This window comes from Protomyctophum bolini (genome assembly GCF_963924005.1).
Source record: "Protomyctophum bolini genome assembly, chromosome: 15".
Classification (NCBI taxonomy): Eukaryota; Metazoa; Chordata; class Actinopteri; order Myctophiformes; family Myctophidae; genus Protomyctophum; species Protomyctophum bolini.
The window spans coordinates 32,683,706-32,755,794 of NC_137876.1; the positions used below are offsets into that span (position 1 = coordinate 32,683,706).

Sequence of the window (72,089 nt, forward strand, 5' to 3'; positions counted from 1 at the left end):
TTGCTGTGTACCACCGGTCTGATTAAAACAACCCTCACCCTGTCAGACAGTATATTTACAGGGAGGCGAGGGCAATCAGTGACGGATGTTATCAGCTTGTGTCCAGGTGTTCCGCTCTCTTCATGAGTGACATGCAATGATGAGTAAACTAAGCACGTAATGTGTCTTGCTCAAGGGCACATCCACTGCATTGACATGTCCAAAACCTGTGCAGATGATCTAGTAATCTGTAGAAGTGTCAAAATACCTGACGAAGTGGCACACTTAAAAAATGTACGATCATGTCAAAGTCAGTATCATCATGTTTTAAAAATTGTATATTATGTCATTTTTAAATGATGTAGGTGGGTGGATCTCAATGTGATCCTCCAAACTGTTGGCTTGTTCTGGGTTTCCTAAGGTCTCACTATGCTCTAAGTCTAAGACATCACTGTTCCATTGTAAGCAAACACAAAAAGATAATTTTAGTGCTAAGAGACTTCAGGGCGACCAGGTTCAAGTTTGCTTCACCTCCGACGAACCACGGGAGCTCTGCAGAGCAGCTGAAAGCCCTGTTCTGTTCTGCTTTCATCTCACAAGAGTTCTTCTAAGTATGGAACATTGAATTTGAAAATCTCCTAAGGCCAGACAGTTACATTTTCTCTTGATTACATCCATACACACGTGCCTTCTGATCCACTCCCTGTGCTGACCGCTGCGCGTGAGGAATATTTGGAACATTTTGTTCTTTTGAAGTAACTTTTGCAATCCATCTTTTAGAATTAATCTCTCCAGTGTAACCAAAGTCGACCGCAAAGTAGATTTTCCAATACACAGTCGGAGTCTTGTTAATGTTCAGCTTTCATTCAGACTTCTGGTGCTGTTGGTGTACAATATAAGCATTGCTTGGCAGTTAACGCCACAATGCTCTGCCATTGTTATATAAACCTCCATAATTTAATTTCCCAAGAATTTCCTAATTCAAAAATCATAAAGGAACTGTAACCCCAGCTCAATCACTTCAAATCTTTGGCTAAAACAAACAGGGCTCCAGAGTAGCAACCCTGGATCCATGTTTAACTTTGCTTGTGTTGCTCAAGAGCACTTCAGTGGTAGATATGGTAGATGTAATACAAGTGTTTTAAAAAAATCACACCCGTGTGAACTGAGTGGTGCAACTCCCCTCTCCCCCCCCCCCCTCCTCTCTCTCTCTCTCTCTCTTTAGTGCCCCTAATGGTACTAAAAGTCATACTCGTGCTAATTAACACATACATAGGCGGACACGGACATTGCTGTTCCTTGGAGTGGTTGCACCACTCAAAAATCTTCTAAATCCTCCAAAAAAAGCAGACCTACAAGCTCGTAGTGCGCCACTCAGTGGCACGCTACGAGCTTGTAGATCTGCTATTTTTCAATAGCTAAATTATAACATAATGTTTAAAACATCAAAAGGGGTTCCCACCCAAAATGGGTTAATTTCCATACCTTTCCATACCTCAAATTACAATTACAATTCAGACATTAACCAGAAGCTCTTATGCAGAGAGACTTACAAGTGCAAGATCCGAGTGCTGCATGCACATTATGAACGGAACAGATCACCTCACTGGAGGACGCTTGGAGCGGACCTAACCAAGGCCAAATGTTTGCAGTTCTACATTGCCCTGATTTGACTCTCAAGGGAGTGACAGCTTAACGCAGATAAAACGTCTCCAGCGCACTCTTCTTGCTCTTGTAAAACCGTGGCTGTTTTCACTGTACTACCCGCGCCGATATCTCATACCTTGCATGTTTTTTATGTGAGTTCGCATCAGGCTACGCCGCCTCCCTGTCCGTCTGGCTGGTTTAACAGCTGTCCTGTGTCACACCACACTGATAATCCAATAGTCAGGCGGTCATATACATACTGTTAGTGAAGAATTTGCTCTACATTAAAGGGGTTAGTGAGTGCGTCTGGCACTACTTGGGTTTGGGAGTGCTTGCGCTGTATGGTCCTGTGTGAGATAGCCTGAGAATGTCTGAGAATGATAACAGAACACAGTAGACTGTAGTCTACTGTGTTCTGTGTTCAGTGGTTGAAGAGGAAATCCAATGTTTTACTTTACTTTAGTAAAAGTACAAAAGTATTGGCATCATTAAAGTACCAGAAGTAAACTATTTCCTTATGCAGAATAGCCCTTTCACTATTTCTTTCCCCAAATCTTTTGAAAAGATCTACATGCTCACAATTCAAGTATGAAGTTGGGCTTAAGTGGTTAATGTATGTATGTTTTTGTAATAATCCTATATTAAAATGGCCTAATGGGTGACTGGGCAGATAGACAACAAACCGTTGACGGCTCGGTCACATGACTAAAGGTGCGTTCAGACTTGCATGGTTAGAGCGGCACCATTACATACAAAGTCGTTGCAAAGACGCCAACGGGCGTGGCACGATCTGGCGCAGCACACACGGGACGAACCGAGGCGAATATATATATATATATATTCAGGTCCGAACACAGCTTAAGACATAACCATATATGGAGTTCCTACTGAAGCTACACCTAGACATAACCATATAGAGCTCCACCCAAAGAATGAAAAACACACAGCGCCCACTCATGTATTAGAAAGGAAATATCAGTCACAAGAACCAGGGACATGTTTTAAATTATTCTAACATGGTTAAAATGTAGTGTGAAGTTACAATGGGTTTACATACTACTTTCCACCACTGTATATGTTATCTATGTAACACACAAGTAATTGGTTAGAAGTTGGGATAAACTCCAGTTTAAAAGGCATCTTAGTGAATAAAAACCTGTTGCAGCCACGCTAGTATGCCTAACTGTGGAGGTTCAATACTAGACAGTACAGTCACATACTGGCATTAAGTAACACGTACGCACACACACAAACGTACTCAAGGGGGGGGTTCTGTCTTTCATTGATGGTAGACACACACACACACACATCACACACACACACACACACACACACACACACACACACACACACACACACACACACCATCAGTCATGACAAAGTGCCTCATCTCTCCTTCAGCAGCCCGCAGACAACTCCCCCTCCTGTTTGACCTCTGACCTCGATGACAACATACTGTCATCGCCGCCACTCCTGCCCAAAGTAAATACACACAGTCCCAGAGTGTGTGCGTGTGGGTACGCGTGCACGTGTGTTCGTTTAGCCTTTTTCACCTGTACTGTATGTTCTTGTGTGTTTGTCTATTTCGGTCCCTTTAACCTAGTTAAACTGTGTGTGTGTGTGTGTGTGTGTGTGTGTGTGTGCGTGCCCTTTAAGCCCTTAATTTCATTGAATGATCATGTATGCCTGTTCCATCTGCCTGTGTCTTTAAATAACTACTTTCTAAATGCATACATACTTCACTGTCCTCATGACCAATGCTCCAACTAGAGCCAATGCTCTTTTGATTTGCTGAATGTTCAGGAAAGGTTGGGCTCAGGGCACAGAGGAAAGGTTGGGCTCAGGGCACAGAGGAAAGGTTGGGCTCAGGGCACAGAGCTGTTGGGCTCAGGGCACAGAAAGGTTGGGCTCAGGGTACAGAGCCGTTGGGCTCAGGGCACAGAAAGGTTGGGCTCAGGGTACAGAGCTGTTGGGCTCAGGGCACAGAGGAAAGGTTGGGCTCAGGGCACAGAGCCGTTGGGTTCAGGGCACAGAGCCGTTGGGCTCAGGGCACAGAGCCGTTGGGCTCAGGGCACAGAAAGGTTGGGCTCAGGGTACAGAGCCGTTGGGCTCAGGGCACAGAGCCGTTGGGCTCAGGGCACAGAAAGGTTGGGCTCAGGGTACAGAGCCGTTGGGCTCAGGGCACAGAGCCGTTGGGTTCAGGGCACAGAGCCGTTGGGTTCAGGGCACAGAGCCGTTGGGCTCAGGGCACAGAGCCGTTGGGTTCAGGGCACAGAAAGGTTGGGCTCAGGGTACAGAGCCGTTGCCAAAAAGAGAAATATTTACCCAGGATGACGCAAGCAGTGCCCTGCTATTGAACCAATCTCTGCTATATTTAGCTGTTCCTCGCTACCGGACCAAAGTGCTTCATTCATCAAGATCAACATGAAATACATAGAAAATAACACACACACACACACACACACACACACACACACACACACACACACACACACACACACACACACACACACACACACACACACACACACACACACACACACACACACACGCACACACACGCACACACACGCACCACCAAGAGTTAACGCTCTCAGCAAATTCCAAATCACAGCCAACCCAACCACAGTGCAGTATACCGCTAACCACTCTAATAGCACATGTTGGAGTGCTCCGTCCTCATTAACTCACCCCTAACTTTTAACCACATGAACCCTAGAGTCCATATTCTGGGGACATTCAGCGAAAACCATAGAGCTACAAGCTCACAATGCTCTGCACATGTTAGCATCCGATAACCAGCAGTATGGTTACTGTATCACTCCACTTCAGTCGATACTGCATGTAAACTGACTGCCATTAGGAAACACGGAAGTGAAATTACTGCTGCCGAAGCAAAAACATTGTGAAACTGACTCACATGGCCAGTTAAGGCTGAGATTAGGGTTAGGGTTAGGTTTAGGGTTAGGGTTAAGGTTAGTTATAGTCGGACAACGCGACCAACGGACGTCTCCGTGTTTTTCTGCGTTTCCTAATCGCAGCCAGTCAGCTCCAGGCGAGGCTGCTGGCTTGATTGCATTGGAGTGATAAGTAACCTACTGGTGATTATAGGTTGATTTCCATACGAATCCGTTGGACCGTTGCTCTGCAATAATGTGCATTTTCGCAAAGAGATTTGGTGTAGAGGGAAAAAAGGAGCGTGCACCCCTCTGGGGGTCATCTAAGTACATAGGCCCTATATACTGGGTTTAAGTGGTTTAAATGGCACGATCGTTAGCAAACCAAAAGCCAGCCTTTCCAAATCGCGTGTTTGGATCGTGCATTACAAACATAGCCCACAAACAAGCATGAATGCAAACATGCACACATTAAGAAAGGCACACGCGCACGCACGCACGCACGCACGCACGCACACACACACACACACACACACACACACACACACACACACACACACACACACACACACACACACACACACACACACACACACACACACACACACACACACACACACACACACACACACACACACACACACACACACACACACACACACACACACACACACACACACACACACACACACACACACACACAATAAACAACCTCATCCCCCATCTTGCATCCCTCCAGCCATCCTTTCAGCCGCTTTCCACAAATCATACACAAATGTTTATGGGTTTTTCCACAAATTAAACAAATAAAGACCGGAGTGTGGAGGAGGAGGAGGCAAGGCAGAGGTGGGGGGGTCAGCCGCCCCAGAACTCCCCCCACGCCCCCCCCTCTCAGCTCTCCGATCCCCTGTTCCTCCACACCACAGCCAGCTGGAAACCATTGACAGGGAGTTTGGGATTTTAGTGAGTTAGAGACAAGAGGGGTGGTGTGTGTGTGTGTGTGTGTGTGTGCGTGCGTGTGTGTGTGTGTGGGGCTGTGTGCGTATGCGTGTGTGTTTGTGTGTGTGTGTGTGTGTGTGTGTGTGGGGGGGGGGGGGGGGGGGGGCGGGGGCAATCATGAGGCCCTGCCTGTCTTGACGAATTCACTCACTGCAGCAAAGTGAGGCACTGAGATATGGGGAGCAATGTCGTATTATCTCCGTGCTGTGAGTGTGTGTGTGTGTGTGTGTGTGTGTGTGTGTGTGCGGGGCGTGCGTGTGTGTGCAGGCGAGGTGTGCGTGCGTGCGTGCGTGCGTGCGTGTGTGAGCAAGAGAGAACACTGTTTATAAGTCATGAATCATCGGCTTTCAGTTCCACAGGTCTGAAGGAGAAAAACATCAGCATTTGGTGAAAAATGGGAGTTTGTGGTAAAACTGGGAGGTGCTGGTCATTCATGAAAACCAGTGTTTAGATACTGTAGATAGACTACTACTCTGTATCTATGAGATTCAATCATAAATCTACATTGTTTAAACCAGTGGTTCACAATGTAATGTCTGGGACCCCCAGGGGTCTTTGAGGGGATTCCAGGGGGTCTCCAGTTAAAGGATTGTAATGTAGTTATAGGAACCAAATGGACCGCTACGGGGTCTGCAACTCAGAGAGTGTACAAATGGAAACACATGTCATGGACATGGACCCTTACGCACAGAGTAAAATTACAGTAACACAGATACAATTAACATGAAATGTATCTGCAGATATATGTTGTTCAAAGCTTTCCTCAACAAACTACAACTTCTGCAGTAGAGCAGAGCAGGGTGTTCTGCAGAAGAGCAGAGCAGGGTGTTCTGCAGTAGAGCAGAGCAGGGTGTTGAGGAAACAACAATCTGCTTAAGCATGCAGACACATCACTTTGACGACAGGAACAACAAGTCAAGTTCCTGGTAAATCACTGATGGAGAGAGGGAACTGGTTTTTAAACTCTTTCTCAACTGTTTGCTAGTCTGTCACAATCAGAGGGTTGGGAGAAGATAGGATGAGCTGATGTGGCTGCAAGAAGGATGTGGGTGTTCCAAGCTGTCTGGAGTTTATCTTGACTTTGACTTTTATTTAGAACAACTGGAATCAGATGAGATGTCATAAATCAAGCATTTCGTCTTGGAAAATCAAGGTGGGGGGGGGGGGAGAGAGAGAGAGAGAGATAGAGAAGAGATAAAGAGATAGATGAGGGTGAGAAGAGAAGAGAAGAGAAGAGAAGAGAAGAGCATCATGCATGGCAAAATGACAAGACACGCAGACTGCTGGCCCACATCATGGCGTTTAAAAGGCCCCACTATGCACACGCAAACGTTTTAACGTTTTAAACAAAACATGACACAAACATCCTCCGTCCGCACCACTTCAAACCCACGCCACAACACAACCCGATGTAACGCAACACAATGGAGTGTAGCATGTGCGCCCTCGCGTCCCGTCAACTCTGAGATTACAACATAAACAGAACAACCATTGCATAACATCTGCTAGCATGGCACTGGACACGTGCATGCCAATCATGCACAGCTGCCCACGGGGAGAAAACACATTGGTCTGTGGAAAACATGTACATGACCAAGCTCTGCTGAAAGAATCAGCAGTTTTCTTGATGGCAATACAGTAGCGATCTAAAAAAAGAAGCAGGCTTAAAGAAGTTGAGGTTTCTGCCTGACATAAATATAGCTCTTGGTTAAGCAAAATAAAAATAAAAATGGATGATGTAAACTCATTTCATTTTAAGGGACAGGGGTCAGCCTTTTATACTAAAATTCTTTGGGAAGACAAGCTGAGGAAATCAACCCTGTTGAAACCTCATCTAAATGGAATCCTTAATGAAATCAGGCACATCGTCTTTTCCTCCCAGTCTTTTGCCTTTAGTCAGTTCAAGTAGAAAGAAGGCCCACCCTAAAAGGTATTTAAAATATCTGAGCTGTTTCAACATCATCAAAAGTTCAAGTATATGCCTGGATACTTGGGTGCTATGAACTATGAAGAGATCCATCTCTTTGAGTCTTTAGCATCAGCCTTTGTACTGTAGGTTAAGCTAAAAGGGGTCAGTGATCCAGTCTGATTGCTTGCTGGCTCAGTTTCAAATCTTGCATCACTTGTATGAACCGACTGCGTATACCATATGCTCCAAATACTTTCTTCAAAGAAATCAGGGAACGTGGGTGTTAGATAATAATAATAAGCTAATAATTTGTTTTAATTCTGTTAAGTTTTGCTGATGAAAACAGTGACAAAACTAAACTCGACACAAACGTGACAAGTAAAAACAGTGACAGCAAGATGACAAGCAATGACACCACTATTTATAGTCCCTTCCTATACAATATAGCTATAGGGTTTTATCTGTTTACTTATTCAGATTACTGTTCTACCAAGATAGCAGCTATTGTGTTTGTGTGTTTGGAACCTACTATATAACTTACAAAAAGGACAAGGGCGGAGCTGGTCATGGTTTATAGATAATGATCACAGTGTCATACCTTTGGGATGCTGGCCGGTCAGGACATGGTCAACATGGCTCCGCTCATGTTTCATGTCAGATATGATCAAATACACCCTTGTTACCACAGGGTTACAAATTAGATATATCGAAAACATGAGGAAAGAAACATATCTTAGTTCAACTCAGTGTGTGTGTGTGTCTGTGTGTGTGTGTGTGTGTGTGTGTGTGTGTGTGTGTGTGTGTGAGAGACAGAGAGAGAAAGAGAGAGAGAGAGAAACCAGGAGAGCGTGTGCCTACAGTATATGTACTATTGGGTGCATTATACTGTACACATGCAGGCTACAATTGAATATATCATGTCTAAAAGAAAATACCCAAACACACTGCTATCAAAGGGGGAAGTGTGTGAAGCTGTTCTGTATATGAATCACCCCACATCAGAGCACAGTGAACTGAAGTAACATCAGCTGACGGCTTCTGTCTTTTTTAGTCCACTTTAGACAGGAGGGTAGAGAGACAGCGAGGTCAGAGGTCAGAGTGGGGTACCGTCATGCAAGCGCACACACACACGCACGCACGCACACACACACACACACACACACACACACACACACACACACACACACGCACACACACACACACACACACACACACACACACACACACACACACACACACACACACACACACACACACACACACACACACACACACACACAGCTCTCTAGCCAGAATCCCGTCAGGGACTAATTACACGGTCGATAGTGATCTATACTGGTGTGTCCCACATCTGTGAATTAATCATCACTGACGCAATTCATGAACTCAGCTGCCCTACAGTCATCAGTTGTCATGATCCGATGGCTATCACACAGCAAGACCTCAAACCAACTGTGATTTCGCAACCCCTGAATTCCATGTCAAAGTGCAAAGTGGCTACCATGTGAATATAGTCAATACAAACAATAAGCTTTTTTGGAAAGATAGTGTGTGTGTGTGTGTAACGGTTTGTTGTGTGTTACAAATCAAACTGAATGATGTCCTTTGGAAAAGCCATTACTGTAGTATTATAATTCTCCCATGAATAAAGAAAACACTTGTGGACGTGGAACTCTGGATGAGGTACGTCTGGAAGAGGTAACACTCTCCCAGCAGCAGATGTTAAAGTATCGCCACCACCTTTCACTTACTCTTCCTTTTGCCCCTAACTTGGTAGTGGAGACGTGATCTCTGCTATCAGCATTATGGGCCGTAGGAGTGCTCCATGAGAGCGGAGAAAACAAACACGCCTGGACTGAGACGAGAGCGGAACATCTGGGCCAGGGTGTCAGTGAACATCTGGGCCAGGGTGTCAGTGCCGTCAGGGGTCTCGTGTCGGTCCTGGCCTCCTTCCCACAATCCCCCACAGTTTCCTCATGGTTATTGGATCAGTCAAAAGAGAGACAGACAGAGAAAGAGAGGGAGGGTCAGCGCAAGCATGAGAGAGAGAGAGAGAGAGAGAGAGAGATAGATAGAGAGAGAGAGAGAGAATAGCAAGGTTAAAGACAAAAAAACTGTCAGAGAGTTAGTGAGAGAGAAGAGACAGAATACAAAAACAAACAAGGGGATAATAAAGAATAGAGGAGAAAGGATATGTGCAACAGAGACACACAGAGAGAGAGAGAGAGAGAGAGAGAGAGAGAGAGAGAGAGAGAGAGAGAGAAGCAGAGAGAAACCATGAGACAGCGAGACGTATGGTTTTCTGGCCTCAGCCGTGCCTCATGTCAGTAAGCAGCAGTTTAACCTTTGACCTACAGCTTATGACGTCAGCTCTTATAAAAGGCAGATGTTGCTTTAATGCTACAACTATGCCCTGTAATAGTGTGTATTTCTGTTTGTTTGTGCTTCATAACTAAAACATTTGCCAAGCGAGGGAGCCAAGCTGCAAATGCATCCTCAACCCATTCCAGAAATGACTCATCCATTACGTCGTTATGTTGAGTGCGTGAGAAAAGCACGTTAGCACACAAATTGTACATATCTAAACATTTACGCAATGTATTTTAAAAAGCACAAATGAAGTGAGACAGTTCAATTGCCCACCTGAAGTGTTCTATTATCGACAATTGTGTTGAGGTGCGGAACCCATACAGGAATCTCTTTTTTTATGACCACAACCGGCACAAGATGGACAGCTCATCACGTGAGTGCAGGTTGGGCAATGACTGAACCCTCCTACGCATCATAAAGATTTTGCATAATTCAAGAGGGGAAATACTAATTTTTATGACACTAACACAAATTACTTAACATCCTGTCAAGTCCCCGAACGCAGCCTATTGTCTGTAATCCACCTCTGGAAATCAAAACTCTGGCGAGTGACTAACTTGCCCGCAGGCGTGTAGCCGGCCACTAGAACCTGAAGTGCAGCACGTATGTAGGAAACCGCTCCAGCCGGAGAAATCGGATCCATCTATGGGGAATATCCGAAAATAAACCCCTCTGTTCTCCCGTATCGGGGCCTTGTATAAATAAGATAGCACTGCAGGCACACTGCACCATGGGAAATGGCCAATCCAGTCCTGTAAACATCAGCCAATGACTTTCTGGCAGAGCTGCACAGCTCTCTGGAGGGGAGGTTTCTGTGCTGGAATTCATAAATAAATCACTTTTTGGGGAGGATTATGTGTCTGCAATCCCCCCCAACTCTCCCACCTCCTCGCCTCCCCCCATGAAAATAAACAGGGCCAAAGCAGAAATAGCCAAGTTTAAGCACCGCTACAGGAAATTATCTGGGCCTGTTGGTATAATTTGGGGACAGTATTTTCATAGCATTTGCATTTTAACACCAAACCCACACGGTAACATCCTGAGTGTCAATTTAACCCTGACGGTATAAAATTGGAGTGATAAGGGTCCAGAGTTAAATTAAACACAGGGGTTGGTGTGTACTCCACCTGTGTTACACAATCCTCCATCACCACTTCCTCCAACTCTACACCTCAAAAACAATGTTTGGTTCTATATTGCATTATAAATAAATACGCAGAGCAAACAAACGTAAACAAAATCACATTGGATCTCATTCCGATAACGGCACAGAAACCCTCCGTTGTTGGAGTACACCTCAACAAGTGACACAACAAAGCAGATCAAGGAAACTTTCAAAATTGTTGTTCCTGTCCAAGCGCTTGTTTTGGGGGGGACTGTTTATGCCATTAACAGGTTCCCAGAGGAAGTAATGGAGGACTATTTAAACCCACTTAGCCTGGCCCTGCCCTGGGCTTCCCGTAATCACCTCCCTAGACAAACATTGGGGGCCAAAGAGAGAGAAACTAGGGGTGGGTGGTGAATCTGGGTTTTGGGGTAGGCTCACTGGGTAGATCTGGAGGTGGGTATCGTGTGGTCCTACTGTACTACTATAGTGTATACTAGTATACATATAGTATACTCCCATCAGTATATACTAATATATACAGTAGATAAATAGAAATGAGTGTTTGGGGGTTGAATATATGGTATACTGGGAAGGCCTTGAAAAATATAGGGGTTCTGTAGGCTATACCTGAAACCATGACTGGACCTCTTGGGAAGCATGGCATTGGATAAGCTGGTCCAGATGGATTTGGTTCCTGGCTTTTTGTGGAGCCGTTTGTGGTTAGTGGACCATTGTATTGTGTCATGAGAGGTGACCACAAGGCAACACAGGGACTCACACAGCCGCTGTTGCCAAGAGATGTTGCAGAACAACAAACTCTCTGACCTAAATAACCCTGGTCTTGGTCTTCTCTCGGGGGATGGAAAAGCCATCATGGAAATTATCTTTAAGTGCATCAGGGTTTCTTAAACAAAACAACGTCTTTTTGTGCGTTTCTTTTCTTTTGTTGTTTTATTTTTTAGATGGGGGGGGGGGGGGTTGTCCCCAGTGGAGGAGGCTGCTATTGTTGCTCTTTGATGCCACTAACTTGTACTTGTGAAGGCACGAATGGGTTAAACGCTTTAGTTGCTATAGGAGCTGTGCTTGCATATGTGTGCTTTCAGACAAATGGAGAGCTTCAGCCTCCTCTGCATGTTCCATGCAGTTTGTGCAACAATAACTTTGTTAAAATATAGCAGGCAGTGCAGAAACGTTGGTGAGATGCCTGTACCCTGTAGTAGGCATCTGCAGGAGAGAGAAACATAGACCAACATGTCGGTTGAAGACACAGAGGTGCCAAAACTACAATGTTTCCACAGCTAGCGTTTGACATACGGGACAGGCACAGGCCTAGAATTAAGAAGCTAACCTTTTTCTTTTACTTAATGGCATCAAAAAACATTTGCAGCTGTGTGTAGTTTTAGGTTATATATTCTACCGTATAGCTCTGAGACAACGTTACCTCATTTCTCTTGCGGTCCTGTCAAAAATTGATCTGGGGAAAGTTAAGGGGCTTCCTCTTTCCACACTGATGCGATAAAGCAGGAAGTGACCTAACTTCCTGTGGTATAGGCCTCGAGACAATCGCAGGAGGGGGATAGTGAGTGGTGTGCACATAATCTTCACCTGAATGGAGTCGACCATGAGGGGGATAGTGAGTGGTGTGCACATGATCTGCACCTGAATGGAGTCGACCATGAGGGGGATAGTGAGTGGTGTGCACATGATCTGCACCTGAATGGAGTCGACCATGAGGGGGATAGTGAGTGGTGTGCACATGATCTTCACCTGAATGGAGGCGACCATGAGGGGGATAGTGAGTGGTGTGCACATGATCTTCACCTGAATGGAGGCGACCATGAGGGGATAGTGAGTGGTGTGCACATGATCTACACCTGAATGGAGTCGACCATGGGCAATTTGCTTCTGTGATGTTTCCGTCTGCATTTTCTTTTTAATCAACCCTCTCAATGTCAATAGCCATTCAAGTGTTCTTCTTCCTTGGAACTTGGGTTTGTTTATTGGGACAGACAGACGCCTATCAATAGCATGTGGAGTGTAGGGAATTCTTCTCAGACCCATGCACCGTCTGTTCCAGTCAGCTGATCCCAGACAAGCAGATGTTCTGCATTAACCTCTGCTAACCAGAAACAGATATATTAAAACACAACACAAAAGTAGCACCTAGTCAGAGCACACCCCCACGAGCATTCGTACTTTTACATATCAGAAGCACAGGCGAACAGCTAAGACTTGTAGGAGCTGTCACTGGACACCCCAGTATTTATTATTTATAACAATGCTTATATGATGTTTTGATGTTTGTTGAAGTTTATTACGCTCAGGGAAGCATAGAAATCACCACACAAGGAAAAGAGAATGTAACATTACGTAAATACATAATTGGACCTAAATGGCTGCACACTGCGTATGCCTTGATCCCACCTCTAGCTGCCGCTGATTGGCCAGGCCGTTTGGTGGCCGGAGCATCAAGTCTGCCTGACCGGGTTTCCACACCTGAGCGGAAAACCGTTTTGCGCTGCAGACAGAAGAAGCTGTGACGGCGTGTGCGCAGCTGTTTTTAGACAGCAGGTGGATGGGAATTAAGCTCCACCTCCGCGGACGACTTGCGCTCTCCTCAGTGCAAGTCGTCCGCGGTCGTCCGCAAGCCGTCGCGCAAGTCGTCTGCGGAACTGGAGCTTTCTTTCCATCCACCAGCTGTCTAAAAACCCGGTTTTTCGGCTGTCCGCAGCCGAGGACGTCCGAAGCTCTTTTGACAGTGTGGCAGTACCCTGAGAGTTCCCAGATGGAAGCATGAGGGGGGGAACCCAGTGTACTCTCTGGTGCCCCATCTGGCGGAGTCAGGTTTCGCAGCAGGAGCCCCAGGTTTGATTCCAGGCCTGGCCAGTGTTGAATATGGCTGGTTGAAGTGCCCTTGAGCCCCTCTATGAGCAGCGATCAGCTGCATGGGTTTAGCTTAAACCCAATTTCCCCTGCATTATTACATACTCAACTGTATTCGACAGTAATACTACTGTACATACACTGTATGTAACCTCATGGGTACAATTGGTTTCATTTGGTGTTACGTGAAAAATACATTAAGTAAATATAGTGCACACACAGAGTACAGTAAATGCCTTAAATGAGAAAAAGTAAACAGGAGGAAGAGTATTATTGAAGGCCCCTCTTAACCCAGGGCACGTGGGATCTTGGGATCTTCTTACTCATATTATGTGTCATAGTTGTTCCCGATCCATGTGCACCTGCTGAGCTATGTGCAGTTGTTCCATTGGATCACATCTATGTTTAATTCACGATAACAGACATAAATTATCTCCACAAGCCATGGACGACTGCCATCGAGGAGAGACAAATGCCATCGGGGACGGAGAGGATGCACATTGTGAAACATTGTTTGTAAACTGAACCATGAACTGGCGGGTGGCGGGTTCACTGCATGAGTCACACAGCCTGTGGTGTCGCCAGGATTTAGCGGCTCAGTAAACGAAGCAACAGTCTGCCAAACAAGAGAAAGTGGCCTGGAAAGTACCTAAGAGGGGGAAATCATCTTGCCTCAAATCATTGATAAGCAGAGACTAACACGGTGCCTAGCTTCATCTCCCAAGAAGAAAGAAAATAATGTTTGAGGGCAGAAGCGAGAACCATTATATTGTGTGTGTGTGTGTGTGTGTGTGTGTGTGTGTGTGTGTGTGTGTGTGTGTGTCACGTGTGCACAAGTGCAAGCTCTTTCGCACATGTGACTGTGTGTGTGTGTGTGTGTGATGATTAGAAAGGAAGAGATGGAGAGATAAAAGGATATAGCAGTAAAAACTAACATTTCCACAACAGCCGTCACACATACACCACCACTCCACTACTAACTACACATTAACTTTTGGCATACAGGCATACGCATTCTATACCAGACACGGTCTGGACTTTTATACTGTCTGTGATCAGGCCAATGACTCATATAGCGGGAACCACGGGTTCCAAAAAGCAGGCGTGGGGAGGAAGGTCATCACGCCCCTTTTCTCTGATAAAGGCAGGCCGTTTGACTCGGTTTGTGGACACAGTAGGCATACTGTCCTCCTTCCACCCTGGACTGGACTACAGCAAAAGCGAGGGGAAAGGGCCATCAGCTCGCCTTCTGATAAACAAGCTATGGGTACAGAATTAGACACACAGGGTGGGAGGGAGAACACAAATGGACGCACAGACACACACACACACACACACACACACACACACACACACACACACAGTACAGTACAGTATATGCACATAAACACACACAAACATACAGTGCAGGGGGACTGCACAGCCTCGCATCAGATAAAGAGCTGAACACAGGAAGCTGTAGAGAGGGGAGTTCTGTTAGAGAACTAAAATAGACAAGCATTTAGGTGTTTGCTTCCAGAGTTGATGATCTTTCCCTTCTTTTTTACAGTCCTTCAATGAAGGACCCCCGGAAATCAAAATCTGTGGCAGTAGTACAATTTTTTTTTAATCTAGTCAAGCTAAATTGGCTGGGTCTATGGGGAGTTGGCTGGGTCTATGGGGACTTGGCTAGGTCTATGGGGAGTTGGCTAAGTCTATGGGGAGTTGGCTATAGTCTATGGGGAGTTGGCTATAGTCTATGGGGAGTTGGCTAGGTCCATGGAGAGTTGGCTATGTCTATGGGGAGTTGGCTAGGTCTATGGGGAGTTGGCTAGGTATATAGGCCAAAACGGGAATTGGCCTACCATGAGGCCTATTTGAAAGCAGAGGTTCTTCCTTGGCCTATTGGAAGTGTTTGTGCACACTGCACACTGATCGGTTCGGTGCCCAAAATTTGCTGTACAGTCAGTCACAGAGAGCTGGATGGACGGACAGACAGACAGACTCCCCAAATGTGCCTGGGGAGTTGAACCATGATCCAAACGGAGATTAGGCCAAAACGTCAAGCGGCCCGTTATATTATAGAACTACCACTTGAACATTTTGGGGTTCTTTGTTGGCCTACTAGCAGTGTTCGTGCAAGTATTGTAGATCAGCCATGGTAGCAGCTCACGGACGGACGGACGGACGGACGGACGGACGGACGGACGGACGGACTGAGTGAGTGAGTGAGTGACTGGCTGGCTGGCTGGCTGGCCTCACTTCACACCTGTGTGAAGTGAGGGGCACTCTTATCATCGTACAATCGTACATCATCATGCATCATCTCATACTGGCCAATCAGAATGCCTGTTGCCACAAATTTGCGTCATATTTGTCGGACATTTGACCTAATTAGTAGGGTTTCCCAAAGGGCTACCAGTATAGTTATTGTCACACTTTATTATTATTCTTCTGGAGTAACCTATACCTAACTTCTGCAGTGATTGGCCGAGCTTTGCATAACGTTTGTAATTGTCTGTTTTTTACGTAACCAATCTATGTTTTACAATCGTTTATAAAGACATGCATTCCCTTGCAGGGTAGAAGACCAAACTATTCAAGCGTTACACTGACATTGTAATTGGCTGACAATATCAGTGGGAGGGGCCTATGGTTGACTGCTGCAACAACACTTTTGCACTTTTTCAAAATTGCGACTTTTCTAGTTTCTCCTGTCAGTGTCAACGGCACATATTGAGACGTGTGGGGTCAAAAGCTGTATAGGGGCGCTCTTCGTACATCATCATACATCACATTCCGTGCTCAGCCAATCAAATCATCACAAATTCCGTCCCATCACTTTTGGTGTCTTCACTTTTCTGCCCTCAGCCAATCAAATCATCGCTAGAATTTACACAATCAGACAAAGCTGGGCACAGGAGGCGCCCCTCAAAAACTAAATAATATAAAGAATCCATACTTTGCATGTCTTTAGACAGAGCCAAAAAACTGCTCTTTTTTATATTTTGAGTGACAGTTATACTTGGCGCTTATGTAACACATAAAGTGGGTTACTTTAACCCACTTAGGAGGGGGGGGGGGAAGGCAAAAAGAGATGTGTGTGTTTGTGTGTGTGTGTGTGTGTGTGTGTGGGGGGGGGGGGGGGGGGGGAGGCATGTGTGTGTGTGTGTGTGTGTAGTGTGTGTGTGTGTGTAGGGCTGCTAAGTTCATTAGCAATTTCCCCTGGAATTCTCCAGGGTGCTCTTGGGAGTGTGGGTGGATTTTCGGGAACACAGTCGTGTGTGTGTGTGTGTGTGTGTGTGTGCGTGTACGTTTCAGCTCCCTCTCTCCTCGCCCATGTGACTTCCATGAATCATCCACGAATCAACAAATGGAGCGTCTCCCAGCGGAGGCTCTCTACATGAGTCTACGGTGGTGTCCCCATGAGCCAGGTATTACAATCCTATCATAACACACCTGCAGTGATGGAAAATTACCTATACTGCAATGTAGAATTACTCCGTTACAAGTTTAGGCTATGGCCTCACTCACACCTTTCGATATAGCATACAACATTGATGCATGCTAGATATAAGCAAGAAGATGTAAGTGTCATGGCCGCCCCAATGCATTTCCAATGGAAGTCACATGGTTTGATACAACATTTTGGACTACAAGCTGTTGTATGGCTTTCGGCTGTGTTTCGACTGCGCCCCTCCCCCTCATACAACACAAATGTTGTGTCAAACCATGTGACTCCCATTGGAAATGCATTGGGGCAAGATGTATCACACCCTTTGTATACAACAAGCATACATCAGTCTGTTGCGAAGGTGTGAGTGAGGCCTAAAAGTCCAGAATTCAAAATATACTAAGAATTGGCATCGAAATGTACTTAAAGTACCAAAAGTAGAAAGTACTCACTATGCAGAATGTGCCATTGCAAGTTTTCAAATGTATACAAATATATTAAAAATAGCAGATCTACAAGCTCACAATACGCATTGTGAGGTTGTAGATCGGCTATATTCAAACGGTCAAAATGTATAGAGCTGAAGTGGTTAGGGTATATGGCAGAGGCAAGGAAGCAACCAAGGTGCTCAGGAGGTGCAGGTATACCATATATAAAAATAGTAAAAAGGTGCTCTGGGATCAATCGGGATAACACATCTATAACGATAACCCGCTTTTTTCTATGGCTACGGTATATGTTTTGTAATAATGTAGTGAGTATTAAAGATTGGAAATACTATCTGTAAAGTACAGATACCTCAAGATTTCACTTAAGTACAGTACTTAAGTAAATGTACTACTTTCCACCAGTGCAATCCACAGTGGTGTGCCCATAAACCAGGTATTCTAATCCTATCATAACATACCTGACCGTGTGACAGAACAGCTACAAGGCTGTGGAAATGTCCACAGAAATATGGACTTTAAACGTGGATCAGTCCATAAAAACAATTCTGGTCGTGAAATGCTTCTACTACTTACAGTAGACGATGAACTGGTATGTTTTCTGACTGATTTAGAACAGATTTTTTTAACTCGAGTCGTGATCCATAAAAACTGGTCTGTGCAACACAAATGGGTCTCGACTCACTTTTTTGGGAAACAGAATTATCATAAAACTCATATCATCATCATCATCATTATTATTATTATATAAACCCATCATATCATCATTATTATTATCCGCCACCACGAGGACTTGGTTTCCTTCCTTCCAACTCTTTTTGTACGTTTTCTGCTCTATCCATAAAACCTTCTAACAATCACTTCATCTCAACTCGCCTTTTTTTATGAGGGATTCCTTCCTCACTAAACTAGTTCCTGAGAGACGTACGGAGGACGAGGATTCCAGCGACAGGAGGACAGGATCAGCGTTGTCAAGTCTTAATCTGGACCAGCAGGTCACAGTAGCAGAAAGGCAGGAAGGAAGGATGCTCCACCCAGGGCCACTGCCATCTTCCTCTTTACCTGCAGGCTGTTAAGTCAAGGCCGCATTCAAATAGCTTCTCTTTCCTATCTATTAGTCTATATGCATGCGTACAGCGGATGCACGCTAGGGCTGTTAATGCCGCGTGTGCCTGCACATCACGCATATATCTTTCATGCACATCTCCTGGCACTCATAGTTTACTATATAAAGTTTCACACAGACACACACACACACACACACACACACACACACACACACACACACACACACACACACACACACACACACACACACACACACACGCTCCTGTCAGGAGAAGAAAAAATAAATTCACTTTGTGAAAGCTTTCTTCCCTCTGTCCCCTATCTCCTGCTCTCTCCTGCCCCCCCCCCCCCCCCTGCTCTCTCTCTCTCTCTCTCCTCCCCCATCCTCTGGGCCCTCTTGATGACAGCTGGCTCTGATTATGGCTGTGAAAAATGGGGCAGTCACGCCAGCACCCCCCTCTCCTTCCCTCCTCCCAGCATTCCTACAGCATGACTACGCACTTTCTCCCTTCTCTCTCTCTCTCTCTCTCTGCTTTAGTCTCTAATTCATCTTCCTAAAGTGTTTTCCTTTTTCTTCTACTTTTTGCTTCCATCATGCTTTCTCTTTCTTTCTTTCTTTCTTTCTTTCTTTCTGCTCTCTCTCTCTCTCCCTCCATATTATGCTTCTTCCATAATCTTGTGTGTTTACAAAAAGAATGTGGGGTGCATTTCTGTCTGTCTGTCTGTCTGTCTGTCTGTCTGTCTGTCTGTCTGTCTGTCTGTCTGTCTGTCTGCCTGCCTGCCTGCCTGCCTGCCTGCCTGCCTGCCTGCCTGCCTGCCTGCCTGCGTGCGTGGTGGAACCTGGGAGGGAGAGAGAGAGGAGAGGTTTGTGTGAGCAAATGATTGTGTTAGCAATGAAGGGGATTTGCGTTCCCGAGTGATGGATGTCTTGGGTGGAGGCATTATTTCTTAAAGACAGAGATGGATGGAACGGGCATATTTAGACGACTTTGGAGATGGAACGGGCATATTTAGACGACTTTGGAGATGGAACGGGCATATTTAGACGACTTTGGAGATGGAACGGGCATATTTAGACGACTTTGGATGGGGTCCATTTGTACACTCTCAAGAGTTCAATTAACACTCAGGATTTAAAAACAAAGCAGACCCACAAAGGAACTAAATACACTCAATCACGGCCCCCGTGCTATGATGTTTATGATACATTACATGGCTTTGTAATGACTACAACATGCTGGGAGTATCATTATGGTGGCCAGGTTTTCTCTATGTACTTGTTTGTTTGTTCAGTGTCAAAAGAGAAAACCGCTACATTTGCCATAATGCATAAACAGTGGATGTTTTGCCGGGCACTGTGTGCTCAATCTGGCTCTGGATGCAACTGAGATCTTAAAAGCTGCGCTTTTTGGCAGTCTTCTCACTGCACACCTTTACTTTGCCAAAGTTTCTGTATACCTCGATTATTCCCCACTTCTCTCTCCTGTTAAGTAACTTTGATACACTGGAAAATAAGCAGCTTGCTGAGAATTCATCGTGAAACCTCATTACCGTAAAACCTCCAATAGCTTGGATTTTATTTGTTTTAGCAAACATATGCCCAGGTGTTAATTAGTGACTTTATGGTAAAGAATGACTTTCACAACATCTGCACATTAAACCAAACAGCCACAGCTGAGTAATGTACACTGCAAAGACTAACATCATAAAATATTGTGCTCATATCTGTAGAAAATCTCCAGGTTCAACATTAAGACCCGGCAATACTTTTCCCAGGAGGAAACAGTGATGATATAGCAACATGATGGATGTTTGAATGGTTGCATGAGCTGCTTTATCACTAGAGAAGATGCACAGATATTTGTGAGTAGTAATTTATTAGAAGTGCTGGTAAAGAAAAACTAAGAATAAACGCAAGCGTAGATGCGCGCAGACGCACACATGCGCGCACACACACACACACACACACACATGCGCGCACACACACACACACACACACACACACACACACACACACACACACACACACACACACACACACACACACACACACACACACACACACACACACACACACACACACACACACACACACACACACACACACACACACACACACACACACACACACACACGCTCCAGTACAGAATTAATTACATACAGTATGTTGATCTGACCCAGTGTTCGCCCAGCAGTCTGCCGTTACCCAGGCGGATGCGTGCACGCGACCTCGCCCTTTAGGGCACTGAGAGTTGCGATTGCATCATTGTATAGCATATGCTGCCTCCCAGTTATACCTTACAGTATAATTTCAAGAAGTGAAATTGTTTAATCAAGCTGCTTTTGTGTATTTTTCTACTTGATGTGCTGTATGCTGTTCATGCTTTGAAGTCCGATAATACACACTGTCACTGACACACCAAAAAATATATATATATATTATTATTATTATTATTATTAATTATAATAATACATGGCCTACTATAGTTTAAAAAAATGTTAATTTAACTTTGAGTGTATAAAAATGAACTCTGTATTTTGCTATATATCCAGTTAAGGACATCATACTCAAAAGCAGAGGCCCTTGTTTTCAGGGCACTGACCTTGATATCACAGCGTGGATTAATTATGACCAAATCCTCCACCACACAAACGAGCTTCCTCTTCCGTTTATCTCCGTTTCTGCTTTTCATTCTCCTGCTAACAAAGGTTGCAACAGTATGATTTCACCATACTTAAGCGTGGAATACAGCACGCACACAGTTCCTTCATTCGTGCCAGAGCATTTGACATGTAACCTCTCATACTGAAATTCACAGCTCTGTAAGCGTCGGATGCCCTTCTTGCATGTATTTGGCCTACGTACACTACAGACTGATAAGGTTGTTGACTGATTCAGTATCTTGTCTTGAAGTCTCTCTAATCTAATACACTCTGGCTCAGTTAATTAAATCATTCAGCATCAGTCATAATTCTAATAGGCTGAGCTTTTGGCCTGCACCCACAGGAATGACATTAATGGTCTTAAGTAAGACCATTAATCTTTGTTTTTAAATGTTTTACTTAGTTTGCTAAAGCACAACCACACTAATCGTGCGTCATCAGTAATTTAATCTTTGAATTTGAGATGTTGTAGGGTTTCCTGTGAACACAGACAATAACATGGTATTTTAGATGTGGTATTGCTCCTATGGTGAGTCAAGACGTGAAAGTATGCTACCCACAGTGGAAGCTCCTCTGCAGTACAGTATACCTGCATGTTCCAAACCAAACATGGGCCTATAGTATAGTCGCCTACACACCAGACCTTAATTGGCCACCACAGCGGCACACATCACCTGCTACTGTTCCATTCTCAATGTCTGCCTTCACAATGCTGAGCAGCCCTATGAAGGAAAACACCAGTGACAACAAACCTTTTTGGGCATCTTAAAATGTCATATCTAGGTCTTCGAACAAATATTGTAATTCTATACAAAACAACATCGGCCTACAGTCTCGCCTCTGTAAACATACTTTTTGCAGGACCAGATATGTACTTTGAAATCTATATCTTTCTATTCTGCAAATAAAGCAGTCTAATATAATGATGTAGCAGAATAGCAGAACCTTATACACCAAGCATCTGATACAGAATAGCAGAACCTTATACACCAAGCATCTGATACAGAATAGCAGAACCTTATACACCAAGCATCTGATACTTGTAGGTCGACTATTTTTGGCACACGATGCAGTCGTGCGACAAAGTATGATTGGGGCTTTGGAGCCTCTGTGGCTCTGAGGCTCTAGCTCTGGCTCTGTAGGCCAGTAGGCTACACTCCTCTGAGGCTCTAGCTCTGGCTCTGTAGGCCAGTAGGCTACACTCCTCTGTGGCTCTGAGGCTCTAGCTCTGGCTCTGTAGGCCAGTAGGCTACACTCCTCTGAGGCTCTAGCTCTGGCTCTGTAGGCCAGTAGGCTACACTCCTCTGTGGCTCTAGCTCTGGCTCTGTAGGCCAGTAGGCTACACTCCTCTGTGGCTCTGAGGTTCTAGCTCTGGCTCTGTAGGCCAGTAGGCTACACTCCTCTGCTCTTTGGAGCCTCTGTGGCTCTGAGGCTCTAGCTCTGGCTCTGTAGGCCAGTAGGCTACACTCCTCTGTGGCTCTGAGGCTCTAGCTCTGGCTCTGTAGGCCAGTAGGCTACACTCCTCTGCTCTTTTACAATCCTCACCAGACAGAAATGCACATGTGTGTGGTTGGAGCTATAGGTTGTGCCTTGATCTTTTCTGTTTTCACCCGAGGGGAACGATGGAGCCAGGTCATGATGAACTCCTGAGGGAGCCGTCCCACGCCACCCCCCCTGGAAACACCAGCCGAGGCCAAGCCTGTGCATGCCTGAGCCCTAGGTTTTATTAAAGTAAGGTGAATGATTGAGGTCACCATATTAAACATATTAATAGCGCTTTTCCCCCTGTGGGGATGGTGTTCATCTGGAACCCATTTCATCGTCCTTTTCATAATATCAGTTCGGGTATGATTTTATTGGACCACACGGCCTGCACTGGTGTGGTCAAATGTTGCGGATGAGATGTCAGACTGAGAAATGGACCGCATTTTCTGGCGCACTATATACTCAAGTGTTAACTTACAGAGAAGAAAACAAGCCAGTAAAGAAATAGTCGCGTATAGCCAGATGATCTGAGATCTCCACCTATCTGTTGACATCTATATTCAATGTGTGTCAGGACAGGAGTGGAAGAAGTCCACCCTGGTAAACTCACTCTCACTCCCATAGATACTTGTATCATCAATACAGTACATTTAATGTCACAGGTAACAGTAGGCTTCCAGAGCAAGTACAGCTGATTTTTCATTCATAGGTCAATATTACACCAATTACTGTCAATATGTACAACTAGCAACTTCCTCCACTCATCATGCCATGATCCTTTTTACACGGACAGCTTCTTTTTTGAGGGACGCTAGCCCCTCCTATGTCCAGCTTGTGCGTTTGTCCTAACACAAACATTAGATGCCATTGATAATGAACGGCCAGTTCTGAGTGTTTGTGTAAACACAAACACTAAAAAAAAGCTGGACATAGGATGTGCTTGGCCAGAATGAGATGATGTATGATGATAAGAGCACCCCTCACTTCACACGGGTGTGATATTTTTTAAGTCAAAGTTAAGATTTTAAGTCATTTTCCATGTATAAAATCTGAAGTTGTCCCTTATCTGTTGCCCTACCTCTAAGCCCAATTTAAACAAAAAAAAGTAAATAAATAGCTTATCTACAGAATTTCGTAAGAATTTTGCGTAGTGAAAGTGCATGGTTATGGTTGTTTTTCCCATGAGAGTGTCTGAGTCTGAGGACTTCTGCAGTACAAACAGTGTAGAGAGAAACCGCATTTATACTGATTTACACATAGATTGGCTATTTTTGGCACGTGAACACCATAGTACGACGGAGTATAAATTAAGCATTGGAGAGTTTCTAAGAGGAGAAAGGGGGATTGTGTGGGGGCACTTTAGCATAGCGCTTGGCATAGTGGTAGTGGTGGTGGTGGTATGTAGGTGGGGTGGGGGTGGGAGGCATGGATTTTGGTAAATGTGCCCTTATTTACGAGTGGGGTGGGATTAGGGGGACAATAAAGTTTCATTTCTGGGAAAGCCATTCTTATTTTACTAGACTTTGCAGGGCCTATAAGCACATAAGGCAAAAAAGAAGAAAAAAACGCAAACCAGAAACTATTTAACGAGCGCAAAAAAAAGCGTTTCCATATTCGGCTGTCACACAACAGGGCAATAATGTGAGGACACAACTGAGTTGACAGAATCATGTGGCCTGCCATTTGGCCTGATGGTAATGCTAATGGAGCTTACTGGAAATACACACACTGGGTGTGTTGTGTATTCTTGACGAGCTGCATCTCCGCCTGGTATGGGAACTGTGCCGCCCTCAACCATAAATCGCTACAGACTGGGTGATGTGGACGGCCCAGCGCATCGCCAGAGGTGAGCTTTCCTCCCTAAAGGATATATAGGATAGGCACCTCGACAGGTGCCAATTGGTGGCGTAGCCAAGGCTGAGAGGAGCATCGACGACACTCACCGCAGGAGCCACAATCTGTTTAGGCAGGCTAGACAAGCTATTCCTGTGAATCAAAAACCCACCAATTGGCACCTGTCGAGGTGCATACGTTGGTTAGACAGTCCGCCAGGCATTAGTCTGACAATACCCAAACCCTAAAACTGAATAATACAATCCATTTCTGCTGCACCTCTCGTGTACACTTCCATGTTTGATATCGGCTGTCTTATTGCACAAGCTCTTTTTGTGCATGCATCTAAAATGCTAATGTGCCGTTATCTGACCTTGACTTCTGTTTCTTTCATTGTTCTCGACTGTATTTTGTAACTGCAAATCACAGGAGCTTGTACAGAATAATTTCAACCACTCTTTTACACCTGTAAACCTGTGATGAGACAATAAACCTGAAGTTGAAGAAGTTGATGTTCATACGGACGTGGCCGAAACATTTACAACAAACAGTGAAGTCGTAATTCAATCCAGTTCCGACACCTCCATATCACGTACAATATGCATGCTTACACACACACACATGATGTGGGTCAGATTTGGGGTCCTGTTTTGGGCCCTCCATTGAGTCTGGAACCCAGGAAGTGCTTTGGCCTGGCCGTTAGGCCCTGGCAGCAACAAATTATGTCTTTGGCAAGGCAACGCCGACCAAATGGGCTGATTATTCTTATATGTAGCCCAAAGGACTCCACACAGCTGCACTTTCTTTCACTGCCAGGGAAGGAGAGAGGCTGAAGAGAGAGAGAGAGAGAGAGAGAGAGAGAGAGAGAGAGAGAGAGAGAGAGAGAGAGAGAGAGAGAGAGAGAGAGAGAGAGAGAGAGAGAGAGAGAGAGAGAGAGAGGGGCAGCGTAGGGGGAACAGTTGAGGAGCAGTGGGTGCACTGGACCATGCTCAAAGACTCGATCATGTTGTTGAGTGTTGGTTCTTTTATATTAAAAGAAAATAAGTGTCTCGGACATCAGATTCTTGTTTTTGACAGTGATTGGGCTGTCCCATGTTCTGCCTAAAAAAATGCAATATCCCTCAAAGTTATTTTCATTCCTCAATTGAAAACACATTGATGTAAGAGGTAATGTAAATGGTAATGTAAGAGGTAGTACATTGATGTCTTTTGGCCCCATGGAGAACATGAAATGCTGTTTGAGCCTTTTATCCTTATTTCTCTCAGCACATACTAATGGAAAAACAACAACTAAAAAGCGCTTAGGAGTTGATGTTATGCTACGGTGCTCCCTGATCGTTATCCACATACCTCCAGTATTGCTCATTTCCTCATAATTTGCCATTAAGAAGAGGATGGATGTATTTCATGAGCTCATGTGACTCGCTGGGAGTGACAGCAGGTCAGAGAGAAGTAAAGTGCAGACATTATGAGGACTTTTCATCTCAGGAAGGTTTTTGCCGAAGCTGGGACACCTGCAGCTCTGTACTGCACTAATTACTAGTCTGACAACGGGTACAACGGGTTCAATCATGGGTTCAATCATGTCATAGACTTTTCTTTTTGAGGGGTGCTAGCCCCTCCTATGTCCAGCGTTGAGGGTTTGTGCACACAAACATTGTTTAAACACAAACATTGAAGAAGGTGAGGATGCAAATTGTGATTGGCCGGATGTGATGTATGATGATGTATGATGATAAGAGTGTCCCTCACTTCACACGGGTGCTTGCCTCCTTCTGACACTTTCCATTATATATTGTGTATTCTTTGTATTGTTTTTACATTGAGCTAAATAAAATAAAATCTAATCAAATAGTATAACCGAGGGGCATGCGTTCCCAAAGGGCATAGTTCCCATTCCCAACAGGCATCGTTCCCAACGGGGATCAGCCTAGTAAACCAGAAACACTACTAGTAACATTGCCAATGTGGAGTTTGCGCAACAAAGATGAAATGTAATGTGAACTGGCAAAAGATATTGTGCACAAATCACAATTGTGGAACCCCAAGAGATATACTGTAGGCAATACATGGTCTGTTCCTTTTAATAGACTGAAGATAAACGTGTAAGATTAAACTGCACGTGTAGTTTTGAATATGAATAACCATTAAAGCACCATGTTAGTGTATAAATCATCAAATGCAAACAAGGACAAATATGACGTCACATATGCCTTGGGTCGATCAAGGACAACGCACAAACAACTATATTCGGCTCTCATCTCGGAGACATAAACAACGCCACTCCAGCACACAGGAGACAGCTCATCATCATTGTTAATACAAACCACATTTGTACCAATTCACGCGCCACCAAAATGCCAATTCGCAAACTCCCATTTACGACAAGCAGGCACGTTCGCCAAACACGGAATGTGACAAAATCTGAATCGTGTGCTTGTCAAACAGCATCTGGAGCGATGTCAGTACTACAGGGAATGCTCCATCCAATCCAATAAATATGCAGGGGATAAGTGTGAGAAAAGTGGGCAGGGTCGATCAAGTGGTGGCCCTTATGTATTGTCCAGAACTGGACACATGGACTGTGTAATTCTAGTCCATGAGTGACCACACAGGGCTGGTTGTGAGATCTGGGAGTGATGGGGGAATTGAGACAGATGGGGCAGGGCAGGACTTTTTTCCGTGAGAGAATGCCTTCCCCTGTTCCTGCAGCAGCCCTGGGCTTCACAAAGCCCATTGATTTTGTTGTGTTGAGTGAGAGGCTGAGGAATATCCCATTTCAGTGTTGGCCGCATGGTCATGACACATGGACTAGGGTCAGATCTGTGGCTGGTCCCAGTGGACAAATGCTTGGCCCAAAGATTTCTGGACATAGCATCTAGCGGATTCCAATCTTTGTTCCTTAACCCTCTGTCCCTACTGTATATTCCCTGATGTGTGCACCCGTGAGCACTGCACACACACACACACACACACACACACACACACACACACACACACACACACACACACACACACACACACACACACACACACACACACACACACACACACACACACACACACACACACACACACACACACACACACACACACACACACACACACACACACCCACACACACACACACACACACACACACACACTTTGGATTGCTCATGTGTCTACTTTACAGTATATGGTGTGTTCATCCGATCGCTCTCATGGAGACATTTCTACAGCTTGGTAGTGTGACCTGCCCCTTTTGTCTGGATAGTTTTGACCCCCCCACCCACCTCCCGGCCAAACGCTCCCTTCCCATGAGCCTCCAGGGCAGACGGCAGCGTTGCTCCTCAGGAAGCACGGGGTCAGGAAGTCAAGGGAGGACTCTAAATACAGCCCTCTCCAAGAGATGAGCATCTCACCAGAGACTTGGACAGTAAATCTCCCTTTAAAAGCAGACTATCCATGCCTCGCCGCTCACTTGTTTGTCTGTTTCTATTTTGGTGACCCTCACGTTTAACCGTAGCATCGTTACTCGTTAGTGCCACTATTTCACTTGGAGTGGACAGCACTCCAGTGCCGGCACCAACGACATTCATTTACAGTGACGCATCTTGTTTGTTTTGAACCACGGTCCATGACTGCAATGATGTGTTGACGTTGTCCAAGTGAGCCAAGGTCTACAGAGTGGACGCTGCGTCCCAGTATGAGGTCAAGGAAGAAGGAGGAGGAGGAGGAGGAGAACATTTAAAGAAAACGTACAAGTCGAAGTAGAAAAAGAAGAAGTGATGAACGGACATCTTTCACTGTTTCGTGGCAACAACATCAGTAAAAGCAGTTGGTGGTTCGCCACTAACAATGCTGTGGGCCTGTGGCCACTCTTTTATGGACAATTAATTCCACCATCTTATTTTCCTCCACTCGCCACTCTCTCTTTCCCTCTCACTCTCTCTCTCTCTCTCCCTCTCTCTCTCTCACACACACACACACACACACACACACACACACACACACACCTTGTCTCTGTCTCTTTGCCCTCCTCTCTCTGCCTGTTACAGTCTCTCTCCTATGTCTCTCTCCCATTCCCTGCGTCCACTCTCAACCACGGGCACAACACAAATCTGAGAATGACGACCACAGTCACTCCCAAGCACGGCCCATTGGTGTTTGGCGAACAACATGGCCATGATACATGAAAGGGGGGTAGGGTACGGATCATGGGATCCTGTCAGCCCTTATAAAGACAAGAACTGGATCAGACAGAATTGGGATGTGGGGAGGGAATGTATACAGAAAGGAAAGCCACACTGTGTCATCACAAAGGGCAGACCAACAAATGACAACATATTGAACACATTAAGCTTGGTTCAAAGCTGAGACTTGGTTAACCTTGATTGCTGACTGACTGACAGCATCTGTTCTGGTTGTTATCGTTTCTAAAGATAATCTATCTTTGATGTGAGATGTGAGACCCCACTGGGTCTCACACCTCTATTAAAAGACATTATGACAAGTTGTAGATTGATTTGACTGGTATACTGTAGAGCAGCGGTCATGGTATAGTTACTCTGGTACATGCATGGGTGTTGTAGGGATTTGTTTTGCCACAGTCATAGTCATACGAATGTGGAAAGTCGGTCAACGGAAGCCAGTTGCACAATGCATGGCCTCGTGTCATCTATTGCAGTTTAAAGCCAGTTAAACTGACCGTAAAATCAAGACTAGGAAAGATACAGTATATGTGTGCTGTGTGTACGTGTACACACTGTACATGCACTTTATACAAACACTCCCTTGCTTTGCTTACTCGCATCAGATATGCTTACAGCACGTAACATAATTTGCTTGCTATATCACTCACTCACTCACTCACACACACACACACACACACACACACACACACACACACACACACACACACACACACACACACACTTACTTGCTTATGGCAGTCCATCGATGTCGATGATGACGTTGCTCCAAATAAAGTTCATGGGATGATCACTGTTGTGTCTGTCGTCTGTGCATAGCCTGATGGCTGCTCAGACCAATGCGTGATCCGCAGATTTTGTCACAGGAGGGGCAGGGGAAGGCAGCAGCGGTGGTCGGTGGACCCCTGGCACGCTGGTGCCGCTGTGCACGCCGCTGTGCTCTCCTCTCTGTGAACTTCTCCTGAAGGTGAGTGATTCCCTGGTGGCAGGTAGAGCTCCAGGTGTGGCGATCAACAGCCAGGGACTCCAGCGCTGGTGGTCTGATGTCACACTTCTTCAGGAGGGTTTTGATGTGGTCCTTGTACCTCTTTTTTGGACCTCCGGCAGCCCTTTGACCACACACACACACACACACACACACACACACACACACACACACACACACACACACACACACACACACACACACACACACACACACACACACACACACACACACACACACACAGATGCCCAATGAGTGGATAGACATTTTAATTATTCAGATGGTCTGAACTTATGACTTTGAGAAATTGTTAGGCACTTGAAATAACATTTTGTGCATATTATAATAATGAGCAAAGCAGTGTACAAAACAGATAAGAATATGGAAAGGGAAGATGCCTGCCCTCTGCAGAGGGAACTGGGGTACTACAATAACCTGTTGCCATTAGCAGTCAGTCAAAGGGAATCCACAGAAACTCTGTGCAGATAGCATCAGGTTTTTTGCATTTCTGCCCGACATCTTTCATCTCCTGTTGACATGGCCAACGTTTAATTTCCCCTTTCATACCAAGTTAAGCATTATCGGTGACCTCATGCCTCAGTCCAATCCTCCCTTCCTTAAGGGGTATCCTTGGAGAGGACAGTACAGGAGGAAGAAATCAAAACAGAGGCTGGGGGAACTGATAGGGCATACAGTAAAGGAAAGCAGCCTTGAACTCCTGGAACACATACAGTATCTAGGACAGGGAAAGAGTATAACAAACCCGTGGGGGTTTAAGGAGTCTCAGAGTCAGAGTGACACACTCCAGAGAGAGAACCATGCAAGCTTGACTAACAACTGTTCAAGAAACGAGAAAGAGAGAGAGTGAGTTGAGAGAGAGAGAAACTCCCAACGATGCTGCCTCCTTAACATTTTAGACATTACTGGTAGACTTTTAACTTATGGAGGACGAACTCCTCATCCTCTTCCTTTATAACAAGCAGCTAATAGTAAGCATTAAGTCTATAGGGTCAAAGCCGCAGAATACAGATATGGGCTGAGGTAAATGCAGGCTTTCGTGTGACCCAAAGAAGTCTGGTCTGTCGGCAGTGCGGCACTTTGGAGTGTTACTATCTGCATCTGAGGCTGGGGACATTATCGGCTGATTCTTTTGTTTTCGACAGGAAACAGGTGCCTCCTCCTCAGCCTGGAAAGACTGTTTAGTAGCACAATATCATGTTGGCAGCATGCAGAGACTATGAGGGTAAACAACACGTGTATGGCACTTCTTAAGAACTCAGAGGTCACAAAGGTCACTGGTAAATTAAAATCAACAGGTCCTCTATTCCTTATTCTGTGTGTTTCGCCAATGTGTACGGCTGTATGTACTGTTCAATTTGGGATGTTGAAACATACTTTTACTTGTACATAAATAAAGTAAAATAAGTACAATAAATCTGTAGCTATTCAGATTCGGATTAATTAATGTGGGACATGGCATGGACACAATTTCATGCCTGTTTTGTAATTGTCATATTACTGAGAAATACAGTGTCTCTCCGCCCATTTCCCTCCTGTAGGCCCCCTCTGGGGTGGAGAGACAATCGATCTGATCCACTTAATCAATCAGTGACAGGGCCTTTGAACCACAGACGTTATTTCCAGCAGCTCTGTCATCCCATCCTGTCGTCTGTAAACACACTCCAGGGGAAGATTATTCCACACACACTCTCATAAAAACTCCTTTAATGTTGACACACATGCCCGCTCATGCGTTCGTTCACACACACACACACACACACACACACACACACACACACACACACACACACACACACACACACACACACACACACACGCGCCTGCCTTCTTTGGTGACTGGCTCTTGAGTCCAAAACAACTAACTTTTTCAAGTTATCGCTGTTGAAGATTAAGTTATTCAAAAGATAATGTAACTCAAACCGTTCCATCTATACAGTGAGTACTCCCCCCCAAAAAAACAGATAACAAAAACAACTTTCACTATCTCCAAGTAGATTTTTAAAACAGGACAGGACATGTAAATGATGGGCGGTTGGCTGTCAAAGTGGCAGGCAGCGTTGACTTTACTTAACAGCCGCAGATGAAGTTCACCATCATTTGGCTGGTGGCTGTGTTTTAACTCCCCACCCTGGTGGTTTGTCTGGCTGTAATAAGCCAAGTTCGTGCAGCTGTAGCACTTTGTGCAGGCCTACTTTTGAATATCTCCACAATAACTCATGTCACTCCTGACTACCAGGATCCCTTCGCGAGCGAGCGCAGACTGTGCAGTACCGGCTCTGTTTTGTCTCTCTCTTCCTCGGCTGAATTCAGTAATTCGGCTTCAAAACAACCTCCCTCGCCTCTCTGCCTCAACAACTTCCAGAGTGAGACAAAGCTCTCCACCCCCTGCATGGCTCCTGGTATAGGCAAAGAAGAGGAAGGGGAAAGGGAATGTTTTGGCCCCCCTCTCTATCTCTCTCCACCTCCCTCCCCGCATCTCCCCAGGGCAGTGCTGTGTAGTAATAAACGTCCCCCATAAATCTACCCCTCACGCCATCCCCTCCTCCAACCCCTTTTAACAGCTTCTTTTCTTCTCCACAACCATGCTTTCTTTTTCTTCTTCTCCTTCTATTGCAACCCAACCCTGACATTGACTCTGCACATGGCCGATGGCTGCTCTGTCATGGATTCAGAGGGGAGGAGTGCAACAACAGACCACAATGGATTTGTATAGGTTTCACTTCTCTGCCCAGTTCTTTTATACATACAGGCCTCATTGTGACTGCCTGTGGTTGAAATCTGGTGAGATCACTGCGGTGTCAGGTATACCCTGGGCCTACGCAGTACCTGATGGAATGAGAATGCAGCGCACATGTGCATACATATTCAGCTGGTTTGTATTCAGGGAGCAAATTTACCTGCTCTTGAGGGATAAGGCCGGGGTATAGTGTAAACAGCCCTGGCTTAAAAAAGGAAAAAGTAAACCGGTTGGAGAGAGAGAAAAAAATCAATGGGGAAATAACTGTGGTCGTGCAAGGGTTAACAAGCACTGGCTGCCTGAATCCACCGGAAAGTCCCACAAGTGACGTTACAGTCCAGCAATTAAGAGTAAATTAATTACAGAGTAGTGGATGGTAGCTGGAAGCCTGGGGATAGAGTATAGTAAAGCCTCACAGTAAACAACACCAGACTGTCTAAATAGAAGCAACCTCCAGAAAAGAAAAACGTTATACGGTAATAACGGTATTATGAAACAATCATCAACTTTTGACAAAGACAGTCTAGATTTGTGAGGTATTTAAAAGTAGGCTATGCTTGCATTTAATATTTACAAGTAGTATGCGTGGAAGCGTGGACAGTATTTAATAATGTATCGTATATTAATGCACTATATTATGCATTTATTAATGCACACAATTGAATGCAATTCTGTGATTGTATTTGAGCAATAATACTTAGTCTAAAACTGTTATTGTGATCAGCAGAGGCACTGACTGCAGTGAGTTTGCCCAACTTACTTTGGCGCCTACATAGTGTTGAGGAAAATAGCAGATCTACAAGCCCACTAATACACTATGAGTTTGTAAATCAGCAATTTTCGGCAATCACCACCGTCGTACGACTAAGCATAAATCGGAATGTGACGAAAAGAACTGAGCTCGCCTCATTGTTCGGTGGCACCGCGTTCAGAATCAGATTGAATTAAAAAGGCTAGAGCTGTTTTGCATGCATCCCGCGTGCAACACTGTAGTCATCTCTCAAACAAACTGGCAACCAATGCAAGTTTAGTGTCCCCGAAGGAGGAAAAAAAGTTTGCTCAAAGAACGCCCAGTTGCAGAAGCTCCTCCTGCCGCGGATTATAAAGCAAATGTTCGGGGCTGGTGCAGGGCAGAGGGGGTGTTCTGATCTGCAGGGTCAAAATCAGAACAAACACACGGACCTGCGCAACTTTGTCTCCCAACTCAACTTTTTTTTTTTTTTTTTTAACCGTGTGATTAGATTTTCGTCGCTGCAAAGATGACCACAGCCGTGGCGTCGCCTTTCTTCGACTTCGAAGTAATGAACAAGGTAGTTAGAAAACTTTTCTTCTCCGCATCACTGCTTCCAACCACACTAGTTAGCCTGTATGCTAGCAGCTCGCTAGCAGGGAAGCAGGCAGCTGCTGCTGCTGCTGTAGTGGAATGATGGTTGCATGCTTCGGGCCCTGTCTCGCTGTCTGTGCGTGCTGAGGCGCGCCTTGGATTTGTTTTGATTACGTTCCCTATAGTTTCTCTCTGAATTTTATTTGGTGACATTTGTTGTTTTGATGTCTATAGCGTTGTGGACTAGAGTTGGGAAGTTGTCGGAATGGTGAAATTGCTAAACAACTTGATGCATGTGTGCCCCTGCCACATCAAATATAGGGATTTGTGGCTGTCACTAGTCATTTTGGCACATTGATTGTGGTTTTGAGTGTGACTTTGACAGCAATAAGTAATAACGGTATCGTTACGTGAATGAATTAGCTTTAAGTTAAAACACTTTGCGTTCCTTTTACACTAATTAGTTTATTCGTTGAGACACTAGTAGTCACAAAACAGACTCGATCGTGCCAGCATTGAAGGCAACCCTCTGGATTCGCGCTTGAATCAGATGTAAGAGTAATGTGCAATTCATATTCCAAGAGGATTGCTTCAATGATGGATGGTATTCTCGACTCGAGTTTGGTGGTAAACAAATATTATTATGCAAAACCTTTTTGATCAGCATAACTCCCGACCACGAGACAGAGATGTTCATTAGTTGAAGTTACTGCCACATGCTCATTTGGTTTGTGGACATTTGATAAAAGAGGAATACATTAATTTCCTATCACAAATGGGTTATTCAATTAAGTATAGGATTGCAGTCTATTGGCGTCATAAAAGTCATTTTGAGGATAATAGCTAACCCACCAACCAGCTTGGAGGTGTATTGAAATCACACTCAGTACTATACATTGTAATTCTGTAGGATGCCTTGCTAATGCACTTTCATTATGTTCGAATGATGGCAGCTTCTTTGTAACCACTACCAGCCGTGCTGCACTGACGCTTCCCTGCTCCATTTACTAAGCAGGCATGCATTCCACACCAGGGCAACTTGCCAAACCAGCTGCTGTTCTATAGGCCTGTATCCGCTCGTGTATTTAGAGCCAAAAAGAACATGGTCATGCAAAAGGAACCTATGGATGTTTCTCTTTTCCTATCCCCAACCCGCCATCCCTTGATGAAACTGGATTCTCATTGCTTGCCATTTGAATAGATCACGTTGCTTTCCCCAACTAATAATGTGTTTCTTCTCTCTGCAGAACAAAATGCTCAACTACAACAACAACAACAATCTGGGCGCCCCCCATCATCCCATGTCTGTCCCTTGCACTGGCACGAGTGTGTCCATCTCCAGCCCCACCGGAGCCCTGCTGGACAGGAAGGCGGTGGGGACTCCCTCGGTGGGAGGGGTGTACCAGCGACGGCACTCGGTCAGCAGTACAAAGTTCAACCAGAACCAATTCCTGAACACCTTGAAGGCTGCGGACCACTCTGCCCTCATCTCAGGGGTTGGCAACATTAGCAACAACAACAAGGAGAACCGGCTGCGAGATCGCTCCTTCTCTGAGACGGGTGAGCGGCTCTTACACAAGTGCCTGGGGCCTGCCAGTCCGACCAGCGCCGGCAGCGGCCAGGGCCAGGGCCAGGTGAACTCCAGCCGCTATAAGACTGAGTTGTGCAGGCCCTTCGAGGAGAACGGCGCCTGCAAGTATGGCGACAAATGCCAGTTTGCGCATGGCATCCATGAACTGCGAAGCCTGAGCCGCCATCCCAAATACAAAACAGAGCTGTGTCGCACCTTCCACACCATCGGCTTCTGCCCCTACGGGCCCCGCTGCCACTTCATCCACAACGCAGAGGAGCGCCGTGGACCCCCGCCGCCCTCCTCCCCTCTTTCCTCGTCCTCCTGCAACAAGATGGAGCGGCCCCGGCTGCAGCACAGCTACAGCTTCGCCGGTTTCTCCAGCTCGGGTGGCCTGAGGGACAGCCCCACCTCCGTAACCCCGCCACCCATGTTTTTCCCTGACGAGGTCCCTGAGTGGCCCAGCAGCAACCCTTTCACCTACTCCAGCCAGGAGCTGGCAAGCCTGTTCGGGCCTAGCCTCGGCACCGGCCCAGCAGGCACGGAGCCTGGCACCCCAGCGCCCCCCTCGCCGACGAGCACCCCATACTTCTTCAGGCCCATGCTGGAGTCGCCTCAGATGTTCGAGTCTCCGTCCAGCCCGCCTGACTCTTTGTCAGACCAGGAGGGCTACCAGAGCAGCTCCGGAGGCAGTCTGAGTGGCTCCGAGTCCCCCACCCTGGATACCAACCGCCGCCTTCCTATCTTCAGCCGCCTCTCCATTTCCGACGACTAGACCGCACATGTCCACAGGCGCCTTTAAAGTCACGTGACACAAACAGAACGCGGCACTTCCCTCTACCTCTGACCCCCGCCCCCCCCCACTCCTCTCTCCTTCCCTTATTCAAGACACCGTAAGTTCCTAGATAATAGAGGATGTGTAGTCAATTAAGGGAACTCTTATCTAAATCACATTTTCACCCCCCGGTAATCATCGCGGCAAGTTTTAATAGAAGCCCCCCCCCCTCACCATGTGTCATAGTGCCAAAAAAGGAGAGGAAGTTGAACAATGAGAACGATGTGAGAGCATCATGTGACTGTTTTGCCAGGTGCCACTTGTTAATTTTTCCTTTTTACTTGTTCTTGAATGTGTAGCAACACAAGTGGCCATGGAATAGGGAGTGCGTTGCACTAACCCCACCTCCCCTCCACCCTCTGATGATACCACTCCCCCCCCCCCCCCCCCTCCGAGCTAGCTAGAGGGTGCTCACTAATGTATCTGTAGATCCGCAGTTGTTGTTGTTTGTTTTTTTTACAGACTGAGCTAAGACAAAAGTAGAAAAAAATGCAAAAAAACGAAAGCCCTGAAACGATATGAATAGTTGTAATGGAAAAAAGTAACAAAAACAGTGTCTGGGGGCGGTTTCTGCATGTGTTAAGGGTAAATGGACTACTGTTTGTTTTTTGGGTCCTTCTCGTTGCCCCCTGGTAACAATTATTTTTCAAGCCCCATCTTATGTAATGTGGACTGAGGGAGTCTGCAGGAAGGACTTTGAACTGGAAGATGGTTTTGCCCCATAACCCCTACCCCTCCTGAAATGTTCTCCTGTTGCTGGTCACTGGCTTTTTCAGTTTTTTTTTGTTTTTGTTGGAGGGAGGTGGAAGGAAGTCTTGATATCTAACTGGTTATTAAACCTTTTCTAAGACTCTGCCTGGCTTCTCAGCCACGCCCCCCTCGTTAATGCCGATCCACAGACAGTGGGGAATTCCCAGCATTCTCATGGTGCAGTTGTACATCCTACAACTTAAGATAAGACCTTAACTTTACCTCCCCACCTCTCTCTCGTTAGAACTTGCTCTCTGGAGCACTGTACTCATTACATCCCTTTTATTTGCTTCGATAATTATTTTTTATTAATGTTATTATTATTATTGTTTGAAAAACTTTCCAGACAGAAGGTTTGCTTGTCACTGCTTATTTAACTTATCAAAAACATATTTATTGGTGATCATATGCATTTTTTTTTGTTAATTTTGTTTTGTATTTATCTGGATAATGAACAATAGAATATATTTTCTTTTATGTTAAATTATGATCTTCCATATTAATCTAAAGATTGTGAAGACGTTTTTTGTCAGTTTCCTTTTTTCACAGTTTAATATATTGTACTACGATGACTTTTTGTTTTGCAACTACACTTTGTCAAAATGAAACTTAATTTAAAGCAAAAAAAGATGCAAAAAAAGATGTTTTGCGTTTTGATTATTTATTGTAGACTTTTGTTTTGTTTTGTTTCTACCTTTCATTGGACTGCAATTACTTTCCCAAACAGATATGCTTGTATTCATTCCTAGGCTATCCTGTCCACAACCCTCACCAGCTAGACAGTAGCAGTGCCTATCTGTTCTTTTTAATACAACCGCTTATTGTTTCACTTCGTTCAGATATCTCCTAACTCTGAAAAAGAAAGGTCTCTCTTTCTGTCAGCACTATGATTCTGTTATCACAAGTAAAGAGTTGCTACATGTGATGAGTATCGCCGTGATCACTACATCACTGGTTTAGGACGTTCTGAGTTCAAAGAGTGCTCTGTTTTTACCTCCTGTCAATAGCATTCTTACATGGATACCCAGATTTTATTACAACAAGCAATAGCTGTGACCAAATGGGTTGAGGAAAGGATATTTTTCTTTGATTGGTTGTTTGATGCACTTGTTTGCCCCTGCCCCCCCCCCCCCCCATACCTCCCTGAACCATTTGAAGTGCCTCTTCTGAATACATTCCAGGTAGCTAAGGCCTCGTCTGCCTTTTTTATATTATAATGGAGGACATTTTAAAGTCACATGTTCCACGTTGCCTCGTACGTTTTGTTTAAAAGAGGTGAACTGATTTGACACAAAGAAAGTAAACTGTTGAATGTATTTTTCCAGCCATGTTTTTTCTTTTCTTCACTACAGTAATTTCTGTGAGTTTATATTAAAAACAAACTCTTTTTGTAAGTATTGATTGCAGTTAAAATCAATAAACCCCATATTTTGGAAAAGTCCACCAGTGTGAGTTAATATAGTTTGGAAGTGTGTGCCTGTGTATGTACTGTACACAGTACAATCCTGGATACATCGATACACTAGTGCATGGAACCCCTGACTACACACATTCTCAGCACATGACACCTTTCCTATGGATCAACACCTTTTACATTCCAATACAACATGATCCTCTATATAATTTCTATATTGTGCCAGTTCTGTGTACTATAACCACATGTGCAGAAAAGTCAAATGTGTGTGGTGTCTTCTAATTAAACGGTGTACTGATTTACAGACTCAAAACTATTCACAACTTTAGGATGCCAATATTTACAAAATCCTGTGAGACCGACTGCTTGCTCATTCATCTGACATGGAGTCAGATCATCTACCCAGCCACAAATAACTACACAGTGATATTAGTCTGGCCAGGCTAGGAAAGGGGTAACGGTAAAGCTGCAATCCGTAACGTATTATAATCAAAATGAGTACAATATAACTAGCACATCTGTAGTGGTTTGAGCAGGTGGTCTCCCTATTCTTCCTTTGAGAAATGTAGACCCTGCTGTCAGGTAGAGCGCCCTCTGGTTGACAGAGGCTCATAAGTGCAACATGTCCATCCAAGTGGGGAGTCTTCTTATATTACGTTACGTACGGGTGGACAGGCTTCCCTGTACGATCTGTAGCTATGGATAGCAAACCTGTGTGCAGTTTATTAATGGAATCAGCTAGTGCATGAATCAGCTCAAGCTAGCAATGTGCTAACTGGAGCTAAGCAGAGGCGAGCTGATCCATCAGAGTGCATCCGCTTTGGCTGAGCAAAAACAAAATGACCGATGTTGAGGGAGGGAAGCCAGGTGGGGAGCAACTCCTACTGGCACTATCCCATGAAGGGACATCCAGCGGCTAAGTCGTGTTCTAGATGACTGGCCCTGTTGGGGCAACACTAAAAATACAAGTAAAGAAACTAATACATGTTTTGTCTAAAATAGTGCACGTACTGTATGTGCATAATGTCATACTAAGTTTGACTCAGGCACATGTATGCTTAATGATGCATCTATGGCACATTCATCACTTCAAACATGAAGTGATGAATGTGCCATAATCACGTGCATGTGTGTGTGTGTGTGTAGAAAACCCCCAGCTGTGCAAGCAAAGAGCACTATGGGAGTATCGGTGAGGTGGTAGGTGATTGGTGAGCCATGGAGAGACCTGTAGGGGTATTGACCTACAGATGATCCAACTCTTGATCAACTTGTGGGATTACACACAAAAAAGGCTCACTGAGGTCGTGAACCAGATCAATGACTCTGTATCATACTTTTATTCATCAGGAGTACACAAAAACATCTTTATAATGCTTTTAACAATCATCCTCCTTCAATACGAAGGAGAACCTGCCGTGTCGAGGCAAGAACCGCAGTCACTCACCAGTCCATGAATAATAGTATGATACCGTTATGATAAAGATGGGGTAAAGCGGTATTTGATTTCTGCACACACAAACACACAGAGACTGCACTCAGCACACACACCGCCGCTTCTGCTTCGACTCCATTTCCGAACACTTCCGTCTGTCCGTGTTTATATTCTCTCAGATTGCAAAGAGGAGCCAGAGCAGGAACTCCCTCCTGTCCATGCAATTGTGTGTGCTGACCCCAGTCAGTTGACCCGTGGAGGCCTCCGTGTTGCTCTATTTCAGAGCACTGGCTCTGATGGATTGTCTTGTTCCTGAGTCTCCCCCCCATCCATCCTCTGAACAGGCTGGGAAACAAGGCCTCCCAGACTGCGTGCTATCCTGCTGAGGGCCTGCATTTAGACCCGAGTTAAAAACATTCAGTTTGAAAGAATATATATTCAAAGATTTGCGCCACACTTTTACGATTTAAAATAAATAGTAGACCTACAAGCTATGAGCTTGTAGATCTGCTATTTTTCAATAGCTAAATTATAACAATGTTTAAAACAACAAAAGGGGTTCCAGCCCAAAATGGGTTAAGGCCCAAGCCCGGCCCAAAGACCTAAAGCGTGCCTTTGAGTAACACTGCATGCTGATAGGGTCACCCAGGGGACCCGCCCATCAAACATTGAGGTTTCCCTGATACTGAGGATTTTGCTGCGTAGGTGTTCATGTCATAAAGAAAAATGAGCAGAGGTACGTATTCAGAGTGTAAAAGGTGAAAAGGTTGTGATGGCTCCCCTTCATGTTTCAGCAAAGAGTTTGACTCTTCCTAGGAAAGGAAGGGTCAAGAGCCGTCGGCATGAGTTCCAAGAGAAAGTCTTCTGTTGCTAGTCTTGCTCACCCTACATCCAGCTCCATTTTGATTTTTCTGAACCAGGTGAACACAGCTTGTGTGCATGCTCAGCCGCTAGCTAAAACCATTCTTTCCGGCTGCAACCTATCAGAAGAAATAAAAGTGCATTGCAGCGTGCGCAAGATGAAAGAGTGATGTTTCCCGTTTGTGCGTGTGGGTCATATAGAGGTACCGGTATCTTAAATGTGTACCAGGAAGTGGGTTTCTTAAACCTCCGAAGGCATATTTATCTGAGGGATGACGGAGGTGTCGCGGCCGCGGGTCTGATATGCTCTCTTGACATAAGGTGAAAAGTAAAAGAAAAACTTCCATTATTGCATCACTTGCCTTCTTTATGCAGGTGACTTTCCGATACCACTAAAATGGAAATGAGAAAAGGAAAAAACATATGCAAACAGAACGAGAACAAGTTCCTATATGGGTCTTTCTTTTAATCCGCACCGCAGAACAATGTAAAAAGAAAAAGGGTGCAGTATGCAGCCAATGCAAAACCTTGTTCGCCTTTAAGTACCCATTGACGGTTGGGTAAGAGCGGTATGGTGAGGTGAGTAGACTTTGTAATTGTCCTATCAGGGGTAGGTTTACCTCTTTGTTTGAGAAAGGGGTGAGCAAATAGTGCTGCATATGCTAACTGCTAACTTGTGCTATTTTTCTTATCTCTGCTCACAGCTGGGAGCATGTATCAGGGCAATTGCAGACAGTGTGCACACATATTTGTGCATGTGTGTCTGAATGAGGTAAAGCATGTAGGCACGCACACACGCACACGCGCGCACACACACACACACACACACACACACACACACACACACACACACACACACACACACACACACACACACACACACACACACACACACACACACACACACACACACACACACACACACACACACACAGGTGAGGTGACAGGTGATGTGGGAGTGGATAATAGATGACTAAACGACGAGGACCAGGGTCAAGAATGAATGATTGTGGTAGGTTAGAGGCTATCCACAGGCAGCTCTGTCACTGGGAGATGCAGGTGGGGACGGTTGACCCGAGCAGAGCAACCCTAATTAGAACCATAGAACTTGCTAAGCAGACGAGAAAGGTTTGAAAAAATAAAAAAAACATGGCATGCAGCGAACCCTGAGTCCTGACAAACAAATACACCACAATATAGACAAGATGACATTTACTGTAGAGGTTTGCTGGTGGTTGGCGTCTTGCTTGCTTGAGGACACAGACAAGCTGCATGGGTGTTGATAATAGCCACACTAGCTATTATGGGGATTGAATGTAGGATATTTCTGTTACATCACAAGCTATATAACCACAAGGCCACCCTGCATACCCAAGCCGAGTGCCCCTCTCACTTATAAACAAATGCTCAGCACTTATGTACAGTGTAAATAGACCTTTATCTTCTGTCTGTGCTCACTTCCTATGCGGTTGTTCAAATGTTCATTTGTTCATAGTTTGACAAGGGGGATTGTGGGGGGTTAAAGTGTTGTTTTGCCAAATACCTAGTGTTCTACATTTAATTATGGGGATGGGTTTCATAATTTGTGTTAACAAGGGGCCCTCTCATCCCCGTTCAAATCCCCTTTGCTCCTTTTACTATTATGAGCTCGTTAACGCATCTCCAAAGCTTGGAGATGCGCAGGTTACCGACTACCAGTGTCAAATAAAATGGTAACATTATCCAATATTAAACTCTATATATATGTTCTGAATTATAATTACATTCTTCAAAATCTACAACATAAGCTGTTTTTCAATTATCTTGTTTTCTCCTTATTCGTGTTCAGAAGCAATCCAACAAGTCATTTTCCATATTTAGTTTGAGTCATATGATTACTGTGATTTTAGAGTAACTGCCAAAGATTACACCGCCATTTTTGCAAGCATATTACTATAATCTTTTCACATGTGCTATTACCTCCCAGGCCTGTAGAATTTCATACCTAACCTATCTGATTTAATGGCAGCTTTTATCTTTCTGGGTCTTTGACCGTGTTGTGTCAGAAGTGAGACTGATTGCAGATCAGTAAAGACAACAGGCAGGGCCCCTCCCTGATCCTGTGGGTTTAACCCAGTCACTCTCTTGGCCCATTATCTTGCCTCAGCCTCAGCCAGGCTGTGACACACAACTTACCAAGTCACGGCCATTAGCTCTGCCAGGATCCAATGTCACATGTGCTTTTCTTCCTCCGGGGCTAAGTGGCAACCCTTGACCTGCGAAAGAAAGGGAAGAGGGGGAGGAAACACATATGGATTGAGAGAAAGAGAGACAGAGAGGTGAGGAGCAGGCTTCAGAGCAAGGCATCAGGAGATGGCTGTCTGACAGGTTGTGAAAACACACCATTTCCACTCCTCGGAGTGACAGGAAAACAAACATGAAGCCACTCAACTCTCACTGAGCGCTGGTCTGAGTTCATCCCTAATGGTCAGTTTGTGGCTTTGTCATGATGAGCTGGACCGGGCCAACGCCAGGCCGGGCCCTGTAGAAACTTGTGGAGCGGTGATGATGTGCACCAGTGTGTCCACCAGTGTGTCCACCAGTGTGTCCACCAGTGCAAAACCAAAACCTGACACTGTTGTAACTTGGATTCCTGGGTCCACTTGCTCGAGTGAGACACTCTCTCAACACTCTTAAGCGCCGAAACCACTTGGCGATTCACATCTCGTACAGTATCTCTCGTGACAACATTGGCTGATAAAAGGGCGGATGAGGTCACCTACACTGCATTTAGGGTTCTTCCTCATTTGTGCGCTAATTGATACACTTTTGAGTTCTCTACGCGCGTCGCGGGATGCACCGTGGCTGAAACGTCACCGATGAGGGGCTCGTTACAATACAGGGAACTCGAATGGAGGCAATACAGCCCATTTAGGTTGAGTTCACCTTTGTTGTTTGGAAGTTGAGTAACTGAAGCTGAATGACTCGGTGAATCAAAATAACAGCGTACAAAATTGCCCCTGCATCCTTGCCACTGTCAGTTGGTCCCGTTTGTCTGTGTGTGATGATGAATAACCGTGTACTTAAATGGCCGTTGACTCATCATAACTAATCTCAATTAAAGACACACAATAAAGTTTCCACATAGCATTACAGTTTGGCTTCGCCACCATCTGTTTCCTCCAGGTATTGTGGATGACTGACACCAACTTCTCACTTCTTGAAAGCAGTTTTCAGTTTGCTACAGTATGTGGTTTGACAGATATTTACACCACCTCCTCATGCACATACTGTACATATACTGTATATGTATGCATTGCACACACACACACACACACACACACACCTACAGATGTGCATTGTACCATGACCGTGTGTGTCTGTGCGTACACACACACACACACACACACACACACACACACACACACACACACACACACACACACACACACACACACACACACACACACACACACACACACACACACACACACACACTAACAGATGTGCATTGAAACGCGATGTACTGTAGGCCTTTTCAAATATAAAGCAATAGCAGATGAAATCACTGATGTACAGGAAGGAATTCACTGTACCGTGTCTTGTACAGAGGCACTTTGCATCTAGCTGCCTGATGCTGTTAAGCTGAGTGGCAGCTTTCAACTTGCCAACTTGTCATTAGAGTTAAAAAGCTTTTTTTATATTCAAATTGTTTAAAAACATTTACAAACTTGGCAAAATAGCACTTAATATGATATACACACTCACCGTGTAGCTTGTAGCTCAACTGGTGTTAATTTGATAATGAGAGTGTACAAATGTAACTAACCCTTATGGGTCCTTTTGGTTCCATTTGTACAGTACGCACAGGGCTCTATTTCCGTCCCTTATCCCTAAACTACTTTGCCTTTACTTACTATTTTGAAAAACATGTTTGAATAGTTCAACTAGATGATCTACATGTAGATTGGCTATTTTAATTTTTAACTATTCAAAAGTTTTTCAAAATAGTAAAAAAAAAGGCAAAGTAGTTTAGGGATTAAGGGGTTTAGCATGGACGAAAATAAACTTTGAGTCTGAACAAGTAACAAAAGTCACCAAAATATGCAAAATGTAAAGAGTTGATAAAATATGATAAAGTAAAGACTCAGGATTTGATTGTGTACACCGTTCTGTACTGCATTCATTGTTAGGCCTATTACTATTTTGATTGATACACATTGACTCATCAAAAAGAATACAGTAAAAAAAGAAGTGTGCGAGAGGTGAATCTCATAGAGTTATGCTGAGACAAAATTACTTTCAAATTATTAAGAATGAATGAGTGTTCTCTCGTTCCAAAACCACAAACCAGTACAACCGATCAGTTGACACACTTAACTGGTTTCATCACATGCTGTTCAACTGTTGCACCTGAGATCAGTGGAGGTGAATAAAGTACTCAGGTTTTACTTAAGTAAAAGTATCAATACTGCAATGTAGAAATACTCTGTTTACAAGTAAAAGTCCGGAATTCAAAATGCAAAACTAAAAGTACAAAACGATTGGTATCAAAATGTACTTAAAGTACCAAACGTAAAGTGGTTAATGTAGCCTATGTTTAATCAAAATCTACAATTTAACTAAAGTTTTCAAATAAATGTAGTGGTAGTAAAAGTACAATAATATTTGCCTAAGAGATGTAGTGGAGTAGAAGTAGAATTATTGGAAATTGAAAATAAGTAAAGTACCATTAACTCAAAACTGTACTTAAGTACAGTACCAAAATAAATGTACTTAGTTACTTTACACCACTGCCTGAGATCTGTAACCGACTTTACAAGTCTGTCAGAGCAGCAGATGATGATTAAAATCTGCACGTACGCACACGCACGCACGCATGAACACACACACGCACGCATGCACACACACACACACACACACACACACACACACACACACACACACACGCGTGAACACACACACACACACACACACACACACACACACACACACACACACACAACGGCAATTTAATGAATGACATTTTTATCCTTCCCTCCAGATTTTTTACTCTAACCCTGAAGCCAGAGTTGTACTGAGTTTCACGCTGGCTGCAGCACGATATGGTGTGAACTTGTAGATATTGTTGTAGTTATTTTATTAAATCAGGTATACCCACCCTAGCCAATACCTAATCCTATATCTAACCCCAGCCTGAATCATTTCCTAACTGTAAGCCTCAAATTCTACTACACTGAACTTGTGGGTTCATTTGGCCCTCAAAAGCATAGTATTATTAGAAGCACACAGACAGACAGACAGACAGACAGACAGACAGACAGACAGACAGACAGACAGACAGACAGACAGACAGACAGACAGACAGACAGACAGACTGACTTCAGAGTGCAAGACAGAGTCAGACAAAGAGAGAGAGAGAAAGAACGAAAGAGACACAGTCACAGGGAGTGAGAGAAAGAGAGAGAGAGAGCGAGAAAGAGAGAGAGAGAGACAGGATGACTGGAGTGTAGTCATCCATCTGCAAACATAAACATAGCTGTATCATTTCTTTGTTTGAGTAGTAAACAAGGCCCAGATATCTGGACCTGAAAGTGGACTCTCTGGTCGGTCTCTCTCTCTCTCTCTCTCTCTCTCTCTCTCCTCATTTCCCCTCTCTCCCTCGTTCTCTCTCTCTCCCTCCCTCCGTCCGTGTCTGTCTCACTCACTTGTGTTTCACAATGCTGTATTGGCCTGGAGCCCTGAGAGAAAAGATAAGGATTGACTGTGAGAAACCACAGATCTCACACCCACACACTAGGATAAACACACAGAAACAAGCACGCACACGCACATGTACACGTACACGCGCACGCACACACACACACACACACACACACACACACACACACACACACGACACGCAGAACTGGGCTACCAGTGCACATGGAACTCCTGAGGACTTGAGCTGTGAAAACACAAGACAGGTTGTTTGGAAGTGGCTGCCCTGCTGCTGATCTCTGAAGGCAAGGAGCCTCGCATCGATATAGACTAGACTCAACCAACCTGTCAGGCTCGCTCCTGTGCCCTACACACTGAGCCTCCAGGCTCACCTGGTAACCTGCCGTGACACGCGCACACACACACACACACACACACACACACACACACACACACACACACACACACACACACACACACACACACACACACACACACACACACACACACACACACAGTGAGAGTGAGAGTGAGGAAGGTAGGTAAGGAGAGAGGTGGAGCAAGGATAGAGTGATACAGAGAAAGAGGTGGCTTTCAGAAGGCATGCGAGGGAAATTGCATAACCTTACATTGAGGTGTGTTCCATTTTGTAATTAAGTTGTCAAAGACTCTGACACCACAAAGTAAATATTCCCATGATCAATGTTTTTAAAACACTTCCAACTGAAAGAGAGAATAACAGTCAGACACACACACACACACACACACACACACACACTCGCACACGCCCGCATGCACACAACACGCACTCATCTGGGTGAATGGGTTCCAATCTCCAAATCAGGCATCATTGTTATCGGAGACACGGAATAACAGGCAAGGAGGAGGACATGGTGTGTGTGTGTGTGTGTGTGTGTGTGCGCAGTGCTGGGGGCCCAGAGGAAGGCCCCAGTACAATACAAAGCAGAGGAGAGCTCTATAAATCACACAAGCTAACTGATTCTCCACCTGTGTCCGCCGGCTTCCCAGAAACACTGACACACACAAGCAGCTGCCCGGCACTGGAAACCATACGGATTACAGTGGTCATGCACACACACACACACACACACACACACACACACACACACACACACACACACACACACACACACACACACACACACACACACACACACACACACACACACACACACACACACACACACACACACACACACACACACACACACACACACACACACACACACACACACAGTGAGCACTGTACTGTATATGCACATGTATTTTATCTGTAGTCTTGCGTTAACTGTCATAAATTGACCATATTTGACCATAGGCTGAATTCTACCACATTTTCTGCTTGTTGATTATCTTATTCGGTGTGGAAGACGATATTGAACAATGCATTTCTGCATAATTTAGATCAAAGTCAACAGCAGTTTGGCCAATCATCACAAACCTTGTACAATATGTCTACATAATCTCATCTGAAACATACCTGAAAGTTTCATTCAAATCGACCACTCTAGGGGTGCTACAAATACAAAGAACTAGGCATGGAATTAACTGAAATAAGACAATGCATTAATAATTGTCTTTGACAGGCCAGGAGGGAAAGACTAGGTTTTCACCCAGTACGTATGTCTATATATCTGTGTCTGTCTGTCTTTCTGTGTACAGCCAATCTAAGTAGGACACAGCTGGACAAACGTTGCATTACACTACAGATAGGCAGAGGAAGACATGACTCCACTCCATTTAAAGTTATGTTGGTGCTATACAAAGAGGCTTTTTGTTTTGGGCTATACCTCTTGAACTGTATTGGCCGTACAAAAAATAAATAATTCCTCTGGATTCCAAGGATCATGACCTCATACAGGCCATATTTACTACTACACATTTTGTCCATATTCACACAAATCGGTCGTTTGATCAATCGGAGTCATGTGATAAACATGTGTTATTCAGATTTGTCATATTCCATTCCGATTGGCTATGAAGGAGCGGCCTATTTTATAATAAATTGCAAAAATAATGAAAGTATAGTTGAATCACAGAGTCAAAAGCGATTTCAATTACACCTAAAAAGCCCTGAAACATGACTAACATAATCATGAAAGTCAAGATGCTATACTTCCCCCTGTTTTGGACATCGTGCTATATTTACAACGTCTTCATAAGTAGTATGATATGGTGTCTGTTCGGTACCTTTTTTGGCCACTGGTGGCGCTAGTGAGCAATTAATGCATAATTTGCATAATTAATTATGCAAATTAGTAATTAAAATAGATAGATATAAATAGATATAATTAGCATAATCATAAATAATAAATATAAATATCCATAAATATCCATAAATATAATTAGCATATAATAGTTTATAATTAAATAATAATAAAAACTAATGATAGGTTATTTATAAATGCATGATGTGTGTGTGATTAGCTGATCTCATCTCTCTCTCTCCCTGCTTCTCCTTGCGACATGCCTCCCCAAAAGACAGCAGAGATGCTGACTCGAAGGTGTGAAAAACAAACAAATGTAAATTTGTTTGTTTGTCCCTGGGGGTGAGGTGGGGGATGGGCCCCCACTCTTTGTGTATTGCCATGGGCCAGACATGCAAATTAAATGAAAGCGTGGGGGTGGGGTGGGGGGATGGGCTCCCCCCTTTGTGGAATGCCAGGTGCCAGACATGCAAATTAAATGAAAGCGCGGGGGTGGGCTCCCCCCTTTGTGGAATGCCAGGTGCCAGACATGCAAATTAGATAAACACAGAGGTGGGGGCTCCACTCTTTGAAGTGAATTGTATGCATAAATTAATCAAGTTAGGATTTAAATTCCATGGATTCCTTAAATTCCTTGCATACATTGACAGTGGGTGTGTGATTCCACCTAGTGGTCAATCTCTATATATAAATATTTACACTGCAATACCTACTATGCCCTGATGGGATCTCAGTCATCTAGGGCAATGTTTTTCAATCAATAGTCTGGGGACCACCAATGGTCCTTGAATGTAATTCTTGTGAAAAATCAATGATACCCCCCTAGTGTTCAATCTCTATATAAATATTTACACTGCAATACCATTTATGCCCTGATGTGATCTCAGTCATCTAGGGAAATGTTTTTCAATCATTGGTCTGGGGACCACCAGTGGTCCTTGAATGTAATTCTTGGGTAAGTCAAGGATATCCCCCCTAGTGGTCAATTTCTATATACATATTTACAACTGCAATACCATTTATCCCCTGATTTCAGTCACCTAGTGCAAATGTCTTCAAGCATTGGTCCGGGGGCTACCGATGGTCTTTGAGAGGGTTCAGGTGGCCCTCCCCCCAGCTAAATCATGGAGAGTTGGTAACCAAATAGTCTCCTTATAGATCTTTAACTCTATACTTTTCAATTTTTTGTGTTTTTGAATTTTTATGTTTCATGGTGTCCTAAGGTGTATGGTTTATTGCCTGTCTTGTATTATTTTTGGTGTTTTGTGTTGTGTCTTTGAATATTGTATGCTTCATGTGGTACTAATGTGTTGGGGTTATTGTCTGTCTTGTATTATTTTTGGTGTTTTGTGTTGTGACTTTGAATTTTTATGGTTCATGTTGTCCTAATGGGGTTGGGTATTGTATATCTTGTATTATTTTTGTGTTTTGTGTTGTGTCTTTGAATTTTGCATGCTTCATGTGGTACTAGGTGTTTGGGTTATTGTCTGTCTTGTATTATTTTTGGTGTTTTGTGTTGGGATCTTTGAATTTTTTATGTTTCATGTTGTCCAAATGGGGTTGGGTATTGTAAATCTTGTATTATTTTTTTGTGTTTTGTGTTGTGTCTTTGAATTTTGCATGCTTCATGTGGTACTAGGTGTTTGGGTTATTGTCTGTCTTGTATTATTTTTGGTGTTTTGTGTTGGGATCTTTGAATTTTTTATGTTTCATGTTGTCCAAATGGGGTTGGGTATTGTAAATCTTGTATTATTTTTGGTGTTTTGGGTTGTGTCTTTGAATTTTGCATGCTTCATGTGGTACTAGGTGTTTGGGTTATTGTCTGTCTTGTATTATTTTTGGTGTTTTGTGTTGGGATCTTTGAATTTTTTATGTTTCATGGTGTCCAAATGGGTTGGGTATTGTAAATCTTGTATTATTTTTTGTGTTTTGTGTTGTGTCTTTGAATTTTGCATGCTTCATGTGGTACTAGGTGTTTGGGTTATTGTCTGTCTTGTATTATTTTTGGTGTTTTGTGTTGGGATCTTTGAATTTTTTATGTTTCATGTTGTCCAAATGGGTTGGGTATTGTAAATCTTGTATTATTTTTTGTGTTTTGTGTTGTGTCTTTGAATTTTGCATGCTTCATGTGGTACTAGGTGTTTGGGTTATTGTCTGTCTTGTATTATTTTTGGTGTTTTGTGTTGGGATCTTTGAATTTTTTATGTTTCATGTTGTCCAAATGGGTTGGGTATTGTAAATCTTGTATTATTTTTGTGTTTTGTGTTGTGTCTTTGAATTTTGCATGCTTCATGTGGTACTAGGTGTTTGGGTTATTGTCTGTCTTGTATTATTTTTGGTGTTTTGTGTTGGGATCTTTGAATTTTTTATGTTTCATGTTGTCCAAATGGGGTTGGGTATTGTAAATCTTGTATTATTTTTTGTGTTTTGTGTTGTGTCTTTGAATTTTGCATGCTTCATGTGGTACTAGGTGTTTGGGTTATTGTCTGTCTTGTATTATTTTTGGTGTTTTGTGTTGGGATCTTTGAATTTTTTATGTTTCATGTTGTCCAAATGGGGTTGGGTATTGTAAATCTTGTATTATTTTTGGTGTTTTGGGTTGTGTCTTTGAATTTTGCATGCTTCATGTGGTACTAGGTGTTTGGGTTATTGTTTGTCTTGTATTATTTTTGGTGTTTTGTGTTGGGATCTTTGAATTTTTTATGTTTCATGTTGTCCAAATGGGTTGGGTATTGTAAATCTTGTATTATTTTTTGTGTTTTGTGTTGTGTCTTTGAATTTTGCATGCTTCATGTGGTACTAGATGTTTGGGTTATTGTCTGTCTTGTATTATTTTTGGTGTTTTGTGTTGGGATCTTTGAATTTTTTATGTTTCATGTTGTCCAAATGGGTTGGGTATTGTAAATCTTGTATTATTTTTTGTGTTTTGTGTTGTGTCTTTGAATTTTGCATGCTTCATGTGGTACTAGGTGTTTGGGTTATTGTCTGTCTTGTATTATTTTTGGTGTTTTGTGTTGGGATCTTTGAATTTTTTATGTTTCATGTTGTCCAAATGGGTTGGGTATTGTAAATCTTGTATTATTTTTTGTGTTTTGTGTTGTGTCTTTGAATTTTGCATGCTTCATGTGGTACTAGGTGTTTGGGTTATTGTCTGTCTTGTATTATTTTTTGGTGTTTTGTGTTGGGATCTTTGAATTTTTTATGGTTCATGTTGTCCAAATGGGGTTGGGTATTGTAAATCTTGTATTATTTTTTGTGTTTTGTGTTGTGTCTTTGAATTTTGCATGCTTCATGTGGTACTAGGTGTTTTGGTTATTGTCTGTCTTGTATTATTTTTGGTGTTTTGTGTTGGGATCTTTGAATTTTTTATGTTTCATGTTGTCCAAATGGGGTTGGGTATTGTAAATCTTGTATTATTTTTTGTGTTTTGTGTTGTGTCTTTGAATTTTGCATGCTTCATGTGGTACTAGGTGTTTGGGTTATTGTCTGTCTTGTATTATTTTTGGTGTTTTGTGTTGGGATCTTTGAATTTTTTATGTTTCATGTTGTCCAAATGGGGTTGGGTATTGTAAATCTTGTATTATTTTTGGTGTTTTAGGTTGTGTCTTTGAATTTTGCATGCTTCATGTGGTACTAGGTGTTTGGGTTATTGTCTGTCTTGTATTATTTTTGGTGTTTTGTGTTGGGATCTTTGAATTTTTTATGTTTCATGTTGTCCAAATGGGGTTGGGTATTGTAAATCTTGTATTATTTTTTGTGTTTTGTGTTGTGTCTTTGAATTTTGCATGCTTCATGTGGTACTAGGTGTTTGGGTTATTGTCTGTCTTGTATTATTTTTGGTGTTTTGTGTTGGGATCTTTGAATTTTTTATGTTTCATGTTGTCCAAATGGGTTGGGTATTGTAAATCTTGTATTATTTTTTGTGTTTTGTGTTGTGTCTTTGAATTTTGCATGCTTCATGTGGTACTAGGTGGTTGGGTTATTGTCTGTCTTGTATTATTTTTGGTGTTTTGTGTTGGGATCTTTGAATTTTTTTATGTTTCATGTTGTCCAAATGGGGTTGGGTATTGTAAATCTTGTATTATTTTTGGTGTTTTGTGTTGTGTCTTTGAATATTGTATGCTTCATGTGGTACTAATGTGTTGGGGTTATTGTCTGTCTTGTATTATTTTTGGTGTTTTGTGTTGTGACTTTGAATTTTTATGGTTCATGTTGTCCTAATGGGGTTGGGTATTGTATATCTTGTATTATTTTTGTGTTTTGTGTTGTGTCTTTGAATTTTGCATGCTTCATGTGGTACTAGGTGTTTGGGTTATTGTCTGTCTTGTATTATTTTTGGTGTTTTGTGTTGGGATCTTTGAATTTTTTATGTTTCATGTTGTCCAAATGGGGTTGGGTATTGTAAATCTTGTATTATTTTTTTGTGTTTTGTGTTGTGTCTTTTGAATTTTGCATGCTTCATGTGGTACTAGGTGTTTGGGTTATTGTCTGTCTTGTATTATTTTTGGTGTTTTGTGTTGGGATCTTTGAATTTTTTATGTTTCATGTTGTCCAAATGGGGTTGGGTATTGTAAATCTTGTATTATTTTTGGTGTTTTGGGTTGTGTCTTTGAATTTTGCATGCTTCATGTGGTACTAGGTGTTTGGGTTATTGTCTGTCTTGTATTATTTTTGGTGTTTTGTGTTGGGATCTTTGAATTTTTTATGTTTCATGGTGTCCAAATGGGTTGGGTATTGTAAATCTTGTATTATTTTTTGTGTTTTGTGTTGTGTCTTTGAATTTTGCATGCTTCATGTGGTACTAGGTGTTTGGGTTATTGTCTGTCTTGTATTATTTTTGGTGTTTTGTGTTGGGATCTTTGAATTTTTTATGTTTCATGTTGTCCAAATGGGTTGGGTATTGTAAATCTTGTATTATTTTTTGTGTTTTGTGTTGTGTCTTTGAATTTTGCATGCTTCATGTGGTACTAGGTGTTTGGGTTATTGTCTGTCTTGTATTATTTTTGGTGTTTTGTGTTGGGATCTTTGAATTTTTTATGTTTCATGTTGTCCAAATGGGTTGGGTATTGTAAATCTTGTATTATTTTTTTGTGTTTTGTGTTGTGTCTTTGAATTTTGCATGCTTCATGTGGTACTAGGTGTTTGGGTTATTGTCTGTCTTGTATTATTTTTGGTGTTTTGTGTTGGGATCTTTGAATTTTTTATGTTTCATGTTGTCCAAATGGGGTTGGGTATTGTAAATCTTGTATTATTTTTTGTGTTTTGTGTTGTGTCTTTGAATTTTTGCATGCTTCATGTGGTACTAGGTGTTTGGGTTATTGTCTGTCTTGTGTTATTTTTGGTGTTTTGTGTTGGGATCTTTGAATTTTTTATGTTTCATGTTGTCCAAATGGGGTTGGGTATTGTAAATCTTGTATTATTTTTGGTGTTTTGGGTTGTGTCTTTGAATTTTGCATGCTTCATGTGGTACTAGGTGTTTGGGTTATTGTCTGTCTTGTATTATTTTTGGTGTTTTGTGTTGGGATCTTTGAATTTTTTATGTTTCATGTTGTCCAAATGGGTTGGGTATTGTAAATCTTGTATTATTTTTTGTGTTTTGTGTTGTGTCTTTGAATTTTGCATGCTTCATGTGGTACTAGGTGTTTGGGGTTATTGTCTGTCTTGTATTATTTTTGGTGTTTTGTGTTGGGATCTTTGAAATTTTTTATGTTTCATGTTGTCCAAATGGGGTTGGGTATTGTAAATCTTGTATTATTTTTTGTGTTTTGTGTTGTGTCTTTGAATTTTGCATGCTTCATGTGGTACTAGGTGTTTGGGTTATTGTCTGTCTTGTATTATTTTTGGTGTTTTGGGTTGGGATCTTTGAATTTTTTATGTTTCATGTTGTCCAAATGGGGATGGGTATTGTCTGTCTTGTATTATTTTTGGTGTTTTGTGTTGGGATCTTTGAATTTTGTATGCTTCATGTGGTACTAATGTGTTTGGGTTATTGTCTGTCTTGTATTATTTTCGGTGTTTTGTGTTGTGTCTTTGAATTTTTTATGTTTCATGTTGTCCTAATGGGGTTGGGTATTGCATATCTTGTATTATTTTTTGTGTTTTGTGTTGTGTCTTTGAATTTTGCATGCTTCATGTGGTACTAGGTGTTTGGGTTATTGTTTGTCTTGTATTATTTTTGGTGTTTTGTGTTGGGATCTTTGAATTTTTTATGTTTCATGTTGTCCAAATGGGTTGGGTATTGTAAATCTTGTATTATTTTTTGTGTTTTGTGTTGTGTCTTTGAATTTTGCATGCTTAATGTGGTACTAGGTGTTTGGGTTATTGTCTGTCTTGTATTATTTTTGGTGTTTTGTGTTGGGATCTTTGAATTTTTTATGTTTCATGTTGTCCAAATGGGTTGGGTATTGTAAATCTTGTATTATTTTTTGTGTTTTGTGTTGTGTCTTTGAATTTTGCATGCTTCATGTGGTACTAGGTGTTTGGGTTATTGTCTGTCTTGTATTATTTTTGGTGTTTTGTGTTGTGACTTTGAATTTTTTATGTTTCATGTTGTCCTAATGGGGTTGGGTATTGTATATCTTGTATTATTTTTGTGTTTTGTGTTGTGTCTTTGAATTATGCATGCTTCATGTGGTACTAATGTGTTTGGGTTATTGTCTGTCTTGTATTATTTTCGGGGTTTTGTGTTGTGTCTTTGAATTTTTTATGTTTCATGTTGTCCTAATGGGGTTGGGTATTGTATATCTTGTATTATTTTTTGTGTTTTGGGTTGTGTCTTTGAATTTTGCATGCTTCATGTGGTACTAATTCAAAATATTATATTAATACAACAGGCCGCCTGTTTGTAATAATATAATATTTTGAATTAGTACCACATGAAGCATGCAAAATTCAAAGACACAACCCAAAACACAAAAAATAATACAAGATATACAATACCCAACCCCATTAGGACAACATGAAACATAAAAAATTCAAAGACACAACACAAAACCCCGAAAATAATACAAGACAGACAATAACCCAAACACATTAGTACCACATGAAGCATGCATAATTCAAAGACACAACACAAAACACAAAAATAATACAAGATATACAATACCCAACCCCATTAGGACAACATGAAACATAAAAAATTCAAAGTCACAACACAAAACACCAAAAATAATACAAGACAGACAATAACCCAAACACCTAGTACCACATGAAGCATGCAAAATTCAAAGACACAACACAAAACACAAAAAATAATACAAGATTTACAATACCTAACCCATTTGGACAACATGAAACATAAAAAATTAAAAGATCCCAACACAAAACACCAAAAATAATACAAGACAGACAATAACCCAAACACCTAGTACCACATTAAGCATGCAAAATTCAAAGACACAACACAAAACACAAAAAATAATACAAGATTTACAATACCCAACCCATTTGGACAACATGAAACATAAAAAATTCAAAGATCCCAACACAAAACACCAAAAATAATACAAGACAAACAATAACCCAAACACCTAGTACCACATGAAGCATGCAAAATTCAAAGACACAACACAAAACACAAAAAATAATACAAGATATGCAATACCCAACCCCATTAGGACAACATGAAACATAAAAAATTCAAAGACACAACACAAAACACCGAAAATAATACAAGACAGACAATAACCCAAACACATTAGTACCACATGAAGCATACAAAATTCAAAGATCCCAACACAAAACACCAAAAATAATACAAGACAGACAATACCCATCCCCATTTGGACAACATGAAACATAAAAAATTCAAAGATCCCAACCCAAAACACCAAAAATAATACAAGACAGACAATAACCCAAACACCTAGTACCACATGAAGCATGCAAAATTCAAAGACACAACACAAAACACAAAAAATAATACAAGATTTACAATACCCAACCCCATTTGGACAACATGAAACATAAAAAATTTCAAAGATCCCAACACAAAACACCAAAAATAATACAAGACAGACAATAACCCCAAACACCTAGTACCACATGAAGCATGCAAAATTCAAAGACACAACACAAAACACAAAAAATAATACAAGATTTACAATACCCAACCCATTTGGACAACATGAAACATAAAAAATTCAAAGATCCCAACACAAAACACCAAAAATAATACAAGACAGACAATAACCCAAACACCTAGTACCACATGAAGCATGCAAAATTCAAAGACACAACCCAAAACACCAAAAATAATACAAGATTTACAATACCCAACCCCATTTGGACAACATGAAACATAAAAAATTCAAAGATCCCAACACAAAACACCAAAAATAACACAAGACAGACAATAACCCAAACACCTAGTACCACATGAAGCATGCAAAAATTCAAAGACACAACACAAAACACAAAAAATAATACAAGATTTACAATACCCAACCCCATTTGGACAACATGAAACATAAAAAATTCAAAGATCCCAACACAAAACACCAAAAATAATACAAGACAGACAATAACCCAAACACCTAGTACCACATGAAGCATGCAAAATTCAAAGACACAACACAAAACACAAAAAAATAATACAAGATTTACAATACCCAACCCATTTGGACAACATGAAACATAAAAAATTCAAAGATCCCAACACAAAACACCAAAAATAATACAAGACAGACAATAACCCAAACACCTAGTACCACATGAAGCATGCAAAATTCAAAGACACAACACAAAACACAAAAAATAATACAAGATTTACAATACCCAACCCATTTGGACAACATGAAACATAAAAAATTCAAAGATCCCAACACAAAACACCAAAAATAATACAAGACAGACAATAACCCAAACACCTAGTACCACATGAAGCATGCAAAATTCAAAGACACAACACAAAACACAAAAAATAATACAAGATTTACAATACCCAACCCATTTGGACACCATGAAACATAAAAAATTCAAAGATCCCAACACAAAACACCAAAAATAATACAAGACAGACAATAACCCAAACACCTAGTACCACATGAAGCATGCAAAATTCAAAGACACAACCCAAAACACCAAAAATAATACAAGATTTACAATACCCAACCCCATTTGGACAACATGAAACATAAAAAATTCAAAGATCCCAACACAAAACACCAAAAATAATACAAGACAGACAATAACCCAAACACCTAGTACCACATGAAGCATGCAAAATTCAAAAGACACAACACAAAACACAAAAAAATAATACAAGATTTACAATACCCAACCCCATTTGGACAACATGAAACATAAAAAATTCAAAGATCCCAACACAAAACACCAAAAATAATACAAGACAGACAATAACCCAAACACCTAGTACCACATGAAGCATGCAAAATTCAAAGACACAACACAAAACACAAAAATAATACAAGATATACAATACCCAACCCCATTAGGACAACATGAACCATAAAAATTCAAAGTCACAACACAAAACACCAAAAATAATACAAGACAGACAATAACCCCAACACATTAGTACCACATGAAGCATACAATATTCAAAGACACAACACAAAACACCAAAAATAATACAAGATTTACAATACCCAACCCCATTTGGACAACATGAAACATAAAAAAATTCAAAGATCCCAACACAAAACACCAAAAATAATACAAGACAGACAATAACCCAACCACCTAGTACCACATGAAGCATGCAAAATTCAAAGACACAACACAAAACACAAAAAATAATACAAGATTTACAATACCCAACCCATTTGGACAACATGAAACATAAAAAATTCAAAGATCCCAACACAAAACACCAAAAATAATACAAGACAGACAATAACCCAAACACCTAGTACCACATGAAGCATGCAAAATTCAAAGACACAACACAAAACACAAAAAATAATACAAGATTTACAATACCCAACCCCATTTGGACAACATGAAACATAAAAAATTCAAAGATCCCAACACAAAACACCAAAAATAATACAAGACAGACAATAACCCAAACACCTAGTACCACATGAAGCATGCAAAATTCAAAGACACAACCTAAAACACCAAAAATAATACAAGATTTACAATACCCAACCCCATTTGGACAACATGAAACATAAAAAATTCAAAGATCCCAACACAAAACACCAAAAATAATACAAGACAGACAATAACCCAAACACCTAGTACCACATGAAGCATGCAAAATTCAAAGACACAACACAAAACACAAAAAATAATACAAGATTTACAATACCCAACCCCATTTGGACAACATGAAACATAAAAAATTCAAAGATCCCAACACAAAACACCAAAAATAATACAAGACAGACAATAACCAAAACACCTAGTACCACATGAAGCATGCAAAATTCAAAGACACAACCTAAAACACAAAAAATAATACAAGATTTACAATACCCAACCCCATTTGGACAACATGAACCATAAAAAATTCAAAGATCCCAACACAAAACACCAAAAAATAATACAAGACAGACAATAACCCAAACACCTAGTACCACATGAAGCATGCAAAATTCAAAGACACAACACAAAACACAAAAAATAATACAAGATTTACAATACCCAACCCATTTGGACAACATGAAACATAAAAAATTCAAAGATCCCAACACAAAACACCAAAAATAATACAAGACAGACAATAACCAAAACACCTAGTACCACATGAAGCATGCAAAATTCAAAGACACAACACAAAACACAAAAAATAATACAAGATTTACAATACCCAACCCATTTGGACAACATGAAACATAAAAAATTCAAAGATCCCAACACAAAACACCAAAAATAATACAAGACAGACAATAACCCAAACATCTAGTACCACATGAAGCATGCAAAATTCAAAGACACAACACAAAACACAAAAAATAATACAAGATTTACAATACCCAACCCATTTGGACAACATGAAACATAAAAAATTCAAAGATCCCAACACAAAACACCAAAAATAATACAAGACAAACAATAACCCAAACACCTAGTACCACATGAAGCATGCAAAATTCAAAGACACAACCCAAAACACCAAAAATAATACAAGATTTACAATACCCAACCCCATTTGGACAACATGAAACATAAAAAATTCAAAGATCCCAACACAAAACACCAAAAATAATACAAGACAGACAATAACCCAAACACCTAGTACCACATGAAGCATGCAAAATTCAAAGACACAACACAAAACACAAAAAATAATACAAGATTTACAATACCCAACCCCATTTGGACAACATGAAACATAAAAAATTCAAAGATCCCAACACAAAACACCAAAAATAATACAAGACAGACAATAACCCAAACACCTAGTACCACATGAAGCATGCAAAATTCAAAGACACAACCCAAAACACCAAAAATAATACAAGATTTACAATACCCAACCCCATTTGGACAACATGAAACATAAAAAATTCAAAGATCCCAACACAAAACACCAAAAATAATACAAGACAGACAATAACCCAAACACCTAGTACCACATGAAGCATGCAAAATTCAAAGACACAACACAAAACACAAAAAATAATACAAGATTTACAATACCCAACCCCATTTGGACAACATGAAACATAAAAAATTCAAAGATCCCAACACAAAACACCAAAAATAATACAAGACAGACAATAACCCAAACACCTAGTACCACATGAAGCATGCAAAATTCAAAGACACAACACAAAACACAAAAATAATACAAGATTTACAATACCCAACCCATTTGGACAACATGAAACATAAAAAATTCAAAGATCCCAACACAAAACACCAAAAATAATACAAGACAGACAATAACCCAAACACCTAGTACCACATGAAGCATGCAAAATTCAAAGACACAACACAAAACACAAAAAATAATACAAGATTTACAATACCCAACCCATTTGGACAACATGAAACATAAAAAATTCAAAGATCCCAACACAAAACACCAAAAATAATACAAGACAGACAATAACCCAAACACCTAGTACCACATGAAGCATGCAAAATTCAAAGACACAACACAAAACACAAAAAATAATACAAGATTTACAATACCCAACCCATTTGGACACCATGAAACATAAAAAATTCAAAGATCCCAACACAAAACACCAAAAATAATACAAGACAGACAATAACCCAAACACCTAGTACCACATGAAGCATGCAAAATTCAAAGACACAACCCAAAACACCAAAAATAATACAAGATTTACAATACCCAACCCCATTTGGACAACATGAAACATAAAAAATTCAAAGATCCCAACACAAAACACCAAAAATAATACAAGACAGACAATAACCCAAACACCTAGTACCACATGAAGCATGCAAAATTCAAAGACACAACACAAAACACAAAAAAATAATACAAGATTTACAATACCCAACCCCATTTGGACAACATGAAACATAAAAAATTCAAAGATCCCAACACAAAACACCAAAAATAATACAAGACAGACAATAACCCAAACACCTAGTACCACATGAAGCATGCAAAATTCAAAGACACAACACAAAACACAAAAATAATACAAGATATACAATACCCAACCCCATTAGGACAACATGAACCATAAAAATTCAAAGTCACAACACAAAACACCAAAAATAATACAAGACAGACAATAACCCCAACACATTAGTACCACATGAAGCATACAATATTCAAAGACACAACACAAAACACCAAAAATAATACAAGACAGGCAATAAACCATACACCTTAGGACACCATGAAACATAAAAATTCAAAAACACAAAAAATTGAAAAGTATAGAGTTAAAGATCTATAAGGAGACTATTTGGTTACCAACTCTCCATGATTTAGCTGGGGGGAGGGCCACCTGAACCCTCTCAAAGACCATCGGTAGCCCCCGGACCAATGCTTGAAGACATTTGCACTAGGTGACTGAAATCAGGGGATAAATGGTATTGCAGTTGTAAATATGTATATAGAAATTGACCACTAGGGGGGATATCCTTGACTTACCCAAGAATTACATTCAAGGACCACTGGTGGTCCCCAGACCAATGATTGAAAAACATTTCCCTAGATGACTGAGATCACATCAGGGCATAAATGGTATTGCAGTGTAAATATTTATATAGAGATTGAACACTAGGGGGGTATCATTGATTTTTCACAAGAATTACATTCAAGGACCATTGGTGGTCCCCAGACTATTGATTGAAAAACATTGCCCTAGATGACTGAGATCCCATCAGGGCATAGTAGGTATTGCAGTGTAAATATTTATATATAGAGATTGACCACTAGGTGGAATCACACACCCACTGTCAATGTATGCAAGGAATTTAAGGAATCCATGGAATTTAAATCCTAACTTGATTAATTTATGCATACAATTCACTTCAAAGAGTGGAGCCCCCACCTCTGTGTTTATCTAATTTGCATGTCTGGCACCTGGCATTCCACAAAGGGGGGAGCCCACCCCCGCGCTTTCATTTAATTTGCATGTCTGGCACCTGGCATTCCACAAAGGGGGGAGCCCATCCCCCCACCCCACCCCCACGCTTTCATTTAATTTGCATGTCTGGCCCATGGCAATACACAAAGAGTGGGGGCCCATCCCCCACCTCACCCCCAGGGACAAACAAACAAATTTACATTTGTTTGTTTTTCACACCTTCGAGTCAGCATCTCTGCTGTCTTTTGGGGAGGCATGTCGCAAGGAGAAGCAGGGAGAGAGAGAGATGAGATCAGCTAATCACACACACATCATGCATTTATAAATAACCTATCATTAGTTTTTATTATTATTTAATTATAAACTATTATATGCTAATTATATTTATGGATATTTATGGATATTTATATTTATTATTTATGATTATGCTAATTATATCTATTTATATCTATCTATTTTAATTACTAATTTGCATAATTAATTATGCAAATTATGCATTAATTGCTCACTAGCGCCACCAGTGGCCAAAAAAGGTACCGAACAGACACCATATCATACTACTTTCATAAACGTTCAGATTTAAACGGATGTTTGAATTTTGCACTGGTATACTGGCTGGTATTAACACCCGTGCATTACGTATTTTTCAAAATCAGTTTTATCCGACCGCCGGCCAGTTGCGCAGTTTTTCCGCCATACCCTTTCAACTATGTAGTTGGGAGGTTGCACTCATACATCATAACGTTTTGAGAAAATGGTACTTTATATGAATGTTAATGTTTGTAGACTTTAACATTGTAAATGTAGCAAGGTGCCCAAAACAGCGAGTTCCACCATGACACTTGAGCCTCATGTAAACAAACCATGGTTAGGGTGCCGCAAATGCTACAAATGTCACTGTTTGTTGCAGAAACATGTTTTCCCCTGGGAATCCCCGCACCAAATTAGGTTCAAATGGTCTTGTGAGTTGCATTTTTGCGTCAAATTATTTTTTAATCACTCAATAAGGATGCCCTCAGTTCCAAACACGTGAATGGGCCGGCCATAAATCAATGACAGTTTGTCCAAACATAGCCAAACTAGGTGGATATGTTTAGGCTAATTAAGCTGTTGAGAAAAGTCCCAAAAATGTAGGTAGGGAGTAATGCCATTGCCAAATAAAAGGCGTGGTCCAGCACAGATTTGGCCACAAGTGAATGAGTGTCTGTCATAAAACCTGTCAGTTATCTTTAATACAGAGGCTGTTAAAGGTCTTGGCCCGTTGTAGCTTTAAACTTACATTATAACAGTCAGTGTTGGCTTCAAGCCTTGAATTGCCACGTTGTGACTATATTTGAATGTTTTTTGTGACACTTTCCTGTTTTGTTTATGTCTGTGAAGCACTTTGCAAGTGTGTGTGTGAGAGAGAGAGAGAGCGAGAGAGAGAGAGGGGGGTGTCTGTACAGTAAATCGTATATGTTCTACCTCCTGGTACTTGGAGGGTACTTTGCTTTAAAAAAAGCCAGTCGGTTAATTGTTTGATGAATGTCAGGCAACTTAATTTTTTTAGGTTCTTCAAAAACACCACCACTAATACACGCGTTCATAGTACAGGCATACATACATAGAGCACACACAGCTGTATAAATAAATACACACAATATTTTTGCACACTCAAACACATTTATACGGTGGGAAGGCACATGTCAATTTCCACTACTGAGACTTTTAAAGGGCATTGCGGTTTAGGGCAAAACCGATACTGACGCACTTCAGAGGGATGAAATATGCTAACATCATCCATGAGCCATGGTGATCAGTGGTGGAAAGACAGTACAGTAACTACGGTAAGGACATGGCATGTACTGAAGTACTGCACTTAAGTACAATTTAGCCTTTTGTTTTTTTTACTTTACTCCAATTTTACTTTTACTTCTACTCACATCTAATAATTATTTTATTTAAAAAAAAATGTGATGTTAATGTTAACTTCTGTACTTTTACTTTTGGTACTTGATGCCAACACTTGATGCCAACACTTCAAAATTTACTTTACATTACATTTACAGTACATTTTGAAATAAAAAAAACATTATGGTACTATATTTACAATAATGGAGTGCTATGCAGATTTATAGTATTTGCAGGTAAAAAGAAACAGTATAGGGGCTCTGGAGGCGAGTGTGTGTGTGTGTGTGTGTGTGTGTGTGTGCACATGCGTGCACGTCTCTGTGTTAAGCATCTCTCTATACAGTGTCCGAGTCTCTCTACAGTCTACAGTAAAATCCTCAGTACATTGTTAACACTCTGGACTGGACGTTCCATTATGCAAGTGTGTATAGCACAAGCATACAAACACCTCTTCGTATGTGCGATTGTGTGTGTGCGCGCGCGCGCGTGTGTGTGTGTGTGTGTGTGTGTGCGGAGGCGGCGGCGAGGAGGAGGTGTGTTGTGTACTTGGGCCACTTCTCAGAGAGCGTCTCCCTGCCACTTCCTGCTCCTCCTCCTGCCGCTCCTGGATCTGCGAGCCCCGTCTAGTCAGCCACCCCAGGCTGACAGCGAGCCCACATGCTAAAAGACTTATTGGCCTACTTTAGAAGCCCTATGGGAAGCCAATGGGGAGGTGGGGGGGTGGACTGCAGGGTGGGGCTGGATCTGGGTTGGAGGGCTTACAGGGGCGTGTGTGTGTGTGTGTGTGTGTGTGTGTGTGTGTGTGTGTGTGTGTGTGTGTGTGTGTGTGTGTGTGTGTGTGTGTGTGTGTGTGTGTGTGTGTGTGTGTGCGTGCGTGCGTGCGTGCGTGCGTGCGTGCGTGCGTGTGTGTGTGTGTGTGCGTGTGTGTGTGTGTGTGTGTGTGGTTGGAGGGGGGTGGGCGTTATTAATAAACCACTCTCCCCACCCTCCCTGGTTCTTTTTGAGTGCTTACAGCTGCAGGGATGTGGGGGGGTGGGGGCCTAGCAGAGCAGCTCATAGAGAGGGTCCTTCATGAAGTCACATCTGGACGTCTCCCAGAGCAGCCCAACGGAGCAGAGAGGCTAATGAAAGTCTTAAGTTATGTAATTGAGCTCTTCCATGTGCTACGGTCCCCGCTAGACGTCCACCGGGTCGCAAAGACCCTCCCGCAACGTGGGACGGAACTCTGCTTGTGGACGGGGGACAGGGGATGGCACAGGGGACAGGGGATGGGAAAGGGGACAGGGGATGGGACAGGGGACAGGGGATGGGACAGGGGACAGGGGATGGGAAAGGGGACAGGGGATGGGACAGGGGACAGGGGATGGGACAGGGGACAGGGGATGGGACAGGGGACAGGGGATGGGACAGGGGACAGGGGATGGGACAGGGGATGGCACAGGGGACAGGGGATGGGAAAGGGGGACAGGGGGGACAGGGGATGAGACGGGGGGACAGGGGGACCACATGAGGCGAACATTCGGCAAATCAAGCTCGTAATGTGTCGCACAGCGCTTGTAGGTTGCATATTTTTCGGGATGATACAGTATGTGGTGTACATGGAAAAAAAGTAGGGGGACGAGGTTCAAGCCCTCTGAATATACACACACACACACACACACACACACACACACACACACACACACACGGGACTCGATAGGCAGGGCTCACGTTGTGTCAATCGATTGTTAAAGGGAAATATGGTATATCTGCTGTGAAATTCACCCACAAAAAGTGTTCGCTCCATGATGTCATTTTTGTTTCATGTCATAGGGTGTACAGTATTAAGGGTCTATTTTTGAACACACACACACTTTTAGATCCAGTCCCATTTTATTTCGTATGCAGGGTTCGAGTATCCGCGTATTACGTACCTCTGTATACTTAAGCAGTGACGTCATGTGGCAGCCACAGCGGTTGCCCCTCACTTCACACAAGTGTGATTTTTTTATACAATCTATGAGTTCAATTAACACTGAGGATGTCACCGTGTGCGTCTGTTAGCAGCCAGCTAACTTGACAATGGAATAACCTGAGCCTCTAAAGCTTGGCCAAGCTAGAGCACGGTCAGGCCCATATATGGAAGAGCTGCAGGGGAAAGACTTGGCCTGTCAGGCATAACAAACAGGGTTTGGCATGTAGGCCTAACTAACAGGCATACTTAGGTTGATTGGACCATGTTGTTTTACTGTAGTTAGGCCCTCACTAAGTCCGGCAGCAGTGGAAAATCACCAGAGCATTATGAACATTATTCCGCGCACGCGCACGGTTTAAAATGCGGTGCACTGTGATTTCTTTTTGAACATTGTTCAAAGTGTAAACTGCTGTAATGTAATTGTGAGCCTAGCGCTTTATGACAAACACATGTCTGGCGGCGTATTGTTATGCTTAGCAGTGTGCGAGCGAACGGGCGAGGGAGGCTGTAAAACTAAGCTCCCTCACTGGATGTGAGCGAGAGACAGCCAGGCCTCTGCTGCAGAGAGAAAGAGTGATAAATTAACCTTTATGGCGTGCGTGTGTGTGTTTGTGCATGCGTGCGTGCGTGTGTGTGCGTATGTGCGCGGGTGTACACTGTACATGTGTGCACAGTTGCACATGTGCATACCAATTTTAATCTGGCCATTTGTGTGAGCCTCCATGTTTATGTTTGTGGAATTGTATATTCCTCAGTGAATTAACTCTTAACTGTAAAAATTGACATTGACATTGATTTAACTGTGTATACCTGTGTCTCTCCGCCTGTCTTTGTGTCATCATTTGCATTTGTGCCTCTGTGTGTGTGTGTGTGTGTGTGTGTGTGTGTGTGTGTGTGTGTGTGCACACACGAGCGCGTATGCGTGTACGCGTGCGCGCGCTCGCGTGTAGTGTACAGTACGGTCGACTGCACTGTGGGCGGGGGCAGCAACCACAATCAGATTGAAAGAACGTCTCCAGTATCAGGCCCCCAGCTTTGATTTACCTTCCCCCAGCCAATGGAAAAGGAGGGGGGGGGATAGAGACAGAGACAGAGAGAGGCAGAGAGAAAGCAAAGTAGCCAAAATAGACGAGAGACGCTCCTGAAATGAACACCTTGATGAAACCTGCCGCCATATAATGTATCAGCGCGGGGGCCTCTTTGTGGCACGGAGCCAAGCCCGGAGCCACTGTGGGCTCCACCGCCGCAGCACTGGGCCGTCCCACTAATAAAGGACCGACGGAGGGGCATAGGGGAGGGGGACGATACATTACCTGTCCCACTAATAAAGGACCGACGGAGGGGCATAGGGGAGGGGGACGATACATTACCTGCCAATTAGACGGAGGGCGGAGGTGGGAAGGGGAAATGCAGACCATATGGGAGGGCTACGAGAGAGGCGACCTGACCCAAGGGGCCTACAACTCTCACATCAACACTCTGGGACCAGACCGGACCTGTTTAAGGTCTTACATAATGCACTGAATATGGCCAATACACTCTTTTCACCAACCGATCTCTCCCTCGCCCTCCATTTCTGGGCTCTCTCCTCCCACACTCTCTCCATCCTTCCACTCGCTCCACCTCTCCTCTTGCCAGCCCTTCCTCAGCCTCTACGCTATCCCCCAATCTACTTCATCTTCCCCCGCGGTTTCCACTCTCTCTCTGCATTTCTCTTCATTTTCTCCAGTCCCTCTCCTTCAAGCCCCCCACCGTCTCTCCTCTCTCTTCTCTCTCAGCCCTCAACCACAAAGACCAGTCCAAGCCAAGACAAACACAGCCCAGAATCGAATCAATTTTGGAAAGTTATGGTGCGACTATTGCAGCTTAACACACCACTGACAAGTAGCTTGAGAGGGTCCCCTTGTGAGAGTGTGAAGAACCCAGACCACTGACTCTTGTAGCTTAAGTGGTTTGACATGTGGGACTTGCGCACGCACGCACACACGCGCGCACACACACACACACACCCTGGTGACCAGAAAAATACTCCCTTATGTGCGCACATGCAAATACACACGTAGAAACACTTAAGAGTAGACCCTCTCTCCAGCCACATACACAGATATACAAGCACACACACTCAAGCACACGTACATTCTCATGAGATGACATACTGTACGATGACACAGCTATAGATGTGGCTCTAGCGTAAGTTCAATAAGGAAGATCTCTCTCTCACACTTTCATCTTTATTGCTGGGGATGCTTCACAAACATCCTGTCATTTACAGCTTGTGTGAGCACATCTAGCCAATCTGCCAATATGCAGTCAGCCAATTGCACTCGATCTGAACCTCTAAATATCACCGCCTCTAACTCTGTCATTCTCTTTTTCAGCAAGCAACGAACAACCCACCTCCATCAGGAGGTTAAATGTTAACGGAGACTAATCGCCAAAATGTTTTTATCTTTTATCCAATAAAACTTTTTATTTGCAACAACTTGATCTTTCCTTTACTGAAATACACTAGGCTTATCTGCAGGATAGCCTGAATGTCATTTAGATGGACAGAAGTAAAAGCAGCTGAAACTCAATTCATATTTCATACTCCATCATAACAACAAAAAATAGCAGATCTACAAGCGTGTAGATTGGCTATTGTCCCTTGCGTGTGAGGCTGTGGAATGTGCAAACTTTTAGATTGGTTATTTCACATATACAGTAAATTGCATTTGAATGTAGCCAATTTTTGTACTGTAGATCTCATCAGTGATGAGATAATGCAGTCGATCAACCATTTTGTCTTGTAGATCGCATGTGAGGTTGTAGATCAACAATTTCTGTTGTAGGTTTACTAGTTTACAAGTGAACCATAATGCAACACTTCAGATTTGCACCTGTGTGTGTTAGTTGACACACAAAAATACCCTACGAATTAAGTGTAGCTGCTGTTGGAACATTCTCCCAATATGACACTCTCTCTCTTTCTCACACGCACGCACGCACGCACGCACACATACATGCACGCACGCACGCACGCACGCATGCACGCATGCACGCACGCACGCACGCACGCAGTGTCCCATGGTCTCACAACAAGTTTAGTCTGGCTTGTGTATCGGAGAGGTTTTGTGGCAACTGCAAGGTCTAGTCAGAACCCAAAGGCCAGCAACTCAGTGGAAACCATGACTCACCCGTACGTTACTACACTTCCTCACAGCTGGCCGCACAAGAGAACTCTATACCGTGTGCGTGCGTGTGCGTGCATGTATGTGTGTATGTACCGTATGTGTGTGTGTGTATATATATATATATATATATATATATATATGTGACCGAGTCCAGTGGTTTGATAAACAAGGGGGCCATGGTAATTTTTCAGTTTTTTACATATTATTGGGGAAAAATATATGATAGGCTCGCACCTGGGCCCAGGTGTCGACCCTAACCCTATAAATGCCTGCTTCCCAAGATGGGATCCCAAAATGGGTGTGTGTGTGCGTGCGTGCGTGCGTGTGAAGATATTGATGTTGATCTTTGGATAATGAATAGTGAAAACCTGAATGCATTAGAGCATATTTATTATGTTTCTATCATATACAATTAATCAGGAATTCATCCACGGATTAACCGATGGGGATACGCTTGGATCATGGATTGGTCTGAACAGGACTGGGAGTAAATGGAAGTGGGTGGATGGATCTCCACTGACAACAAAGTGAGACATTTTACTAAGTTGTTCTATTGTCATTCTATCAAGGTCACTATATAGTATATACTATAGGCCCTCATTTATCAATTGAGTGTAAAATCCAAAATTCGAGCATCGGTTTTGTAGTACACCCACGTCGCCACGGCATTTATAAAGTGATCGCAAACAGCTGATCCTTCCTTAATTTCATTCCTAGCAGTGATAAATGTGACGGCTGAAATCAATCTGGCACGCCCTATGAAATCAAGCCTCGCCCTCGTTTTTGCGACATGCACAACTGCAATATGTCCAAACAACCCATGGATACCATGGTTATACACGATGGAAAAATAAATAAAAACGTTTTCCCCGCTTGCCTTGCTGCCCGCCTCACCCCTCCCCCCTCTCATACACACACAGACGCACGCACGCACACGCAACTTGCAAGCCCAACTGGTGTGTTGTATCTAAAATAAATAAAGAACACCTGCATGAATTAAATAAAGCTGTAGGCCTACCCTGTCTGTTTTTCTCCTCTCGCCTCGCTTGCCTTGCTGATCCACGCTATACACGCCTGCTGTGTGTTGTTAGTTGTAGCCTATATTAAATTATTGAAGTATTCATTCATTTAATATACCCTACAACAAGATATATTAGTTAAAGAAAACCTGAACCTGCATGTGAACCATGAATTAAATAACAAATATCTCCGATGCGGTCCCCTGCACTTGCGCTGGCACGCCGGCACGGCACATTTGGCATTCGAGCGACCCGTCAGGTTTATCCTTAAAACGACGAGATGTAACTCGATAAAGGGGGGGGTTCCAGCACAGGCAGAGCAAATCCTCGCATATATGCGCTCATGCAAAACACTGTTTAAATGGCTTAAGCATCTAAACTTGCAACATTGTTTTAATTGCACGATTTTAATTACTTGTAAAGTTGGTAATCTCCTACCAATTTCATATGACACAAAGACACATTGTTGATGTAGGCTTTTTCCTTCTTTTTTTTGTTTTTACATGTAGACCATATACATACAGTTTTATATTAACATTTTAGGAGTGAATACATATGTTTCGATGCCTGTGGCAGCCTCTCAGCTAGTCAAACAATGCTGCTCCGCCTTTCTACGACAGAAAAACAGCTGAGGACAAAGCCTACGACAGCTCCTGTCCTGGCTCACGTTCAAGTTCAAGGTTTTGCAGAAATTATAAATGCCGAAAATTGCGGTAATTCCGGCGTGCACCCATATTTTGTCGTACACCGCTTTGATAAATGAGGGCCTATATGTGTATATTTGAGTGCGAGTGGATGTGATTTAAAATTAAATGCCTAATTTTGTTTGTCGTTTACTGTTCAGGTTGTGGGGAAGAAGCAGGCCTCATACTGATTGGCACATGAACTGTGGATTATACTGGGCAAGTGTTGGAGGATGGTCTAATACACCATGTTCAAACAAAGCCCACTGGATGTGCGAGAAGAGTCATTTATCGTAAAGGACCTGCACTTCACCACTTTTCATCTTTATTATTGGTCCTCACTAATGTTCATGATAAAAAAGCATTTTTTCTATTTGGTCCGAGGGCTGTGGGCAGTTCAGTAACCCGTCTACCAGTGACATCATCATTATCAGATATTTTTTAAACGACATTTGTATTATCGTGAGGACGATGCCTTCCATTTTCAGATTGCAACTTTTCAGGAATAGAAAACCTGCAGTTTCTATTAGCTTGGATTCCCCATCGATGATGTCACTGGTGGACGGGTTTCTGAACTCTCCACAGCTCTCCTATGAGACACAAACTGGTTTCTGAACTGCCCACAGCCCTCCTATGAGACAGACTGGTTTCTGAACTGCCCACAGCCCTCCTATGAGACACAGACTGGTTTCTGAACTCCCCACAGCACTCCTGTGAGACACAGACTGGTTTCTGAACTCCCCACAGCCCTCCTATGAGACACAGACTGGTTTCTGAACTGCCCACAGCCCTCCTATGAGACACAGACTGGTTTCTGAACTCCCCACAGCACTCCTATGAGACACAGACTGGTTTCTGAACTCCCCACAGCCCTCCTATGAGACACAGACTGGTTTCTGAACTGCCCACAGCAGTTGGAACACTCTTGAAGAGGTTTTAAGTTTAGGCTAAATGGATAAATTGTTTATAGATGGTATGCGCGTGACATCATCATCATACCAGGAAGTTATGCAGGAATGCCTACCGAGTGGCACAAAACTACCTTCTGGCCTTGACAGCCCAGACATCCAAACAGAAAAGTCCTATTTCATTGCTTGAAATGACTTTAAACAACATTAAATTCACTTTGC

The 72,089-nt window shown here is 42.8% G+C and overlaps 1 protein-coding gene across 1 annotated transcript; it reads left to right on the forward strand.

The window, feature by feature from the left end:
- Window positions 1–33,777: 33,777 nt before the first annotated feature.
- zfp36l1a (zinc finger protein 36, C3H type-like 1a) lies at window positions 33,778–38,577 on the forward strand. Its single transcript, XM_080783972.1, has 2 exons — window positions 33,778–33,967; window positions 35,229–38,577. Exons 1-2 carry the CDS (start codon window positions 33,917–33,919, stop codon window positions 36,324–36,326), a joined length of 1,149 nt encoding a protein of 382 aa, XP_080640098.1. The 5' UTR covers window positions 33,778–33,916; the 3' UTR covers window positions 36,327–38,577.
- Window positions 38,578–72,089: the final 33,512 nt, after the last annotated feature.

Coding starts and splice junctions, on each gene's coding strand:
- zfp36l1a (XM_080783972.1), top strand. CDS start 33,917: ATGACCACAGCCGTGGCGTCGCCTTTCTTCGACTTCGAAGTAATGAAC. Junction 33,968..35,228: donor ACTTCGAAGTAATGAACAAG/GTAGTTAGAAAA, acceptor TTCTCTCTGCAG/AACAAAATGCTCAACTACAA.